The following is a 72,089-nucleotide window of genomic DNA, read 5'->3' as shown; positions in this document are numbered from 1 at the left end:
GAATCTAATCATTTTAAGACTTTTATGTCTTATTCCAAGAATTCGTTTTTATGCTGTCTCAAAACATTTGAACTACTCATATGTCTAAAGGGAAATCCTATATGGTTCTGTTAAGTATATTATATTGAATATGAAATAAATTTTCAATTTATCCTGGATGACAAATAGGGATAAAAAAAAGATACCTTTTTTCTTAAATTATACCCTTTTTCCAAGAACGTCTCATATTTTATGCAATAGTTATTTCTTTTTTAAAAGATATGATTGCTAATGTTCCATAGATGAATAAATGAACAAGGTTTCGAATTTTTCATTTTTATCTTTTAATTTAGGGGCTAAAAATGGATCGCAAATTGACTTTTTCTACAAAACAATCATCGATTTCCTAATCCTTTTTGCAATATTAACGCAGTAGCCAAATCTTCTTTTGAAATAAGAATGCTGGTGTCCTGTAGGTGGACAGCATGGCCAAATAGGATGAGGGTAAAAAAAAATGACGCTTCTTCTTCAGAACACTGCTTCGTCAAATTCCTCTCTTTATAAGAAGTAGCATAATCATTTTTTGAAATGAAATTGCTGTCCAGTAGATGCACAACAAGACTTAGGAATTTTCATTTTTACCCAATGTGCTTAATGGTAGCGAAAAACGACTTTCTTTCCTAAATTAAATCCTTGTTTCCAAATTTTTTTATTTGTTTTTTATGCAACTGCCAACTTAAGAATTATAGGAATTTAGGAGACTTAGGAATTTTCATTTTTACCCCATGTGCTTAATGGTAACGAAAAACGATTTTGTTTTCTAAAACAAATCCTGGTTCCCATATTTTTTATTGTTTTTTATGCAACTGTCTTTTGGAAGATTAATGTTGATGATGTCCTGAACATGAGGTTTCGTTTTTTTAATTAACTTAAATCCTCTTTTAAAAATCCTCTTTTAAACAGAATTCCCGTTTAATAGAATTCTGTAATTTCAGATTGGTTATGAATAAAGCATAAAACTTTCCTTAAACTTTTTAAGCATAAAATTCCCTGAAATAACTGTTTATGCTTGATTTGAAAAATACATGCTATTAAAATACATGTACAGAACAATTGTCGATTCTTCCATGGTTATCCAAATGTGAAGGAGAGTATATAAAGAAATAAAATTTAAAGTTTGGGTATTGATGTCTTTTACTTTAATGAATATTGGTATACGATGCTTGTAACTTATACTGAAGCTCTATCAAAAGAACGAGGTAAGTATATACCTACGGAAGTAAAGAATTACATTTATCAAAATGTGATTGGTTTCAACTCGCAATTTCCTTGTCTCTATATTTAACTAATAAAATTCAATCACATGACAATTAAAACAAACTCATTAGCATAATTATTAATCATCTCCTGAACATAATATTGCATAGACACACAAAAAAAAGGTTAATTTCTTAATAGAAATGTCAGAGAGCGATTATCCAGCCATGTAAGTGTATTTTCTTCACGTGAAATTTGACAGCTTTGTTATTACGTAGTATGATGGATCGGTCCCTGTAAAGTTTTGATTTTTGAATTGTCATATATTAATTTTGGACGGGAGAATACACGCATGCTCTCTTTCTCTGAGAGCATCGGTGTAAAGAGTCTTTAGCGGAACACATAACTTTTCATCTTCTGACTCACAAAAAGTTGTAAAAGGTATGTTATACTAGCATTTTGGATGTATGATTCTCTTTAAATTTATGGTCTTAAAAATTTGTTTATTTTTAGGAATATGGGATTTAAAAAAAATATTGTGAAAGTGAAAAAAATAACCTGTGCATCCTGGTCAGATTTACGTAGATATATATGGAAATGTTTGTGTCTTCGTTATTACATATACTGACGTACATAAATGCTAATTCCTGTTTTCTTCTGTCCTCCGCGTGTAATGGACTGGTGCTCTGTTACCATGTCAGCCAATTGACCTTTTGACACAAACAAAAGCTATATCAAACAAATTGTCTCTTATTTTCTCGAGAGCCTTTTTTAAAGACAACACACTGGAAATTAAATGATAATTGATTACCGAAAATGCTCTGGAGAAAATCAAGTATGTATTTTTATTTACTTTTTTTTTCCTTTCTTATTTATTTATTTTTTTCATTTATGGTTTTCTCCATTTAAATTGCATTTGAATGTTTTGTAAAGTAATTTCATAATTTCTTTAAACATAGCAATCATTTAAATTTGCATATGATAAGAGAAGAAATTTGTATGACATGACATGACATAGCAACAATTACTTAAATAGCTCAAAGCTATTATTTTTCATTTATGGTACCTATTTTTGTCATTTCCGTCTGTGATATGCATTTTCATTAAGAATGCTATAAACAACGTCAAAGAACACTGTAAATATTTTTGATGACAATTTTTTAATTTGTGAACTCTTTAAAGAATATTATTAATAATGACTAATGGAATTTTTTAACAAAAAAGGTTAATTATTTTAAATATCTGAAGTTAAACATGCATTATCAATAAAAAAAAAAGAAGAAGATATTTTTGGTGCAAGAGTTTGATAAATCACTTTAAAGTCGACCACTAAATCTACTAATTCCCCACGTAAAGTTTCGTCGTTCTTCCTTGGTTGAATATATTACCGGCTTTTAACCTCGTAATTATTGCCTCTGCTAATTGTTGTGACGTAAATGCGATATATCTGTCATTTTAAAGATGGTTTCCCCCCAACATTTCATTGTTAACTATAAGTCTTATACGGCTCATTGTCGTGTAAAAAAAATCACATGAAATAGCTAATATTTTATGTTTCTTAAATTTTATGCTAATTGAAACCTTGTATGAGTTGTTTGTCTAACATTAAGAAATTTATCATTATTTTACCCGGTAAAGATCCAATTAAAGGTACGATATTTAAATACCTGTGATGTCACAGACTGTGATGATGTAAAATGTAATAATCGATAGTTTTGGTAAAGGTTAACACAAAATTTTTATTTGGTAACTGCTGATAGTTTGGCTTTAAGCTCATTGTCAAAGCATTATAACAAGCTTCATTTTAAGAAACCAATGAAATATATTTTTTTTTGGATCCAATAAGGGTGGTATTTCATTTTTTTAGGTAGGATTCTTCTCATATTTCTTGTATTTAAAAATTAATGAAATTTTCACATCATCAAAAAGACTATATCACTTAATGATGGCATCAGTGAAATTAACTTTGACCGTTTTATACTAGAGACAAGGTCAGGTCGAGGTCATTACCTTTTTCCTGGACATTAATAAAAAAAATTACTGTTGCCAATAATGCGATCCCTACTTGTATTTCAAAAAATTGAATGTTTTTCTTTTTGCATAAAAAGATACTACCATAAAGGGCCTATAAGATGATATTACCAAATTGACATCAATAATATAACTGAAATGGATATTGGCTAATCCGAATTTTCTCTACTTTTCTTAAATTTTTAGAATACATTAGCTATTTTTATATGCTTCATATATCTAAATTTTTCTCATTTTCACATATAGTAAAGTTGTCACATAAAGATACAAAATGATACAAAAACAAAAAGTTTTGATCGTTTACTAAGAGAGAAAAAATACTTTAACGGATTTTTCGCTCAAATATGTACTCAGATTGGAAGGTTATAAAAGCTAGTTCTAGTTTGTTTAAAAAATTATATTTATTTGATATAGTTAGGATCTTTAGTCCTTTACTGGACTTTTACTCTGTGACTTTTACAGTTGAATTTTTTTTGGACAGTGTACAGAAGCTCTTTTTGATATAAATATTTAGCCCAACCTTCAATTCAACAACGGGCTATTTCAAAGCACAGATAAGTTGCCCTTGAAGAAAACGACAATTATCCTACCCTCAAATCCAGGCCTTCGCATATAAGTGTCCCTAACACAATTACTATGACCACTAGAACGGTTTTCTTATCCATTATCAATTCTGTACCTCCGTAGATGATACAGGTTTAAATGTCCAAGTAAGCAGTCAGCTGTAAAAGTCAGTGCGTCTCGTAAAAGTCCATTATTAATTTAACTTACATAAGAAAAGTTCTTCAAGTCTTTGATTGTGTAAAAATCATAACTAAATTCATTTTTTGTGATAATTTTGAGAGGCAGAAAAGAAGATATTTTCATACGCCACCATTCCGCCAAAAATAAAGTCCCTGCTAGCTTTCAAATGCGGTTTACGATTTCTATTTAAAGCTGTACAATTGTGACAAGGTAAGAAAAATATGGTCTTTTAAATCTCTTACACCTAAATATATAAGAAATATAAGCAAATGTACTCTGAATAGTTCATCTAGTCAGAAACCAGAGAAGAATCCTACCTTTATTGTGCATCAATTTAAAAATTATGAAAAAATTATAATTAACAAATCTGTTTGGTCATTTGCAAAATTATTTTGTTAAAACATTCTGATTGTACACACAGGTACTCTGAGTTGACATCAAAAAGATCCTTGAGTTTCTGATTGACATTATATATGTGGTTTTTGGAAAAAAATCTATGAATTCCCATGTGACCGTTATTAGCAGACCTATTTTTGTATTCATATGAAGCAAAATTTTTGCAAAATCCTGTGTGTGAAAAAAAAGAAAAAAACTTGATGTGGCCTTGAACTCGACATTTTGATATATCGACGTCTTATTGTCAATTAACAATGGTAGTTTCCATTATTAGGTCGATACGATATATCCTGGTGAACTTGAGATAAAAGAAACCACAGAGTCTGACACATCTGTTTCATGTTTGGATTTTTTACTTGAAAAAGACGTTAATGGTGATCTAACCACCAAGCTTTAAGATAAACGTGATGACTTTAACTTTTCTATCGTCAACTTACCTTACTTATGCAATGTACCTGCATACGGAGTTTACATATCTTATTTGATTCGATACGCAAAAGCATGCTCTACGTACATGTATGAACAATTTCTAACAAGAGGTATATTATTGACAAACATGTTGAAGAAACAAGAATATCAGCAATCTCGTTTAAAGTCATCATTTCGTAAGTTCTACGGTCGATACAATGCCCTTGTCAACAAATATAATTATCATTGATTCAAATGCTGACTCAGTTTTTCATACTGCAGTACATGTACTTATAGTAATTGTTATTTATATACTGAATTGATTTTCGGATTCCCGTTATTTCCTAATCATGACAAGGAGCACACGATGGGTGTGACCGGTCAGCAAGGGATGCTCACTCCTCCACGACAACTGAATCCACCTCTTATGTTTTGGAACTCCGTGTTTGCTCTGCTCGTATTTTTCATACCGTTTTTTTTAATGCTCTTCATTATCTCCATATGTTTTATATATATGACGGTTGTTTTAGCAGACTTTCATATTGATGACTATTGGAATTAATTGTAGTTGAATATCTAAATTTAGTTGCCTTCACGGATATATTTTATTTTCTGGACCGCATGCATTAATTATCAGTACATGTTACGTCATCGTGCATTGTCTTTATGTTGACCAAACGTTGCGGTGTCACAAGGTGCAAATCCATGCAAATTAATTATTACAACTGCTTAATTGTTGGAAAATTCCAACATTAAAATGCAGAATAAAAATGAAGATAACGAGCAGTGATTGCTTAAAAGATGGAGATAACGAACAGTATACAAGGTCAAAAGTCCATTAAACAATACGGACCTCCAAAACATCAGAGGTAGGATCAGGTACCAACCTCTGCCAACCGGTCACACCCGCCGTGTGCTCATTGTCATTATAGAGAATACATACAACCTTTACAAATCTATGACCCGGGAAATAAACAAAGAACGACGTCAAAACCTCAGTGATTATGAAAAAAAATAATTTTCTACTTGAACTCATTTTCTTGTAGGTATTGTATTTTTAAAAATGACACATACATAATCAAAGAAATATCTGAATTTTAAAGATATTTCATTAATCTTTTATTGATTTCTTGAACTTTCCTTGCAAAATCGTGATTGGTACTGACAATAATGATGGAATCACTTGATTGCCCCCAATAAATCTTATGTCCTTATGAAAAGTGCGAAACATTTGGAGCCAAGTCAATCAGCATGATTTATCGCTTACACACAAAAAATACATAACGATATAATCAATGTATGCAAACGTGCTATCATTGACATCGTGATATATAGTTGATAAGAGTTATAAACACTTTCTATGCTGTCAGCATTTTTAATTATCTATGCAATTTTACACCTTTTAATTCCAAAAATTATTACAAACATCTCTTTCGTATCATATATTTAAAATTATAAAATTCCATAATGAAATTGAACAAAACACTCAAAGTTCAAAATGCATCCGAGTCAAATTTTCTCTTCCTTCTGAAAATAACTTATCAATCTTGTTATTTCAACAATATCAGTTCCATCATTTTATTCAGATTTGAATAAGATTTACTGACTGTAGCCTTGTTGTACTTGCAGAAGTCTTATTTGTAATTGATTTGAAATAGAAATGATTGTATATTTATAGAACTCAGTACTATAATACTTTCCAAAGAACCCGAAATTTATTGGAAAATAGCTTACGTAAAAAAAAATCATACGAACAGAATGGAATCCGTGTCAACTATGATAAAAAAAAGTCATTCTGATGAATGCAAATTTGTTTAGGCGTGTCAACATTAGTAAAAGAAAAACATGTGGATGGACGACAATCTATATATGAAAAACACAAATCTGTCACAAATTAAAGAAGTATTCAATTACAAAAAAATGCGTTAATGAATGAAGTTTAACTTATACTCAGGTTATTTAATTCAGTTCTTAACCTTGATTATTCCTTTGACACTTTACAAAGAAGAATGTCTTGTTAATTCACTCTCTGTTATTCACAGAATATCCTCTCAGATAAATTGAACATGTCATTTCCCTTGATGTTTTAAAACTTAAGCTTGTCACCGAAGGAGGACGATTCGGATATGTAATAATAAAACTTACGTTATTGCATTGAAATCCACTTACCACAAGAATAATTGTTTTGTTACACAGACAATAATCATTTCTTCATAAAAATAGCCATAAATATTTCATTTTATTTATGACCATAACTTCGCCCAACTGGTTTTTCATGGCGAAGACATTGCGTTACTAATGAGTGTTTCAATCATTAGTAATCAGAAAATGTTTTTAAATGATTTATTCAAGTTAAAATGAGACACAATTTGTAAAAGTATTTTTAGTGAATTCTTCATTTTGTGGTTAGGGTTATACATTTGCTCTCAATAACCTACATTCCAAAATTCCAAAACGAGGTCGTTTCAATGTTGACAGCTGCTGCTTTTTTTCTTTCAGATGAAAGCCATGCAGACGCTACTCTGGCTGGGTCTTATTGCGACTCTGGTCCAGTCCAAAATGACCATTATCGACACTCCCGAAGAGCTAAAGAGCTGTTTCGATCAACCTCGTTTCAACACCAGAGAGATGGACCCTCGTCTCGATAATGTCCATCAATATTGTATACAAAAATTCAGATGGCATCTTCAGACCCTAAACCCAAACATTACGACTGAAACAACTCACTGGATAGACGAGTTGTTACGTATGGCCAACAAGGAGGCACGATCCAAGAGACAATCCTTGAGAAGGAGAGTGGAAATCAGACGAGCAACAGATCAACAACGACAGGATTACTTCAGAGCCATCAACATGCTGAAAAGAGATACTGTAAATAATTATTTTTCAAAAATTCTAAAATTTTCAGTTTACTGTAACTTATTCAACAGGCGGAGTTTTCGTTTTTAAATGTCTTACTTGGAATCTTTGAAACGTAATATTTCCTTCGTCATAGACGAGGTTGTTTTTAAAAGGTACAACGTCTGTTTATCCTTTCAGGATGTCAAACCTAACCGTTTTGATGCTTTGGGACTGCTTCATCAACAAAGAGGTGATGATGTCCACCATGGCGCAGCTTTCCTGGCTTTCCACAGAGTTCTTCTCCTTATGTACGTTTCTTAACTAACAAATTTTTAGGAATATTAAGATTTTGATCAAAAGCTTTCAACGATTGAATTGGTACAAAATGTTTATACAGTTGTACAAAGATATATATCTTTAATAAGCAAAAACAATAAATCAAATTTATAATTAAGCATTACGTATAATTCAATTTTAGAAATGCCTAATTAATTAATTGTCTTTCATGTATAATAATTTAGTTTAAAATCAATTTACAGCTTTGAAAATGCTCTCCGACAGAAGGTACCAGGAGTGACTTTACTCTACTTCGATTCTCGTCTAGATCAACCGCTAAGAGATCCCACTAGATCCATCATATGGTCACCACAGTTCATGGGCACCATGAAAGGCCGTGTTATCGATGGACCCTTCAGATACTGGCAAACACCAGCAGGACCTCTTGTTCGAGCTGGAGGCCATGAAGGAGAATATTTCACCTACAGACACATCCGGGCGGTCATGACAAGATCTACTTTGGAAGAAATATCTGAGCCTCATGCACCACCACCGTTCGACTTTGAAATTAGACATGGAGATGTGCATCAACACATTGGAGGCATAATGTCACCTGCTGAAACTGCTGCTTACGACCCAATTTTCTACCTTCATCATTGTTTTGTGGATTATCTCTGGGAAGTTTTCAGAAGAAGCCAAAGAGAGAAAGGAGTTGATCCTACAAGGGATTATCCAAGACGATATGGAACAGCTGCCCATGCTCCAAACTCCTTAATGGGTCTTGGAAGACTTCGAAATCTTCACGGAATGAGCGATATGTATACTACAAGAATGTATACCTATGAGCCTTCGCCAACATGTAGTTACAGAAACCCGAGCTGTGGATCACGTTACCTTACATGTGAATTCCAGTTTGGTCGACCACAGTGTGTTACATTGGAAATGATCACTCCAACAACTCCAACAGCACCGTTCGGATCTGCAACAAATCAACAACCACAACAACAACGAACTACACAGACATCGCGATTCCCCAATTTCCAGGTGGGTAACAGAATTCCTCAATTTCCACCATTTGTTGGAAGAAGAAAGAGACAAGCGGGAGCATTCGACGCAAGCCGATTACAAGCCATGGGTCAGAATGTTCTATCACAGTTTGGACAAAATGGACTCGCAACGTTCGCAAAGAACAAAACAGAACAACAAAAACAAGAACAGCAAAAAGTCCAAATGGGTTTCTCTGAAAAATATGAGAATAATGTAGACGTATTTCAGAGATTAAAGGAAGGAGATAAAGAAATTATTTTAAGTCCTATGACAAACATGTGTCCTCCAACTGTTCCAACAAACGTAATTCAAAACTTGTTCCAGATGAATGGTATTTCAGACAGCAGAATATGGGTATATATACCTGTCCAAGTCATCTATAAACGACAGCATGAACAAATGGTATTCGATACGTTTCCTATTGAAGAAGGACAAATGAAAACCGAAAAGGATATATATGATCCAACAGGCTATGAGAGTTTGAAGGGAAAATTCGTTCAAAACGTAAACTACTCTCGATCTTGTAGAAACATGGACGGAATTTTCACTAAGATCATGGTCCACAGCGATGGTTTGAACTATCATGGATCCTTCCGTGAGTTTGCTGTTGTTGATTCTAGGCAGCCATACACATCATCAACAATTTATGTTGCAGTCAAGAGTCCGGAAAAATTTCACACTGAAGCTATTTTCCAGGCTTATGATCCATGTGGAAATATCTGCAAGCCGTATTGTAAACGATTTGGACATTTCCAACCTTGTGATGGATCACTGAAACTTGATAATACAGCGCCTAAACTATACGGCCAAGACTATGGTGAAGCCATACAATTAGTTTGGAGCATTACAAATGAAGGAATACCCATATTCCGACCGGATAATATTCAATTGCAATTCGTTTGCAACTGAGTGCATTACTCCAAAATTTACGTTTATCTGTCGATACCAGTAAAATTAAACATTGTGTCTAGAAATAATATAGCCAAATGCTTTAAACTGACAGTCGTTTCGATGAATAAATGTATTTTGCATTCGAGGTACTGGTGATTTTTAGTGATTTTCATTTTTCATATCCGTTCTGATATAATACCCATTTAATCATGTCATAAACACACAGTATTTAGCTGTCTCTCATTTTTATCACAAGTATTTCATTGTATTCATTTTATTTAATCAATAAATACATTTATTTTGTTACACCTTCTTTGAAATTTTCCACTTCTGTCCCTACGTAAAATGACTGAGGACAATGACATGTTTTATGAACTGGTGATATAATTTCATTTACCAAATATGAATATATGAAATATCAATTAATATGGTATAATTCTTATTTTCTTCTTTAAGAGGATCTTGGAATCATGTAGGGAAACTATTTACAATATGTAAAGTTTTCTCCTTTTACCTTTCGACATTTGTGTATCTAATTAGAAGTTCATTTTTGGTGTTTGAACTATATATATAAGTCAAAATATTTTAACTCAATTTAAAATTCGTAGATATTTAATAAATTACGAAAAAATATCATAATCCTTTGTGGCTGCAAAGAAAATTTATTATTACACAAACAAGGGCTTGAAATCTGCATTTTGCGAAAAAAATCTGCCAAATTGGCTACTACAAAAATTAATGTAAATACTCAGTACAGTTGTGAAAACCACTTTTGTTGAAAAATGTCATTTATCGACTTCCGACTGGCCAAAAAGATGAAAAATAAAATTACAAAACCGTATTGTATAAAATTGTACCCATCATGCTTCAAAGGATTACTTGACTACATTAACTGCATACTGGAAATAAAATAAGATACTGGCCCCAGGATCAAGAAACAAACTTTGACTCAAGTCAAATTTTCAATCGCCTATAAAATATTTATGAATTATGGGATTTATTTCGAAATTTGCAGACAACACTTTGGAGAGCAATCTTGAAATATATCTTAATTTTGGTCTGCTTGACTTCTACAGCATTTTATTATCAAAAGGAGATTATTTTGACTTAAGCTTAAGATTTTTCATGATCCTGGGGCCTGGAAACAGAAATTGAAAAAAAAAACAACTTTGTTTTATGAATTCAAATTTACCCCATAGAGTGAAAATTGAAACTCATATCTATTTTGTATCTACAGGACCTTACCGATCATAATTAAAAAAATTAATGTACATTGACTTCTACTTGAAATGAAAGAAGAAATTGAGAAAGATATATTCTTAAAACTCTTGTTTTTCAACACCAAATGCCTCCATTGTGAAAGTGAAATTCTAAAACCTTACTGCATATCTCCAGGGCATCTTCAATTATATTCCGAACGATGAATGGCTGCGGATTGAAAGGTAATAGGAGTTGAGGAAGTCACTTTTAGGAAACGTTGTATTAGATCTCAATTTACTCAAATCATTGCTCATTCACAAGAAACCATTTATTATATTCAAAAAGATGAATTATCTACTGATTATAAGTTAGTTTGACTTCTTATCAGAATGCAAAAATTATGCCATAACTACCTTTCCTTTGGAAAAAAGATATAAAAGCTTATATCATAATATAATACAACCTGCAGTAAAGTGTTTTCTAAATGTGGTCTCCTTCACAAAGAGGGCATTCTACGAATTTTTACTTCTTTTTACCTTAGATAGCTGGGGAAATTTTTCTGCATGATCCCTTAAAATCAGATAGTTGCCCTTGTGGCGCAGTAGTTAAAAAGTGTGTTCTGATGTAGTTTTAGAAATTAATCTTACGTCGAGGGTTCGAATCCCACTGCAGGATGTGGAGGCCAATCCTTCGGATGAGATCGAATTTAAACCGAGGTCCCGTGTTCCTATAAGTGGTGGCAGGAAAAAGATCCCCTTACCGCTCAATGACCATGAGTGCGGAGTAAAAACTTCCATCGAAAGTGATGATGTATCAATTGAAAAGTTCTCGAACGGAATGTTATAAAATTAATAAATAAACAAAACCAACCATATTCCATATAAATATTTCGTAAGGTGTAAACAATTTTGTTTAAAAAAAGCTATTCAGCCCTAATAGACCTTCCACATAATTTGAATGTCCCTGTTATAAAAATTCGGGGGTTCATAATTTTTGTCCTGTCGTCCATCTGTCTATTTGTCTGTATGTCTGCAAAAACTTTAACCTTGCTTATATCTTTTGAGTGGTTGGGGCTATGGCTTTTACAGGTGTATTCTTTGTGACAAGATTTTTCTTTTGGTACCATCAAAAATTTACTTCTAGACCTTTACGTTTGAGTTTGACCCACTTTTACAAAAAAATCCTATCTTTAACCTTGGCCTTTACTTTTGAACTGTTGGTGCTTTACATGTGTATTCATTGTGACATACCTTTTAGTGGGTAAAAATATTTTTTTTATCTTTTGGCATTGACCTTAGAGTTTGATTCACTTAAAAAAAACTTTAGCCTTGGCCATAACTTACGAACAGTTATAAATAGGGCTTCCATATTTTATAGATGTATTTCTTGTGACAAGATCTTCCTTTGGGTACCAACAATTTTGACCTTTTGAAATTGAACTTTGGAGTTTTACTTGCTTTTTTGATATTTGTTTTATTGTACATTAACAGGAGCATGTTGAAAATATTAATTTGAAAATCACTTTCTCAAAGGATGAAAAATGAAAATTTTAAAACTCTATCGCACAGATAAATGACATTAGTTTAATTTTCGGGGTGTTGATGTGTCTATTGTGTAAAATGTGAGAGAAGTTTTAGTAGTTTTTGTAGAAAAAAGTTGTTTTATGCTTAAGGATAAAGATAAAATGTCCAAGTCTTATGGGCTTTATCAATACAATAGGCAATTGCTTCACATGTAAGATGAGAAAGAGATTGGCAGAGCCACATCGCTCACCTGAGCACATGGGCTAGTATAAAAACATGAGTTCAGTATTGAAAAGTTAACTTGTTGGGTGAGGGGGGATTTGAATATTTTATTACTTGAGAATGTCACAATATCGATAAAGCATTCATGTATAATTTCGCCATACTTGAGAAGAAGAGTTTTAAAGATTTTTTCCTATATATTTCTATGTATTTGATTGCCCATCATGGCCCCACCTTACCCCAGGGGTAATGATATGAACACACTTGAATTTGCTCTAACTGAGGATGTTTCCATATTAATATCACCAATCATAGCTTTGCTGGTCTTGAGAAGAAGATTTTTCAAAGATTTTTCCTATGTATTTCTTTGTAAAACTTTGAGCAGGCATTGTGCTCCCGCCCTATCCTCGGGGATCATGATTTGAATAAACTTGAGTCTACACTACCTGAGGATGCTTCCACATTAGTTTCATCTTTACTCGTCCAATGGGTCTGGAGAAGAAGATTTTTTAAAAATTCCTATATATTCCTATGTAAAATTTTGATCAGTCATTGTGGCCCCACCCTACCCCAGGGGGTCATGATTTGAAAAAACTTAAATCTACACTACCTGAGGATGCTTCCACATGAGTTTCATATTTCCTGGCCCAGTGGTTCTGGAGAAGAAGATTTTTCAAAGATTTTTCCTAATTCCTATATAAAACTTTGATCAGCCATAGTGGCTCCGCCCTACCCCCGGGGGTCATGATTTGAACAAATTTGAATCTACACTACCTGAGGATGCTTCCACATGAGTTTCATCTTTCCTAGCCCAATGGTTCTGGAGAAGAAGATTTTTAAAAGATGCCATTAATTTTTCATTAATTCATAATTATCTCCCCTTGGAAGAGGGCTTGGCCCTTCATTTGAACAAACCTGAATTCCCTTTACATAAGAATACTTTGTGGCAAGTTGGGTTGAAATTGTTCCAGTGGTTCTTGAGAAGAAGATGAAAATGTGAAAAGTTTACGACAACGACAACGTCAACGACGACGATGACAACAACAACAACAACAGACAATGGACAATTTTGATCAGAAAAGCTCACTTGAGCCTTCGGTTCAGGTGAGCTAAAAATAAAAAAAATATCATATATTACAAACTCCATATGGAATGCCACAGAACGATCACAAGTAAATGTTATCGAATTCTCTGGATATATATTCAACCCTTGTTTTATTCTATCTGCATTGTCCTCTTTTAGAACGAATGCAAAGGATAGCTAATGATTAGAATCACACGATTTAATACTTTCCTTCATGCATGTGCATTTTTGATAAATAATCAATCGTGCACAATATAACTGACTAGGACTATCTATTTTACCTGAAAAATCTTAAGGCATCCCTAAAAAAATATGCTTACATGCATTTCTTATTGAAAAAAAAAATCAAAAGAAAAAAAATCAGAAATCACTTTAATCAACTATATGTTGTAGGTGAAAGTCAAGTTGAGAAAATGGCTCAGATTGATTAACCCCACCAACACACGCATTTAAAAAGCAACATTCAATTTAATCAGATGGATTAAAATACTTGTTTTTCCCATTCATTTTTTTTTATGACAGGAGATGCTTCGATTATGTAAATTGCAAGTAGGCTATAAATGATCATAGAAAAATCAAGAACGCAGTAAAATGAATTTACTGTTAAATCAAAGAGTTTATATGATCAAAATAAATTAACATCTTATTAAATTTATATTTAATCATTGCTGGTAAGATATATTTAGATGGTTAAACTAATTTTAAATCATTGAAACTATTTATCATATATCATAGTCATTTGAATGCCAAACATTAATGCTATTTATTTATGTAGTTTATATTTATAAACATTCCATGTGATGAAAATACTGATCTAGAATGTTTTTAATGTGTGTGTTACAGAAGTTCGTAAGAGCATTCAGAATTTAGGACCTGGAATTGTCAATTTAAAAAAAAATGCCATCTAATTCTTTATATCGTTCATGTAATTCTTCTTAACAAATTTCAATGTGTTTAATTAATTTTGTAAAATCCATTTAAATAATTACATGTACTAGTTGTAATAACAAAAAAAAAAGGTTTAAACGAATTCGACAATTCTTTATATCGAAAGGTTCGTAATTACACCGAACTCAAACAAATTTAATTTGTTTTAAAAAATATAAAATTTGCAAAAACGAGTTTAATTTGTAACTAAAAACTATAAGACATTCGAATCTATGAAAATTCTTTTTCACAAATTTTAAGTTTGCTTTGACATTTCAGACGCCATATAGGACTTCAAGTTTTGAATGTTTCAATGGATTTTTGAAGTTTGTTTTTTTAAATTGATTCCTTAATATTACTTTCAATTCCTTAATATTTAAAATAATACTTGTAAAATATGCCAAAAATGATAAAGCTTGTTTGAATAACATCGCTTTAATTCATAAAATGATCAAAGGTATTCTAACAATAAAGCGTTTAAAATGATAAAAGTTATGAATTTCCCTGTCGGCAACTTACCTACTTGATACCCTTATCGTTACTTACTTGTGTTGCAATATACTCATCACTTTCAAAAAGGTTTATGTTTCCCAGTTGGTTGGACCATGTTCTACGAGCAATTTCTAAACTGCGGCAAGCTGAAATATATAATTATGTATAATGCTAACTTATTTGACGTTCTTCATGCTTTATAGTCCATTATATACTAACATAATTAACTGCAGATTTTTTACCGTTGCCCGATTATGACAAATAGCACACTGCAGTTGGGACCACTAGTAAAATTGTGTTTACTCTTCAATGGCACCTGATCCCAACTCTTGTGTTTTTAGGTCTGCTTGCTATGTTCCCAAGCCATATTTTTTTCAAAAAACTTTTGATCTTCAATACTGTATGTTATATCCATATTTCTTAAATAAATTCACATTTTAAAAAAATGTATACGGGTTCAAGTGACACTTTGAAGTGTGAAAGTGATGACTGATTATTTTATCTTCACTTCAGCGTGGATTTCAGTGAAAAATAAATTACTTACTTATCCTCTCCGTCCCCCGGAGGACGCACGAGGCCGTTCAACAAAGAACGTCACTTACGGCAGTCACTGACAACAACCTGCCCCTCCTTCTAGCTGTTCCAGCCCAATAAATTACTAACACTGTATTTCTTTTCCTTTTGAGTTATTATATTTTAAACGTAAGGATATCCATTTTTTGACGTGGGTTTAATGTAAATATCCTTTATTTTCTCTAAAGGTGTTCAGTTTTCTTTTATTAAAAGGAGATGAAATATTTTCTTTGGTTAAAAGCAGATGAAATATGAGATGCAAAGCGGGACAACTCGATGACTAGAATTATATTTTACATAAAATCCTGTTATTTTAGCTTTCGTTTTTATTTTAGTTTTTGTTTGAATTGAATTGAAATATTTCATTGAAAAAGCCAAAAGAATAAGACACGAGTTTTATAATTTGAGAAACAGCTTGAATCCGATTTTGAAAACAAAAACTAGTACATAAATGTAACACTGTTTTAATTCCAACAAAATTTAGATATATCGACGATGTATTGTCAATTAACAATGGTTATTTCAATTCTTATGTCGATACATATATCCCTCTTAGCTTGAGATAAAAGATACCACAGAGTCTAACGCATCTGTTTCATATTTGGATATTTTACTTGAAAAAGACGTTAATGGCAATCTAACAACCAAGCTCTATGATAAACGTGATGACTTTAACTTTTCAATCGTCATCTTTCCTTCCTTATGCAGCAATACCGGTATACCTTCATCACCTGCATACAGGGTTTATATCTTTCAGGCAATTCAACAGTATGCTCTACGTATGTACAATTCCGAAAACGAGGTTAATTATTGACAAACAAGTTGATGAACAAAGAATATCAGTAATCATTTAAAGTCATCATTTTGTAAGTTCTGTGAACGATACAACGAGCTTGTCGGCTACTACAATTTATCATTGAGTCAGATTTTCAAATTAATTGTTAGGCCATTATCTACATACTGAATCGGATTTTCCGTTATTTCCCGATCATGCCAAGGAGCACATAGCGGGTGTTCACTCCTGCATGGCACTTGATCCCACCTCTGATGTTTTGGAGGTCCGTAATTGCTCTGCTCCTATTTTGTATTCTTTTAATGGACTTTTGAGCTGGAATGCTGTTCGTTTTCACCATATATTACATCATACATTAAGATTTAGATAAAAAGAAATATGTTGCAAAGCAAACTTAGAGGGAAGATTTGAGAATGATTCCGGTAAACAGTTCAGTGTGTTTGAATGTTCAGAAAATCATGAGCTACTTCAACTGCGTAGAAAATAAAAACCTGCATCTAACGATCATTTTGAAGATGAGTCGAATATTCTTGAACCACTCTGTTCTATTTAAAAAAGTTTAAATTGAATGAACATTTTATTTTATACTTACTTCTTTTTCCGATATTTGTTTTCTTTTTTTATAATTCAAGATAAAGAACTTTTTAGCTGGTAAGATTTGCATTGAAGAAACTGTACATCAACAGGCAATGGTTTAAGTTTTTTTGCTATCAGAATTTAATGAAAGTACCTCTAGGAAACGGATAATGTAAGTATCGTTGGTTCTATACCCCAGTTCCTGCATACCAGTATGAGAGTAAAAGCACTGATTAGTGACATTAAGGATTTTGCCCTTTGCAATCCACTTTCCAGTCAACTCCACTGTTTCATGGACTAGGCATGGGGCATTTAAGAACTTTGGAGAAAATTAAGTTTCGTCCACTTGGCACTAAAGGTTTGTTCTAGAGTGGCGGAGTGAGAAGTTGATTCTTTCGTCGTGGGTTTGAATCCAACCCCGGGACGTGATTTCTGGTACTTTTTCACGCATATGAGAACAAAAAAAATGAGGTCCCCTTAGATCTGCAGCAGGTATTATCACTAAAGTAAGGATCCTTCATGTGTCGAGTACGATAAAATTTTATAGCCCTTTATATTACTACAAGTGATGGCGTTTCAATATGAGCGAAGATTATTCGATGGGCCGTTCAACAAACAAACCAACCGACAAAACTTTGTTAAATCAAACGTCTATGCTCCTAACTCAGGACGTTTTTTTAAGAATGACATCTCGCAACTCTCAGAAATCAGTGCTATGGAAATATTTGTTGGTATATTTTGTAACAAAGATTTAAACTAAAGGGGCATTCATTTTTATATTTATACAGTTTGACTCTATTGCCTAGAAGAATTGTAACTGCATAAAGTTTTCATGGTCAGATGAAGGAATTTTTCAAATATAAGATAAAGTATGCACTATACATGTATGACTTGTGGTTATACATGTACATAGATTTTAACATGTACATACGAGATTTTGACTTATCATCGGTGTTTACGGGTACACAGACATCAACACAATTATAGCTTTTCAATTTTTTTCTTTTTAAAAAATCATTGAACTGTTTTTGTGCTGAATTTTTTTAATTTATCTGCTTAAAGGACAATTAAGTTAAACAAATGAATGCTCATTCCAAAATTTCTGTCTCTCTATGTTTATTTATCCAGAATGAACAGAGGAATACGTCAGCTGTATTTTTTTCATTTATGCATTGTTCCTAAAAGTGATACAAATTTCATCTGTAAAATTTGTATCACTATTCGGAATAATGCACAAATTTAAAAAATACAGCTGACGTATTCCTCTGTTTATGCTGGATAAATAAACACATTAGGGAAACAATAAAAATAGGAGCAGAGCAAACGCAGACCATCAAAACATTAGAGATTGGATCATGTGCCATTGAGGAGTGAGCATCCCCTACCGACTGGTCACACTCGCCGTGTGGTCCTTGTCATGATCGGGAATTAACAGAAAATCCGCCGATAATTTTGTGTGTATATAATTGTGTAACAATTAGTATAAGAAACGGCAGTCAGCATTTGACTTCGTGATAAATTGCATTTGCTGAAAAAGTCATTGTATCGACCATAGAACTTACCAAATGATGACTTTAAACAAGACTTCTGATATTCTTGTTTCAGAAACTTGTATTTCAACATCTTACCTCGAATTAAAGAAGTGTTCATACGTAGAGCATGCTCTTGCGTATCGAATCAACTGTGAGATATAAACCCCGTATGCAGGTGATGAAAGTATATATTGCTGCATAAGTAAAGGAAGATTACGATTGAAAAGTTAAAGTCATCTTATTTGTCATAAACCTTGGTTGTTTGATTAAAATTTACGTCGTTTTCAAGTAAAATTCCTAAATATGACACAAACTGACTCTATGCTATTTTTATTTCAAGTTCACCGGGATATCTATACTTATAAATTAATACATTTTGCAAATAAACTCCGAAACGGGAGCACAAGTGTTCTTACTTACTCCTCTAATACTACACTTTATACAAGGTAATGTCCGTAAACTATATTTAGATTCCACTCGAATAGTAAGTATCGTACAAAAAATTACTAAAAACAGCCATGAAATAGCAACATCGCGAGTATGGTGGCGTTTCCGGTTGGCGGATCTAAGCTACTCGCAAATTTTAATGTAACTGACAACAAACAATTGATTGTTTATTTCATAAAATATCATCACTGAATTATTCAATCAAAATTTGATTTAAATGATGTAAAAGAAATAAGTTGTGCTAATCCATTAAAAAGCAAAAAGTGCATATTATTTTCGTCAATCACCGATCTCAATATTGACGGAAGCTTCTAGAACATCATGTCCCTTTTGCTACATTTCAAGAAATGATTGTAAATAATGTAATTAACGGGTGATTTGATTAAATAATTTTACAACAAATGATGTATATAAATTAAAATACAATAAAACAATAGTTTGGTAAAAACGAGCAAAGTATGCTTGGAAATTATTAGAAACATATTGTTTCCGGGAAAGCCACTAATATTTATTAATATATGGATTATATATACATGTAAGTAGACAAATGGCAATGATTATTGCGTAACATAAGTGTCCAATATAGATTGATCATGGCCCTCTGACAGCGAGGAATGACGAGTTACTGATAAGTGTAAATATCATAAGTACAGGAAATACATGTATCGAAAGACTATACTATATATGTAGTACATATATGATTTTATCGGTAAAAGTTGTATTTTCCTTACTGAGAGCATCGTGCAACGAACCCGACGTACAATTTGTACTTCGTAATTAACTTGCTTACAATAAAAGAGAAAACTATCGAATAAGGTATTATTCAAATACAATTAAAGCTGTAAAGTTTTGTGCTGTAATAAAGACAATTCAATTTTTTTCTGTTCTCTAAAAAAGTCTTTTGCATCAATTATTCGGCCTATTCAAGGGGAAGGGGGGAGGCAAAAGCTAATTTTTACACGGGTACTTGGGGTTTGGTTTATGAATATGTACATGTACATTAATGCTTTGTAAAAAAAACAAAACAAAAAACAAACAAAAACAAACTCTTTACTTATCGATAAGGGTACATATATAATTCTAAAACCAAGACCCAATTAAGTACCTGTGAGTTTTTACCCCTCCCCCAACCCCCAAAAATCAATTTATTTGTAAATTGTGTATATTTGCTGCTTTTATCCTTCATGAAAATGAAATAAGAACATCTAAAGTGCAAAATCCATAACATTGTATGAGGTTTCACATAAATGTCAATTAAAGAAATTTTTATTTTTCAAGTTTTCACAAAAAGTGGATGAGGATGGAGACGTACATCTAATTCATGCGGGATTTTGAACAATTTTTTTTCCCGCTATAAGTCTGTAGTTTGTCAGTAAAATTTACAAAAAACATCTACAATATACGAGGGGTGATCAAAAAGTTCGCAAACTAAGTGAATAACTTCCATACAAGAAATAATATTTGGTTTTAATGTTGATTATATTTTAAATTAATCCTCCCCGATTTTAATGCACATCAACCACCGTTCTGCGCATGCGCGAATCACGTGATATTGGCGGTCACGTGACCCCCTCCGTAGCGTTCTTTCACAAAAGTTAAAAGATTTTTCCGAGTTTTATATTTCTTTCCATGTGAGTTAATTTTTATGACAAGAACAGTTAATTTGTCAGAAATGGTCATCCTTTCCAAAAATAAGCATGGCGACCATTAAAACCCAAATCTTCTGTCTCAGGAGAGACCTTTATTCAAGGTGGATAGAGAATGGGTGCATCCTTTTTATCATATCTAATATGTTTAAAATCTAAAGTAAACGATATCTTAGGTATTTAATACTTATATCATTGTTCAAATATTCAACTATTTTTCAAAGTGCTAATTGGAGGTCTTTGATAGCAAATTGCTTAATTAAAAATACATATCTTTTCAAACTTGCTTTCACTGGGCAAGATGACTATCATTTTTAACCATCAGTTTTCACTAAAACGATTAATCCAATCATTAATTGAATATATAGGAACTCATTTATCTCAATAAACTGTGTACAAATTATTATAAGATACTGTACAGGGATTTCTAAGATATTACAATAAATTGTACAGTCGTTTGTTGAACGAGTTCGACTGAGACAACCATTTTTCGTCACAAGTGACCTAAATAGTGACGTCATTTTCACATTGTGACGTCTCAAACAAGGAGAGAAACTTTATTCAGCATATATGCGTAACTTACACACTTCAGTGAGACAGACAACTATTTCTCCTTGCCTCCGTCCATCTTGTAAACAGACTGGTTTACGGTAAGCACGAGATGCACTCGTTTTCTTCCATCTCAAGGCATGTATGTCGTAAAAGGGGCCCCAGAAAGGTCCGTTGATTGAAAAATTCGGTTTTTATTTTTACAATTTTCGCCCGTAACATAGGACAGACAAAGGAGAAGATTTAATTGATTTAACATATTTCACAGAAAAACAATGTTATCTGAATAGAAATGAATTTTATTATGCAAGAAAATGCATATCAACAATTGAAAAGCGGCAAGAAGTTTTAACACGCATGCAACATCTGTCAATTTAATCATTTTTGGTCAGTAAATTGACAGACAATTTTAATTTTAAGTTTTATTAATTTAATTAAAGACAGTTTCCATGGCAACTAGAAAAACTAATTTTTATTGAAGAAACACCGCTAGTAAAATTAGCAAAAGAACTGTGTCTGTAGAGTAAGTTTTAATAGGCTCATACAACCATTGAATATAAGACCCTATGCAATGTCACATTTTACATTCCAAAAAAAAAAAATAATTTTGAGACTAAAAATTGAATAATTTTTTTTATGAGTGACTTTGGCGTATGAAATTGTCTTGAATATATCTCTAACCTTTAAAGTATATTATATTTGTGTCTCAGGTTTATTAATTTTTATAGAAAATTAGTAAAATATGTTTTTTCATAAGCCACCCTAAATTTACACCTGACTGAAAACATAGCCATATGCTATTTATAGACCTTGTGTATGGCTATGTGTGTACCGAATTTCATTCTAATTTGTAGATATAGAGATAGTTTGCGAACTTTTTGATCACCCCTCGTATATTTTCTGTTGTAAATGGAAACTATAGCCTAGGCCCTATATAAATTCAATTTCCCGCGCTTGCGCGGGTGTTAACCTAGTAATTATTATTGTATCGACATAAGAATGAGAATAATGAGATGAAAATGGTAAAGCCATTAAAAAATAAGGAACAGGATTTAGTTTCTGAAGGCCTCGAAAAAAATTTATAAAACACGCTTTAATTTAGCATACTGTGACTGATCCATAATGGCTGGTAAAGTTATTCATAAATTGGTCTGAATTTGTTGAAACTGATCTCCTTTGTCGTTAAGATTTAATGAAGGCAGAGAACATTGAAAAGAACAAGTATCATCACGGTGTAAATTTCAAAAAGTGACACTTCCTTGACAGCGATCAAAAACGTTTGAAAACAACAACGAAATTAACGAATTCAAATAAAGTGATGTCAGAAGAATTGTTTCTTTTGCTTGGTCCTTGTCGATTGGCATTCGTTATAGTCGCCTGGAAATATTCAGATGACAGCTGCACAAGTCATGCATTCTCTTTGAAAACAAATGTACAGGTACATGTACATTTTTCGTCACAATGAAAAAGAAAAAAGGTCTCATATTCAGACTAAAAAAATCGGGTTTCAACAGAATTTTGAAAACTCGTTCTGCGACTTAAATAACCTTCAAATTAATATATATAATAAGAATATTATAAGAAAAAAGAAAGAAATCAAACAAACTAACAAAAAATATATATGATACAAATATCTTGTTAAAAAATATGATATAAATGTCTCCGTGGAAATACGCATAGACATTCTTTATTAAAATATTTTGGGCTATATATGTATATTAAAATAAAAAGAAGCACATATTACAGATATTTGACAAAATTGAAAATTTCTTCTTTACACTGGTCTAAAATGATTTAAAATTGTTCAATATCCCTTCGTTATTATACATGTACATTTATAACCTCAAATATACATGAAAAAGTATACAACTTTCATTTAAAATTATCTGTTCATGTGTCTAACAGTTTTTAAAAAGGCCCAAACCTTAACAAAAAGATTGCTTTAAAATTTGAAATATCAGATAAAATTCCTATGTGACAGGCTTAATGATTATATAGTAAATAAATAGTTTCATTTCTTTTTCGGTAAAGGTAAGAAAAAATAATATTACATTTCATCACGTTTTACGAATTAAACAATTTAAAAAATAAAATTATTAAAAATAGTATTTTATTTTATAAAATGGCCAAAATTTACAATTATATTGATATACCTGAGATTTTTAGAATTAAAACCCAGTAAGCCCGTCCCCGCGCGGCGTTTGAAAGACTAATCATAAAACAAGGCTAGCGGCCATTAGTGTCTGGCCACATCAAAGATCATACGACGTGTACTGTAAAAAATAGTCATAGCACAATCAATTCCAAATAATCTTGGCTTGTAAATATTTGTTTTACGACATAAAACAAATATCCTTACATGATGATAGCGCATGTCGTAAATAAACTTTCCTTGAATAATTTTCTTAAATCTTGTTTTGGGAGAGAAAACACCTATTTTGATTACTTGACATTTTTTTGTTCTCAAGGTACCGGACATGACTTCACATTATTCGGAATCAGTTTTTATTTTAAAAACACATGTTGTTAGGGTTAGGAATTTATTGCACGATGTTTGATGGTGGATTGAACTGACAAAAAGACGTAATTTATTCATTAAAATTAAATAAACTCCGCGGTCATTCTACCAACTTCAGCACTCCCGAAACAAAATTGGCTGGAATTTTTTTTTCTCCGACCAAAATTTTCAAAAAAAATCCGAACCCGGTCAAAAACATATTGATCGCTTCCATTTGATTGGTTTTTGTCGAATTCGGCGATCAATATGACAAGGGATCATAAAATGGACTTAAACCTGTCATTCTTTGTATATAGGTCAATTCTAGGAGCATAGTGGAAGGTATACCGATGGAAAATCTTTTTATATGAATGGCTAATTTATGAATGCTGATCTCTTGTGCATGGAAACGTGTTATGAAGAGTACTTTTGACACTGTGATGTTTATTCTCACTCAGTGTTGACCCAAATATAGACATGATTTTGCTTTGTGGTCATTTCATAATATGAAGCGCAAGCAAATTTCATGACATAGTTGGAGCATTAATTCAAAATTAAACTGTAACTTTTAAGTATTTTTATATTCTTCTCTTTTTAAAAAAAGATGTATATTCTACTTTTGTTATCTGGATTACTTTCGTTTCACTTTGGAAATTCAATGATAGAAGAAATGACAACTCCAGGGGATATTGAAGATTGTTTAAATACACAGTATAGAAAAACTAACTTACAACGAAGCATTGGTGCCAAAATTTACTGGAAGTGTATGCAAAGAGCAGCTTGCAATCGCGCCATGTTGAATCAGGGAAGTAATATGACTGTGGAGGAAACGCATTACATAGAGAGTCTTCTCCCCCCTCCAGTGGTCTTCTATGGGAGCGGAATAGATGTTTTTCATCCTAATGCTGAACACAGATGGAGAAAGGAATACAGAATGATGACTGAGAAAGAAAGGGAGGCTTATCACCATGCTGTCAATATGTTGAAGCGACTTCGGGTAAATACATAACCCCAAAAAATCTTAAATTATTAAGACTATTTTCATCCTTTAATAAGTTAATTTAAATTAAAGATAACTTTAAAATAATTAATTTTAGTTTATTGTGACACAATACTTTAATATTTTACTCGAATTCTTTGGTTTACATTTCCTTTATCAAATTTGAAAATTAAACTTACTATACATTGTAGACTTTTGATTTAAAATAAAACATTATAGACCTTTTGGGGGATATCTGAGGCATGAACATTCCCCAAATTACATATATTTGAATTTACAAGTTAAAGATCAATTGGACATTTAATTTGAGAATTAAGGTCTATGCATCTTCGCAAGCCAAGGGTTTTCGGCCTGCTTCACTCCCCACAAACCCTTGGCAGGGAGTGAACGGACCAAAAACCCTTGGCTTGCGAAGATCAGGTCTATGAAATATATTAATTTTCATTTTCTGGTAAAATTTCTTGAATAAACGGTATTGCAAACTTTTATAGTAACAATGAAATGAATTAAAAAATTAATATTCTTTTAAAAAAATACCTACAGAGAAAAAAAATTGTTGTTTTCGTATATATTTTGATATTTTAAAGTTAAATAGAATATACTTTACATGTAATATGTGAGTTTTTTTTTTGTTTTAGGTGGTGGGAATTTTTTCTTATGATCAATAAAATTAAACATGATAAAAAGTTATAGTTACATGTTTTTCATTACATTAATTTTTGTTAAATACTAAATTGAAAACGACAGTTACAGTCATTGAATCGTAAATACTAGTATATTTAATTTTCGATAACCAAGACGAAACTATTCTAAATTGCTTTCAAAGGTCAGTGACCTCATACATCACTTCCGGTGTTCAATTCAAACTAACTATGATGTTTCCTAGCACTTGTTCTGAACTTCATCGTATGTTTCTTTTACTTATTTCAGATTGGTAAATCGAACAGATATGACGTCATTGCTGCTCTCCACGAAGGCGCCATTATAAATTCTGCTCACGAGGGACCAAACTTTATGGGATGGCATAGAATTTACCTCATAGTGTAAGCTATTTTTTGGAAAGATTCCCACCCCTAAAATGGGATTGTTCTGAAATACGTATACATGTACCAGAACCCACAGTTTAGTGTCATTAGCCACAATACATGTTCAGTTATGTTTGGGATATGAAACAGAAAGAAATTTTTACTTGTGTCTTCTTGATTTTTATGCAATTACAAAATATAAGGACCATTTCTGTATATGAGTGACTAGCTGAAATTTGAGATGTTTTTTTTACAAGGTGGTAAATATCAGTCGATGGCATATGTCTTATTTGACAAGGATAAGGTATTGGTTCATATGTCATACTTCACCTCAGAATTTCAAAATCATTCTTATATCTTTATCTTCTTTACGAGGCAACATTTATATTTTCTAAGAAATAATTATTTGACACGCAATATCGGTATTTGCAAGTGAAAATCTTGAGAATACAATGAAGATATCCAAAACCGTTATAGAGAATGATGACAGCCAAGTTTTTGATAGAAAATATATATGTTAAGATATACACATATTTCCTTAATATTTATAAGCAATCCCAATAAGGTATTAAAATTAAAACATTTACATATAGTAGTGTGATATATTACATAACATCGACTGACAGTAAAATCCTATACCTGATTTTTTAGGATGGAAAATGCTCTACGACAGATAGTACCCGGTGTTACAATTCCCTACTTTGCCGGTGATTTTGATGAACCTTTAAGAGACTCGACACAATCTGTTTTATTCTGCGAGAAATTCTTTGGAAACGGAAATGGCGTTGTAACATCTGGACCTTACGCAAACTGGTCAACCCCATCCGGACCTCTTGTTCGTAACTATGGCGACGATGGAGAACTGTGGACAACCGAGGGCATACAGAGGATTCTAAATAAAACAAGGAATGCCGAAATCATTGCACCCAATGCCGAAGAAGAAGATAATCTGGAGGAACAACATGGCGGAATTCATAACTGGATTGGAGGCGGAAACGGACAAATAGCTGATCTGGAAACTTCCTCACAGGATCCTGCGTTTTTCAACCTCCATGCTTATGTGGATTATATTTGGGAAAAATTTAGAGAGAGACAGGCTACCTTTGGTGTTAATCCAGCGAAAGATTATCCTGAAGATTACGGTGAGGAGGCGCATCACCCACTGCGACTATCAGGGTTTGCAGCATTGCGGAATATTGATGGTTATTCACATGGTTTAGCAGCCTTGGTTAGTTACAAACCTAAACCTACCTGTTCCAAGCTCAGACCTTATTGTGGATCACCATACTTACGTTGTGATACCAAACACAATCCTCCAAGATGTATATCGAAAACCATAGCAAGTGTGTACAGAACAAGCGATTCGGAAGATGAAGAATGCAATGCTACCAGAACAGATAATGCTGTACAAAACCGTTTTAGTTGCGATGGAGCTCAAGACATAAGACAATGGGTTTATATCCCTGTAGAGGTTATATGTGTTCGTCCACCAGAGAAGAAAATGTACCGTTCTTATCCCGTTTTCAATGGAAACCTATATCGACGAGGAGATATTTATTCACCAAAAACATACGGAATGGAAGATATACTTAAAACTGACAATTTAGCAAAATATTCACGATGTAAGGATGATACAGATAGAAATGCAGGTCGCGTGACAATTCAGTCACGTGGTTTAAATTATAAAGGAACTTATGCCGAATTTGCTGTTATGGATACGAGATTAGCCATGTCTAATTCAATGGCATACGTTGCTGTTAAAAATCCTGAAAATGGTGTGGCAGAAGTTATTTTATCTGCTCGCGACTCATGTGGCAGGGTTTGCAGAGCCTACTGCAAGAATAATATGCCAGGAAGCACGGAGTATAGACCATGCAATGGTGTCATAAGAGTGACGTCACGGATGCCGAAATTATATGGACGTCATTATGGAGAAAATGTCTATGATATGTGGAATCTACCACTTGGTGAGAACTGTCCATCAATAAAAAAGACAGAAGTGTCCATTAAATTCTTTTGTGATTTTAAAAATGACTGGCCTTGGGAAAGTGATTTTGTCTCACAACAAAAGCGAATGGGACCAACTTTCCCGAGACGACTGAATGGAAATAATCGAAGACATCCGATAGTAATGCCATCGATGGTGCGAGGACTTGTAAATGAAAACCGGATAAATAATTTACAACAAGAGTTTATCAGGGATAATCAAAAGATGCCTGGTATGTTCCTATTTTTCTTAATGCATATGCTCGAACTCTGAGGGTTATCGTAGGATAATTTTGAAATACCCTTTACTATGGAGATTCGTTAGTATATGTACAATTAAGGGATAATAACTCTTTAAAAAGTCGTTCGAGATTTTCACATCTGTAGGAGACCAAATAATTTTAGGATTTTATATGTTGTATAATGTATATGTTGGATTTAGTAGAAATCCAGAAAAAAGATTTTGAAAAGTGCTATTGCATTCGATTAACTTTTTATTTTTGATTTAATGTTTTTTTAAAAATTAGTAGCTCTTATAGTTGTGCAAAGCACAGATAGTTTGTTGTTTTTGGTGCAAAGCACTGATAGTTTATTGTTTTTCCATTAATTATTACTTTTTGTTATTTTCAATCATAACATGCAACATTTTGACGGTTTACCGTTCAATATAGTATAACGATATATTTAAAACTCAATGCAGTCCCGAAAGCAACCTGACCATATTTTTTTTACCTTTCTTTTGACAGGTTGTTTCTTAGGACATAACTGCCTCCTCGCTGGACCCTGTAGACCTTGCCATAATGGCCAGAGATTTCAGTGTTTGAACAATCACATTAATTTTGCCGTGTGTCGGAATGGGGCGTATGTGATTCGACAATGTCTTGGACGAACTCGGGTCGAAGGTCATGCCTATACATGTGTGGGTGATGTTTATAGACAGCAATTTTTATAATAAATATTTTCTTAAAACGAGATGATCCGAAAAAAAAAAATTACCGGTTATTTTGAGTCCCTGTTCTTTGCATGTACCAGTTACTCCCAGAGGCACAACAGAGAAACTATTTGAAGGTCACGTAAGCTAATAATCAGATGTACAATTTCTTGAAAATATAATTCATCTTTTTTTTCAAAGTAGTTTTCAAACCAAACATTTCTTAACTTAACCGTTATTCGACAATGCTTCAATTACCAGACAAAAAAAACAAGGACATTCCTACATTAGTTTCGAGATGTGTACTCTGGTCTGTTTTACAAGTGTGACTGTTGTGTAAAAATCCGTATTGTTGGAAAAAGTGCTTGTGCATTTGGGATTTGGTAGCGTAGCAGGCGTTAGTGGTTTTGCATGTGACAAATTATGTAGAGCTTTTTTTAAAGAGTATCAATGGCTCAAGTTTTTAAAAACTGGTGCTACTGTAAAAAATTGATCACGAGTTATATGTACATATATTGTTTTAATTGCTTTCCAAGAAAAATAATTATTAGATCTTAACTGACTGTTATACATTATAGATTGTTTTCGATAGATGTAGTTTAAATTTAGCAAAAGTTATTTCTCTATTTCTTGTCGGTCGCCATATTGGAGGTAAATATATGCCCAGATTTATTCAGAATGAAACAATGAAAACTTGCCCTACTTATTGAGGTATAGAATGCAAGTTTTCTGACAAATAAACGTTTTTAATCTCTTTTTAAAGAATTTTTTGCATTTAAACAATATCCCCCACTTTATGTCTGTCAAACATGCTTGAGGAAATTCACTAATTTGACCTCCAGGATGGCGGCAAACGGACATACGGTAACTCGGAAGGGAATTTTTTTTTTTTATTGTTTGACTGTAAGTAAAATCAATATTATCTTTTGAGGAGAATATTTTTTTCTCATGGATTCGTTTTATAATAAAGTTAAGGGTTTTCTGTATCGGAATATTTAATAATTAAGAATGAAAAATAATAATAAAAAAAATATTTAAGTAAGTACCGGGGTATTTTCAGTTCTTTCAGTTTCTAAGAACATTTGAAAATAAATATAGTACGCGTGTTTAGCATTCAGCTCAGCTTTAAGTATTATTATTTTTTTTTTTGTATTCCATTAGTATGAATGTTCATGCAAACGTTAACTGGTGATATACGTACATGTATGAATGCAAGGACCCATTGATAATAGATGATGGTACGTTAGGCTAAAATTGTTTTTGGTTAGGAAATGATTTTGATCCTTGTAAATATTTTGAAATCTTTATAGAAATAAAATCTTTTAGAAAAAGAATCTTTGTATCAAGTTACATAAAACAATAAATTTATGCTCTTCATTTTGTCTAGATTTCGCCATCTTTTTTATCTTATGTAAATATATATATTTTATGTATTGTTTTGTGGCATGTCTCATGATTTGTGAGGTATATTTGTGTCAAAGATAATAGAGGGCATGCATTCAGAAACAATTGACATACGGAAAATCAGCATTTAATGTTGGAACGAACAGAAATCATGCAAATTCTAAATGCTTTATTAACCCATGTTATAACCTGACATAATTGCAACGATTGTTTCTTGATAGACTAAAGGATATTTACTAGCATGTTTGTAGCCTATATACTGTATATAGTAATATGTATATATATTATGAACATCTACATTATAGTGTATAAACTGCAGACTTAAGAGTACCTTTTGTTTTCTAAGTACATGTACTATTATGTAGTTAGATTGATCTGCCTTGTCTTTTAAAATTGATTCACCAAAATCTATAACACACTATATGTAATCAATATATTTTTTAATTGATAGTATATCATATTTGTTAATTGGCTTAATTGTGTAAGATATTTGTTTACCAGTTATTTCAAAATCTCTTCATCGATGCTGGTTACTTTTGAAAAGTTTTCCTTTATTAGAATGATATACATCAACTCTAAATTTTTGCCTTGATACAATATCTTCTTTTCTTTTTTTCGCCTAAAAAATAGGCCCTTAATCCACATTTTTTCTTGTATAACCGACCGCATCCACCGTGATTCTCCACTTGATGACAATATTAATATACTTTGAATTGCATACAAAAAAAAAAAAGAAGATGAAATTCATTTGCCGACCTTAGAAGAAATATTTTTAAAAATCGCCCAGGAATCTAGGGAGAAAAATAGGAAGATCTTCAATTTATTAGCGTTTTGTTCTGTCTATTTCAATATACATGTAGACATTGTATTTCAATTATTCAGGTTTGATTGACTTTGCAGTTTTGTTTATATTCATAAATTTTAAGTTTCTATTAAAAAGGCCCAATTCTTTCTGTCATCGTTTTAGTCTAAATTTATAATAATTTTACATTTTCCTTGGAATCTCATAATGATTAAGGCATGTACTATGTTTTTGCAATGTTTTAGTCTTTCAATAAGTGTTTGGTTTGGAATTTCAAAAATGTTAAACATTAAAGAATTTAATAAAAAAAGAAAATAAATGTAATATTTGATTCTCCATTGAAACATCTGTCGTTTTCGCGAATATTTTCAAAGCACTTGAATCTTAATTGCCAATGAAGTTATGAAAACTGTGATTTTGATGTCATTTTTGTTAAGTCTTATTTTTAAAAAGACAGTTATTAAACAGTTGTTAAAGGAGATAAAAATGTTCAGTTTTGTCAAGACGTACTAAATAAAGACTTTATTGATGTATTGATTTCATTTTCTCACTACTTTGCATTTGAGACATGTTTTCACCTCAAGCAAATCGAAACAATTTACTACAGACTACATGACACCAAAGCCAGCAAAATGACATTTTATACTGCAGACCTACAATCATTCGTGTAAGTAATGTTTCTTTATGGACTCGATTTCATCTTCATTAACTGAAATTGGTCCCTTGATCATTTCTTCTTGCATTATTCTCAGCAAAGAGACGGACTGTTTGCGCCTTGATTTGTTTCTTTAATCGATCACTGTCTATATAGATCACATTTCATGTCTAAATAAGATACATTTCATATAAATATAAAGAAGACTCCATTTTCCTCCTCTTTGGTTTTAAGATCTTTAAAACGCTGTACATCAAAATAGCATGTCGTTGATGGACTCTGGTATGTCCTTGTATTAAGATGTTCCGTGCAAAATGTAATAAGAACTATGAAGAGTCTTGGCCAAGAGCTTCATTTAGTATCATTAATTGCCTTATAGGTTTCCTCTTTTGATAGGAAGGGTCCATTTAGCTGATATAAAAGACTGCTTTTCCTGAAAGCTTAGATATCCTTTCCTGTATGGTCTCCTTACAACATTAGAGATTAATAGCTATCCCTTTGCTCCACTGGGTAACCTTCCAATAGTATAATGGTACGTTTTACCGGGCATAGTTAAATTCGTCACGTGCAATACTTTTCACAATAAGTCTTCATCCAGCATGCAGTTAAATTATTTTCTAAGAAAGGGGGTTCCGTTGTAAGTATTATTTTGTTGAAGGGAATATAACTCAACCATAAAATTACTTTTAAAAAACGGAAATTACAGACATTTGTAAGCATGGTTGGCATAATGATATACTATCATTAATTAGGCCATTCTTCATCATTTAAACGTCGAAGAAGTTAACGGTCTTTGTTTGAATGAAATTTTAAGTTATTGATCAATGAAAATGTATTCAGAATCTATAAGATCAGATTATAGGTACAGTAGTAATGAAATACGAAAGCAAACCACAATATGAACGGAAACAATTCGGAAATCGCGCTTCGTGTTGTGTTATATCTTTTGATGAGCAGGAAGCGACATTTTTCTATACAGTTGATAATAATAATTCTACGGTGTCACATATGTTAGCATCTAATGATAATAAAACAATCAGATCTTGCGCATGACTGACCAAATAACCTTTGGATATATATTTTTCTTTCTATGTGTGACGTGTTGATTTGTAGAACATGCAAAGGTGAAACAATCCATGTAATAATGATATGTTCTTCTTCTTATGAAAATAAATCTTTCAGACATTAACTATTGAAGCTATAAATGGAATTTCCTTTAGCAATATCTTATTGTGTCGGATCCAAAATGTTAGAAATTACCATTTAACATATTTCAATAATTACTATACCTTGAATTAAAATAGTTGAAACCAGGACTCTCTAAAATTACAAATACATGTATACAAAGGACTACTGAACATTTTTCCATATTATTTGTAAGAAAAAATTATATAATTTATCAAATTTTAATGTATTTAATAATAAGAGTATGTAGGAAAAATCTGAGTTATAATGATTGTGAAAAATCATTCTCCAACCTTTTGCTTAATTGCAGAATAGAATTTAAGAATGTTTTTAATCATTTTTTTGGAATAAATTTAATTTTAAAAATCCTTGTTTTTTGATGGGAAGTTTATAGTTGGACTTTCGGTGACCTTTTGCATAAGGTACATGCACAATATTTTGTTTCCTTTAAACGCTTTGGCAAAACTCAAATCTACTTGTAATTGTAGAAGTAGCTCTACTATCACATGAAAAAATGGAAAGAAAAAAAAAAACAGTCTTGTCAGTGTATATTCTCAACATTTTTGTCTCTTTGACACGCTAAATCTGTGGTTCTGATAACAATGCAAACTAATACACCAGCGCTTTCAAACAATATTACAATGTGATTGTTGCATCATTATGACTTTCAAAAACAAACTAGACTTTCATCTATTAATGTATATATGTAAATGGTCAAATCATTTATATGTTTCAATAGCATAATGAGGTTACATGTATAATAGAATGTGTTGTTGATATCACATGTATCGAAGTTATGAGACTTTTTTTCATTTTTAAGAACTGATTCAAAAAAACTCTGGACAATTTGATCAGTTCATATAACAGAACTATCATTAGGCATTCATTGATACATTCATTCTTTAAAAGATCATTTCTTTTAGCTGAAGATATTCGGGCGTTTAGTATGTATCATCAAGATCCCGATTGCGTAGAATGCGAGACAGGAGTTTTGAACTAAGGATACTTTAGCTCGGTTGTTAGTAAAGTCAGTATATCAATCATTCTGAAACCTACAATCTAGACAACTCTACCACCACCCAGAAAGCTGTTAGTCTAGTATAGTGTCACGTGACATGTCACATGGCATAGGATCACGTGATCATCATCTTACAACTGCATTATAAATGGCATCCATTTTGGCTTGTAGATCTTTTATCGTGGAATCTATTTCTGTCATTTTCGTTTTCAGTTCAGATTGAGTGTCTTGGAGCGTTTCTGACAGTTCTACAATGTCATTAACACTCTTTGCAATTTCAATAAAACCGATAGCGGTTTCTCCTATTGAGGCCTTCTCATTTTTAGCTTCCTTCATTGCAGCTATTGCTTGCAGCAACTTCCCGTGTAATCGAATTCGTTTTCTTCCATTGTTCTCATTATTTTTCCTCATTCTCCATAGCTGCAGTACATACTTGATCGTGTCAGCTGCAGCGATTTTCCTCTCCTTGTCCAATTGAGCCCTGGTGACAAAATTGTGGACGTATTTCTCTGCGCGTGATTGCTCCAATTTCTGCGCAAGAACGGCGACAAGTAGGGCCGTTGTTCCGACGCCCATTAAACCTGTTGCTACGGAAACAAATCTTCCGCAGTAACTATTAGGATAAGCGTCTCCATACCCCACAGTTAGGAAAGTTATTGCAATCATCCACATATCATTAAAGAAATTTGAATTTTTGGCATCTGGATGGTAGTATGCTTCACAAGTTCGCATGGCCCAAGAATTTACAACCAAAATGGCCAGCATTATCACCACTAATACTGTCCCTGGCATCGAAGACATCAGTGCCTTGAATACAAATGTTGAATTTATCTTAACCTTATTCAGCGCACCAAGACTCTGTGTTGCCGTACTCGTTAATAGTTTGCTATGAACTACCATGAATTTACTGAGCAAGTATACTCGCATAAGCATGAGGATTGATAAAATGGCGTCGATTGAAACTTCTCTGGTTTTCCCATCCGGATCAATCGCAGACACTGATATGTTCCCCGGTATAGGGTGTATGATGCACACCGCCAGTTCAAGTAATATTTTTAAGTATGTCCATGGAAAGTTGACGGCCAACCTCCAATCTTCCAGACTATTATCCGTCATACAAAGTTGTATACCAGTCACGTGATATCCAATCACACCAATCAAAAGAAAAACCGTAAAGAGAGAAATGCACGACTTGAGGACGATTGACGTGATAGAAGACTTGGTAATCACACCTTGGAAAAATAATTCAGTTTCTACGAGCATTAGAACAATTCCTATAAGAGCGAAAGTGAACTCTAGATTAACAATGATTGTCCTGTAGCGCAGTAAAACTTTCCTTCGACTCAGACGGTAGCTGATGTTATCAAACTTTGACGTCATGACTGAGGTTCCGGTGGCCGTGCTTTGACCGTCGTCCTCTACGTATTTTGAGTATTTCCCGTTCCGCCTGTTTACTAGAGGTATTCCTGGGTCTTCCAACACTGTGTTGCCACTCATTCTATTCTATGAAATCAAAAAAAGTAATTGTTTATAAAATTAAAACTGATATTGGTATTTAAATCAATCATTCATTCAATCGATCAAAAATCAATCAATCAATAAAATTATCTTGTTAATCTCTGAAGGTAATTGTATAAAATTTATACTTTGTTTATGTATTATTCTAACTAAGATTTCTTCATTTTTTTAATAAGCAAAGCATCTTCACATGAAAAATGAGATGCATTTTAAGTATATTGGAATCTTGAAATCTGTTGACTTCAACTAATGTTTTTTATTATGAAAAGGAATCTGTTTTAGTGTGATTTCAAAAAGCCAATTATAGTTTATCCTAAGCACAATTAGTTTTTCTTTCACTAGCTGACTTTACATTAAGTAAATCTGACTATTTTTGCAACTTTATCCTCAGTAGAAGAATAAATCGGGAAAAACTTGTCACAAATACGGAAATTCTAAGCCGATTAAGTTTCATCTGTAACAATGCTGCAATAAATCAATACCTCATTTCACTCAAAAGTCAAACTAATTGCTAATTTGTATGCACTGTATGACTTTTTTACAACATTTTTTTCTTCTTGATTGAAATTATTCCGACAACATTGAAGGTACAATTTTGAAAATAGATAATATATGAGAGAGACATGAACTATAAAATAGTCATATTGAATTTACGATTATTTTATTCTACAGCTTTAAAGTGCATCAGAACAATGTTGGCTTTAGAAATATTTAAATAAAGATTTTTTTTAAATATAAGAACATGCATATGAAAAGCCGAGTAGTACTGATAAAAAAAGAAGATGGGCGGATAAGGAGGGCACTTCGCCTATAGTGCGACAGATAAGAAGTGAAAAATCAAATCTCCATTATATCTTAATTTTATTTGACATTTTATTTAATAATAAAGTCTATTTAATGTAAAATCTCTCTAATTTACAAAAACCTCACAAAGACTGAAAATATTTGCCTATGAAGAAGCATACACATAGTGAAAAGAAGAAAAACGATCAATTTTGCATACTTAAACAAAATTTTTCAATATGAGTGGGTCTTCGCTCCATTTTTTTGAAAGGTGGTCCTAAAAGTTTGCAATAGAATATACAATTTGTGGTTTACAAAAACATGGAGAGAAGACCCACTATACCTTAAAAGTACACTTTTATGACAAAACATTCGCATCTTTCCCAGAAATACTTTAAGTCCCTTAAGTCAAGGAACATATCACAAACATGATTTAAATGCCCAAAATCATTATGAGCCATGTAGCATAGTGGTTAGCGCGTTAGTCTCAATCTGAAAGCAGTGTGATTCGTCGGATTCTTATTGCTAGTGTTCGAATCCCACGAATACCATCTAATATTTTTATAAAAGAAAATAATTTTACGAGATTTTTTTTCTCAGATAAGGTATTTCTCTAATAATTTCATAAATTTCAATAATGAGAAGTTAATTTAAATACTCAATTCACATATTGAATAAATGATATCTTAATATCTGACGCTATAGGCATTCTGCCCGCCTTGTTCACCCATCTTCTTAAACTCAAAAGAAAGGAAAAGAAAAATTTACCCCAAGAAACAATTCTCAAATAAAACTTTGTTTCCTTTTCCTAGCATTTTTTCAGCTTCAGAACGTATTAAAATAGCTATTCATTTCATGGGAGGTCAACATTACAGCTACATCGCCCAAAATTTCAGCTCATTACCGATACATTTTTTCAAATTTCGACCGATCCTTACCGCTACAAAATTTTTTGCTAAAAAACAACTCATTACCGCTACATATTGAATCAGCCGAAAACAACACATTACCGCATGCATGTACGTATCACATCAGCCAGGTATGGTACAGAATATGATCATGTAATGCTTCAAATATTTGAATATTAATACCTAGTCCATGACTTGTTATATGAGATGCATGTCTCATTCTACATATTTTGGATGCGCACGTGAATGTAGGATTTAACTGCTTGATTTAATTTTTTTAAAGTGTTTTATGAAATTAGATAGATTCTAAATAAAAATTATATTAAAAACATTATGTTCAAAGTCCTACTTTCAACTTCCCGTGATAAGCAAGGGGAAAATGTCTTCTGCATGTATATGTTGTACTCTAAATCAACCTGTTTACATGTAAACAAAAGTGGCTGGCTAACGAAAGAGGCATTGTAGCGGTAATGTATACTTTTATATGTAGCGGTAACGTAACGTTTTTTGTACATGTAGCGGTAATGATTATGTAGCGGTAATGAAAAGTTCGAAAATGTAGCGGTAATGATACGCACCCCTATTCATAAAATTTTTGTTCACCACAATAGAGTGACCGAGCTGAAGTCATTTTCGTTTAAAGTTGAGCATGCAAACTCAGTCTGTCTCTAGCAATTACATTCCTCTATTTTAATACACATACAGTAATTCTGGATTTTTTTTATGTTCTAACAATTTTCATTTCAAATTTCAAAAAAAAAGTTTTAACTAAAACATTTATGTTTTTTATAAAAAGGATCTTAAAACTCCTATGATTTTTTCTTCGTTGATTAGTGATTTTGCATATTTTGATAGATAATAAACCTTGTGAAGCAGAGTTATAGTGTAACTCTTAAATAATTTAAGAAATGTTTCCATGCCTTATTATATGCACTTAGTTTATGTGGATAACAACCAAATAAATATTCGAAAAAAATAAAATATATTTTTTAAAAGCACATATGTTTGTTCAGATTATATTCCTTGTGTTACAATTTTTGGTCAAATCTTATATAGTTTTACTATATTTTATGTTACATTTTCAGCTTAAATCATATTTTTTTCCCTACCATTTACAATTACTATAAACGAAACTTATTACAAAAACTGGTCATACTATGTAGATAAGATATCAAACGTTCATGTCTTTGACTGCAGTGGAAAATAATTATTCACTTTCATACTTAAAATAAAAATTTTTAAACAAAATAAAAAATCTCTAGGCAAAAGTAGCTTTTCATAATACACTATATCACTTGTCGTCCTTCATATACACCTCAGTAATAGAAACAATAATATTTTACTTTGTCACTCTCTTTGTTAATATATTAAACCACCAAACAAAAACGTGATGGCAGAAAGCATTGGCCAGGTACGTTATCAATATATATGTTTACAGAAGAGAGAAGAATTGATTCTGCTCAACAATTGTTCTCCGAGGAAAACAAAAGTTTTGAAGAGTCTATGACGCACGAAGAAATACTTGGAAGAGACACCAATCAACAAAGGCTGCTCTCTACGAAAAGAAAATTTACATTGAAGAAAACATTCTGCACCTAGCCTTACAATCACAACGTATTCCAAGAAACATGGATACGGTATGAGTTATATATAGGACCAAAACATTGATTAGCCACAACCAATCTGGCTTTTTTCTGATATTTTTAAGTAAGTTCCTAAGGATTGATTTTCAAAGAACGATTATCAAACAATAGAAAAGATTTTCTAGTAACACCGTTTACACTTCTGTTTTGAGTGCTATGTAACTAATAATTTCGAAACAGAAAATTGATTTTGCATCAGTTTTCAAAACTTAATGCATTGTACATGTTATTTGATAAACCAATGGACAAGTCATTCATTATCATTTCTAGGTGTATATGTTAATTAATTACCAATCATTCATAAAAGGAATAAAGAGAAAATCTACGGTAAAAAAAAATCAGATCTCTTGCTCACATAAATGATTAATAACTAGAAAGGTTATTTAAGCCACTTGTAATTTATTAGTTTTTTTTTTAAATGTTCGTAAGCTGAAATATGGAGATTCCATAATTTTTTCACGAATTTAAGAAGTTTGATCATTATTAACCGTGAGTATTGCATATGCATAGCTTTAATAGAGAGTTATAGATAGGGATCAAGATATATCAAATTACCAAACAAACAAAGCATCTGTTGAATACATTTGTGAGATGGTTAATAGATTTTGGTGCCTAGGGGATATCTCATCCCCGTTTTACATCCCCCCGGTCACTTATTCATTGATAAAAGTGATATCTGGAATATTTTAGTGACATAGGACCACGATGCTTGCTTATGATCTTCAGAAAGAAGAGAAAATTGAGGAGTTAAGCTAATACTCTTCATATCCTAACACTAAAGGGATTGTACAGATTAATAACCAACATTTCTGCGATCCATGGAGATCATGGTCCATTTTTAGCAGAGCCTTAAATACCTTTTCATCATCGTCGTTAATAATTTAGTTGCTATCATATGAACTTATTTTATTATAGCATTCAGAAAAAAAATATGAAATAAAGAGAACATTACTACACAAATTTATTTTTTTAAAACGAATGTGTTTTATCTTAGGTAACGAATTTAAGGTGGATCAAAGCCAGAGATATAATATTTTAAAATGAAATATGAATATAACGAACAGTTATTATGCTGAAGAGACCATTTAAAATATACAAAGCAGGAAAGGAGAAAACAATGATGTCTAAACCACGTGGGATCAGGTGCCATGGAGGAGTAAGCATCCCCCGAGGACTGGTCACATCAGCCACGTGCACCTTCTCACGATTGGGAAAAACGTAAAGTAACATTAGATTTTTAAAAAGCACATTGTTTACCTCATGGTTAGGGAATGCAATTAAAAATTATGGTTGATTTAGGATATATTTCATTGACTATGCTGTTGGATAAACAAAATGATAAATTTTCTGCCTTGCTCAAATTTGATTAGAGCATTTATTTACACATTGATTTCATTAATTAATCAGTTCAAGATATGTATTTTTTATTGTACATGAAAAAAAAAGAGAGGCAGATAACAAACATTGATCAATCTTCAAAAATACTCTCCATGAAGTGTAACGTATATCTTTACCTTTTTCTTCGCTTATCCAATAAGACAGATTTATTTTTCTAGCTGAAAGTCATGAATAAAGATACGGTTTGTGTTGAGGTTCAACAGAACAATGTTTTTGGTAAAATAGCCACAGAGAGTTATAATATCCATGTTAATGAGCATTTTCTATGGAAAGGTTCTAATTTACTTCCATCAACGTAAAATATTTTATATATGTTATCACCAAGAAATTCATTATCATTTTCATTAACTTTCTTTTAATATATTTTATATAAAGTACATAATTTAAAGTTTAGAAGCAGTATAACAAAACACTTATTCAAGTATTTTTTGCCTTTAAAAATATATAACCCTCAGTTTCCCCATTCCTGGTGTATATAAAGTACGGAAGTAAACCATGAAACCAATAACCATAAGGTCTTTTTAATTCCCTTTGCTATAGTATTTCCATTTCTTTTTTATGTCTTAACCAGACGTAAGCTAATTATAGAAGCCAGTTCCTTCTTTATTACCGCTTATATCCTTCAGGAAATGAAACAAGAAACACGATTTGATAAAGAAAATATTTTTTATATTCTTCATGTCGTTATAAAATTGATATACCAACATTTTAATAAGGATTTTCAATTAATAAATAACAAAGGAAACATTCTTAAATTCAGTATAACGAGAAAGTGTCTTAATATCTACAATGTTTGATAATTATATCATATGTTATTTAATTGATTATCTATTCCATAAGTTAATGATCTTAATAATATTCGTTAATTAAAAAAATATGTTCAGATTTAATTTTACATTCAAAATTTTACTAAATTTCAAAATATTTAAAGTTTGAGAAATAAATTTACTTACTATAGCCGATCTGACTACCTCCCTTATCCTAAGTCGAGTATCCAAATATTTCTCCATATTAGTTTATGTCCAGCTTAAAAACTATAACACAATTCGAAGAGGAAAACCAAATTTTTAAGAAATCCCTGCTTAACGTCATCCAAATACTGATACAGAGATTCCCCAGCTTCGTAGAATATTAAATAGAGAGGACCTCTTTCCTAGAGGCTCTGATTGAACGCCTGCTGGTCCCAGGAAAATAATATGTAAAATTCGATAAAATGTCTATACCATAAATAGACTAGTATATGAAAACAACTGTTCAAAACTGGAAAGCAGTCGTTGAATTGATACTTCCATTCTTTAATCTCAGTGTTTTAAAGATCAATATCAGAGTTTTCCTCTATTAAGCAAAATTTTCGCCATTGATTTATGCCCTTAAGTGTCTTGCAACAATGTCCAATACCTGTCTATTGAACATAGCATTTTTTCAAGACATGATTTTTCCCTTTTTAATTTCAAAAGGGGAGGAACTGGTTACAAATAAAAGATTTGCAATATTCGCCTAAAATCACGACTAGAAAACCGTTATGAAAGTAAAATACCCCAATTAAAATAAAACACAATCAAGACAAAACGATCCAATATTCGAGTATTTGATGTCACAGAAGCTTTGTTATGAACTGACTTTTATCTTTAAAACCTGGCTTATTAGAAATGAACTTGCGATCGAATCCATTAATGAAACTAGAAAAAGTGGGAATAGTTTCAAAACTCTGTGAAAACACATCGATCGTCAAGAGAAAGTAAGCAGGTTAATAGTCTGCAAACAAAAGGACGCTCGTGGAACTATTTCGAAGAGCAAGGGGGCTAAATCAATTAGGTAGTGTCCTTAATTACGTAAAACTTGAAAATTGACAAGAGTTCCTTGAGTGGAAGATTAGGATGGCCAAGTAAACACCCACACTATATCAATAGGACGCACTTTGATGTCTCAAAAGAATTGTGGCCAGCAATGCTTATGCATAACTTCTGGAACTGGGTTCAAACGTTGAGGGCAAGGAGAGAACTTGGACCAAAAGTACACGTTGTTTCTCTCAATTATTTAACAATGCTATTGCAAAAAATATTATAGGGTGTTTGAAATCTGTCGACATTAAGGAATATTCTTCAATGAATATTCCCAAAAAAATCCTTCCTTAAAGAAGCTTAAAAAGGATGTGCTATTAAAATGAACATACCGTATCAGAAGGCGGTTTGGGGATATCTCCATTCATACTATGTACAGAATTCAATAATTCTACAATATAAACCGAAAAAAAAGATAAGAGAATGCAATACCCACAGTGACAGTATTCACTGGACAAGATAGAAGAATGTACGTACTACGCCCTTTATAGGTTTAATGATGAGGGAAGCTGAAGGCAAACGGGATTTTTACATTAAGCAACAGATTTGTAAGGTTCCCAAAGGGGCATAATTATTCAATCTTTTGAACATACATATATAATTTTCAATCTTTCATATCTCTTTGATGTGTTAAAGAAAGGTATTCACGTGTGTGTAGAATGTGTAACCAGTATTGAGAGAGCGTTGTTTATTCATTTCGGAAGTGCACTTCATGAAATGTCTTTGCATTTTTCAAGGGTTTTAACTTTATTATCATCATTGAACAGACAAAGCTACGATAAAAACATTTTATGTAGTAAATTTTACAGACAGTTCAAGAATTTCTAAGAAAATACCAGAGAAATCCCTATGGGCAGCAATATTGTATTCATTAAATATCCACCTTCAGATTTTTATTTTGAAAAAAAAAGTTATACCGCGTAGGACCCCAATCAATCTATAAATACATTAATCTAGCAACAAAAGAAGCCAAGGTTTCTTTTTAGAATCTATATTGCAGCAGATGTGACCAAATCTCCTCATAATAAACTATACATAGCAATCGTCGCTGAAATCGTCTATCTAAGGTGTCATATGCTAACCCTTTGCTTGATTACAGTCGTGTGCTTTCAAGGCAATCCGCCAACTTCCATTAAATTCCATATACATACTCAATATTTCGTAAATGACATCAAGGTCTCGTCGATTGGCATTAAATTTGATAAAACACGACATGAGAAGCATTTATATTCAACTCGTCATCTTTTTGCTTACCGAATAATCTTTTCTGTTGGGATTTCTAAGGGAAAAGATGGTTTTCCATAACTCTGATTTTACACAAGCACTGATTCTCTGAGGTTCATATTAAAAGGAAACAGGAGTACGGTAAAATCACATATTTTCGAGGGTCAAATTTTCGTGGTTTGTAGAAAAAATATTGGTTCATGGGGATTTGATTTCGCGGTTGAAGAATTGTTTATTAGTAACATATGTAAAAAAAAAATTGCATTTCGTGGTGGACATAAATTCGTAGGTCTCTTTATACCTTGAAAACCACGAAAATTAAACCCCATGAAATTAGTGCTTTCACAGTTTATTGAATGTTTAAACAAATTGTATCCTAAATATAAATTGGTTTTCAGTTATATATAAAAAAGAATTCGCTATATTTACACATTCATATTTAAATACATCGCATAGATATGTTTCATATCTCCGTGAAAACGGTCATTAACTTTCCATATGTTATAAAACCCATTGCTCTTCGTTTCTTTTGTTACTAGACAAAGTAAAAACCTAACCTTATCAAAACAAAAAACTAAAATACAAAGTCAGGTGCAACTGACCTCAATTTGCCTCTGTGTATTTGGAAAACGTAGAATCACATAAAACCACAATTCAAGCAGCCTTTCTATTGCACAAAATTATATACGCAGGTTCCTTTAAATATTTTATGTGTGATAATAACAAAATCCAAAAAGCAAAAAGATATAAAGCCACAATTTCTTGAGCACACATCCTGTACTTTTCCTTCTAAAAATGGACGAAGAATTCCTACACCCCCTCACTAATAACAATTAAAAGTCATAAATAAGAGATACATTCATTGCTAATTGTAGAAAAATCGACATCGAATGCTTACTTATGCATGGATATTGGAATTCTATTCCTAATAAAGCACTTCTGGTGTAATATAAACGTGTAATATGTTACCATTTGAATTCCCTGGGTCATGATATCAATAACTAAGGTTAATAACTTGTGCAGCGTTTCAGATCATTATTCACAGTATCGCTGTTACAGTTCTAATTTTGGTAAATAAATTCTCTTTAAGTTTTATACATCTACACGCATTTTTAAAAAGTTAAAATCCTATACAGATTTTGATTCAGATAAATTTCAACCTGCAAATTATTTGCAAATGGAAAATTTGCTACAGCATTATTGTACAATGTTGTCAATACTAAATACACATGTATAACATTAATCATGTTCTAAAAGTTTTGAAATTAGTTCAATTCTTTTAAAACTTTATGGTGTAATTTACACTTATAAGAGATTTTGAGACTTCCATAAGGTGTTTTCGTGAATGTCTTTTAGAATAAGATTTTCCTTTAGGAAAGGAACTATAGTAACTAAAAAGAACTTGTTTGTTTTCTTTTTTCATTGTCAATAAAACAAGTGAAAACAAAGTTATTCTTCATAAAAAACATCTTGAATTACTATATCATCCAAAATTTACGTTTGACCGAATATATAAATTGAAAATACTGCATATAAAACCCTTTAAACCCATTAAAACTTAAATAAAATCTTAAACAAGGCATTTTGTTTAAATGATGTACAATTTTTGTCAGATAAAATCTTGCATAAGCTTCAGATGTATCGGATGGGTTCCGTATGGTTAAAAAAAATCATAATAAACGAAAGTGAAGCTAACCTGCTGTAAAAAGCATCAAACGACATTTCATTTTCTTTAAGAGACATGTTTTATTTAGAAACATGATATGAACCCGGCAGGGAATGCTTACTTTTCAATGGCACCTGATCCTACCTCTGATGTTTCATAGGTCCCTGTTTGCTCTGCTCCTGATTTGTAAAGTTTGTATGGACTTCAGAGCTTTAAATAATACCTTTCTATATCCTCGATCATATTCAATTGCAACAAGAGGGAGTAAACTACAATAATACACAACAATTACCAAAAACTTTTTAAAAAAAAAAACTCCTGAAAAGGAACGATCATATAATATATTCAATGAAAAAAAATCTTTCGTAATTAAATTTCTCGCTAATTATCCAAAATACATTTGAGTTATATATATATCTTACTCTAAGGAAAAGAAAATCAACTTCCAGTAATCATTAAAAAAAAACACGTGTAATTTCCTCTATATTGCTTGCGTACATCTCACATGATAAACTTAATTGGAATATGATATTCATCAAATAAAGACGGTTCTAAACTAAATTATTTACATGTACATTGAAAAAAAATTACTGAAATTTTCATGCAGTTGAAATGAAGAAGAAAATATTTTCTTTTTTCTTTGCAAGAAATAAGAACTTTCAATGAAACATATGGAGATAACGAACAGTATTCAAGACAAAAAGTCCATAAGACAATACAAAATAGGAACAATGCAAACACGGACCTCCAAAACATCAGAGGTGGGATCAGGTACCATAGAGGAGTGAGCATCTCCTACCGACCGGACACACCCGCCGTGTAATACTTGTCATGATCGGGAAATAATAGAAAAATCCGTCGTCAATTCAGTGTATAAATAATGGACTAACAATCAGTATCAAAAAATAACCTAGAATAGAACTTTTTTTTCAATTTAACCATTTGTCATTATTCTAGGTTCATCATCCATTATGGAGAGTTGATTCTTTATCTACTGATAAAAATATAATAATATTTCTGCAGTGTATAAAATTCATTCGGGATTCGGGTAATTTTTGAATTACAATCTATAGCCATCAAAAAATATATAAAGATTTGTTTTACATAAGGTTTATTAATTATTTTATTTTTATACATAAATAGGAGGGAATAACAACATGTCTCCCGCATAATTGCATCGAACAGCTGTTTCAAAAATATGTCAAGTACACAACCTGATGTTTAACACAAGTCTCATAATTGGCATGCTAATTATAGATAGCACGCAATTGCGAATGGTAGAAAACAATTAACATTGAACTTTGAAATATACTCACGTTTGATTTCATATCGATAATCATTAAAAATTTCCCTTAAAACATTAATGATTTTCTTTTTTTAGAAAAACATGTACGGTATTTATACTTGAACCAATTTGACTTTAATCACTTTCTTTTCACTTGAGACCAAATTAATATAAATATTTAGATCCTGATTTCACCAATTTCACTTAGAATATCTTCACATAACAATATAAGATGATGAAGATATATCGAATAATGGCCGAGTACTCTTGAACTCGATCATGTGATCGAGATGCTAATAGATGATAACATGAAATGGGGCTTTCTTTTGTTTCTCTTTATAGTTTGATTTCTTTTGTTCTTTATTAGTTCTACACACTGACAGAGTTGCAATCAATCTTTGATTATAATTGGCATATCTGATGCATAAACAATTTATTTTCATGGAAATATTTTAATGCAAATACTCTTCACTATTTATACATAAGGAAACAAAAAGGCCTGTGGTATAAATCGAGACGCCATTTCTCACTAAAGAAAGACAAATGTTGAAGGCGGGATAAAAACAAATAATAAAAGTAATGTGATATTTTCACCCACTTTATAGCCTAACCTCGCAACATGACTCCCTTTTCCATTATTTGGATTCCATACAAGTTGAATGTCAAATCTAATGGTTAAATAAACAATCAACAAGCTACACAAAACCCTGCCAGCATATGGTATTGACTGGATGGTAGTATTTCAATATAAGATGATAAATTCGGTCAAATCATATAAAAGGGTAAAAAAAAAAGAGTGGACAATTTTTGTGCCCTTTGAATACATTTTTTTCTGAAAGAAATCAGAATTAGAAAATGTTATTAATTAAAGAAATATTTTGTCATCTAAAACAATTTTAATTTATAATGTTTGTTTGAGAAAACACCACATTTGGTGAAAAAAAATAAGACATTTTAAATATATTTTTGTTTCCAAATATGATAAAAGCCATAAAAATAACTCAAAGGGGTACACTTATATTATAAAAATGTTAAACTTTTAAAGAAACATTTATTTATTTATTTGTAATTCAATTTGAATACTCTCTTATAAATTGAAGGATAAATAACACATATCAATTTTTACAAATTTAAAATCAAACAGAATACTTTGAATTCAAAAATAAGTTCATTATATTTCTTATAGATTAGATGTTTTGAATTTCAAGAGTAAAGAATAACAATTATAGTAATTTATTACATATATTATACATGTACATTGTTAAAACATAAGAAAAACAAGAGGCTCAGGGGCCACATCGCTCACCTAAGCAATTGGCTAGGAAAAAGTACATATTAGATCAGAACTAAAAGTTTACTGAGGGGGGGGGGGGCTTGAATTTTAACCCCCAGGGGGTCATGATTTGAACAAACTAGAATCTACACTACCTGAGGATGATTCCCTATGAATATCACTAAGCATGGCTTTGAAGTACTTGAAAAGAAGATTTTAAAAGATTTCCCTATATATTCCTATGTAAAACTTTTATCGGCCATTTGGCCCCAACCTACCCACGGGGGTCATGATTTGAACAAACTTGAATCTACACTACCTGGGGATAATTCCACAGGAGTTTCATCTTTCCTGTCTCAATGGTTCTTGAGAAGAAGATTTTTTAAAAATGCCATTAATTTTTCTCTAATTCATAATTATCTCCCCTTGGAAAAGGGTTTGGCCCTTCATTTGAAAAAACTTGAATTCTCTTTACCCAAGGATACTTTGTAGCAAGTTTGGTTGAAATTGGCTTAGTGGTTCTTGAGAAGAAGATGAAAATGTGAAAAGTTTACAACGACAACAACGACTACGACGACAACAACAACGACAGACAACGGACAAATTTTGATTAGAAAAGCTCACTTGAGCCTTCGGCTCAGGTGAGCTAAAAAGCACATGCGTGCATTTTCTTGTAATTTCATTAATTGATATTTTTTCTAGATTTGAACTATCATTTTCCCAAGAAATATGATTGATGTTTACACATAATAAGTTTTAAAATATTTTTTTTAAAAATGTGCAATTTGTAAGCGTACTTCTTAAAAGCAAATAAACTGTTTCTTTACATTTCCTTTCATTTACCTCTATTTTATTTTCTATTTATTTTTAAAGCAGCAATGGCAGCAGTCTTACGTATATCTCTTTTCAATTAATTAAAAAACTGGCATGTGTAACCCCATTACATTAAAGTTACAATGACATAAGTTACCTCCACGGTAATTTTCATCAAAGTGTCAACCAATAAGTTACCCCTTTGTTTCACTCATATTATTTTATGTATTTCACATTATGGTAATTTGCTATTAGCTTTGAAAATAGTGAAATACAAGGTATTTTTTCGATATTTGCCCAAATAAATCTTAATATCAAATTAGAAATTGAATACAGAGTGTCACTTCATCAATAGTAGAAAAAAATGCAAAATTGCTATTTTAAAAATTGTGAAATTTGAATATTTATGAACTTATTTATCATTTTCGAGGTAATGGCGTATGCCGGAGATTGGTATAAATATACATGTACAAGATGTAATTACACATATACCAATAGATTTATCAAATTCCATAATATGCTGGATTGGATACAATCATTAGTCTTGTATAACATATTCACATGTGACTTTAAGATGTAAATTATTGATATATAATTAAATTAAAAGTAAGTCAATATTTTCAACACAGTTATTTTATTTTGTTAAGCATAATCAAATCTCTATACCTGCCTTCATTTTACACACTATTCATCGGTTAGCGATTTCTCTACACAGGTTTTTTTTTCTTTAGATGGAAAGCGGATCTTCATTAGAAGTTGATAAATAATTTTAAACAAAATTTCAATTAATTACTTGCTCTTATAATATATAGTTCTTCCGATACATTTAAATGGATATATACTTTTCTTATTGAAATAAACGTATATTTGAAAACATAACGTTAAAATACATATGATTGTCCATGAAAATGTTAAATTCAGTGACCGCATGAGCTTAATATATTCTAAATTTTTGTTCATTAACAAAAAATTGTTCTCGAAGTTGTAATTTCATCTTAAAACTGCTCATAAACTAAATTTATCCCTGTAATTTGGTCTGTAAACCAAATGCCTCACCACCACTCCCCAAAAATAACGAAATTCCCCCAAAAATTGAAATTACTTTTTAAAAAATATATTTTAAAACTCGATTTTCAATCGATTTTTACAATAAAACAAGATATATTTGAAACGCCGATGACAACTCATTACAATGTAAACATTTTACTAAAGTCAAACTCCGAGAGCAACTTCAAAGGATCAGAATTGTTTGTACCCACGGGAAGGACATATCACAAGGAATGCAAAATGTCACTGTCAATTTAAAATATAAAAGGAATTCAAAAGTTTATTATTTTTTTAATTAAAATGTAGGACAAGTTCCAAGGTCAAAAATATTTGTACCCTAAAAAAAGTCTAACACAAGGAATATAATGTAGTCTGAAAGCTCCAGCTACAACCATTCAAAAGTAAAGTTTGCAAAAGTTAATCAAACTCCAAGGTCAATTTAAAGAGGCTAAATTCATAGGTATCTTAAAAAGTCTTGTCACAATAAAACGTTATTGACAAGGTTAAATATTTGCGGACAAAGAGACAGACGGATGGACAGCCCTGGGAATATTCAATCAGGGGGACAAAAGGTATACCTCTCTCTTTTCTCTCGCCATTTTTAAATAATTCAAAGTTACTGAAAAATTAAAAAAAAATTATGATCTCAAATCTGCTTAATTTTATACCAATGTAATCAAAAATTCAAAGGTATCTATTTTTGCCTAGTCCGTCTGACTGTACGTTTGTCCACAAAAACCTTGCCCAAAAATTTTGATTGGTTGAACTATGCCTTTCATATTCACAGGCATATTCGTTGAGGCAATATCTTTCCTTGGGTACACATTTGACCTCTTGACCCTTATCTTTGAGTTTGACCCTCTTGCAACAAAATCTTTAACCTTAGCCATAACGTTTGATTGATTGTAGCTTTGGCTTTTTTCACATGTGTATTCCTTGAGACAAGAACTTCTTTGAGTACCAACGTTAATATATGTTAATATATTTGATCTATTATCTCTAACCTTATGGTCTGACCAACATTCAAAAAACTTTAAAGTTAGTCTTAACTTTTAAATATTTATAACTAAGTCGTTCACAATGAACAAGTATGTTCTTTATGACAAGACCCTCCTTTGGATACCTACTTTTGACATTTTGATCTTGGTTATAAAACAACTATTTTAGGACCAATCTAAAAGTTCTAACGGTCCTAGAGAAAGAAATTAACTATATGCGTATCAGAGAACAGATACTACTGTGGATAAACATTTTTTTTGTTTTTAAACACTGAATTTTTGAGTAGTGCCTTAGTGAAGAGTAAGGGTTAAATGCATTATTACGCTCACATTGAAAAATGTTTCTGGTGAATGGAATACAAATGCATTTTTTCTTTGTTATTTCGTTGTTATATTATCGTTTTATTTTTTTTCAAATTAGTTGATAAATAAATTGTATTAAAACAAGCAGTACGTTTTACTTTTAGCAAATAATGTTTACACTGCATTATTAGATAAATGAAAAAATACTCATGCTTGCAGCTAAATCTTACCTTTGTTAGGAAACTCGGTATCATTTCTACAATGTGCGATTGAAAAAAAAAAAATAATGCAAAATAGATATCAACCTATTCAGAAATTAAATAAGAAACATATTGTCCCTTCTTGTTAGCTGTTCGGCTATAATGCAAAAATGATTAAAAACTCACCGGTTATCCAAATACGGGGCATTAATTCAGAGACTCTATTTAATTTTTCTTTTTTCTCTTCAGTTAAATTTAAGTTTTTATAAAAGACGGTATAACACGTGTTTTTAGGTAAAGAAAAGATAAACTTTTGAATTCTTTTAAATGTACGGATTCTGTAATAAATTGCAGTCAGACTTGGTGCCTGACTTTTTAATAAGGGATCATTGGGAATAGAAGTAAAATTAATGAAACATGGCATTTATGTTTCAGACAAATGAAGGTTAAACATTTACTCATCATAATATTTTGCTTTTTTCCATTAAAACCATAGGCTTCAGAATTTTTTTTTACCTTTGGATAAGGGGGTAAACTTGTAAACATGGACAAGATAAGGTCTCTATCAGAAAGACTCAATTTTACGTAACAATATTCCTAATAAATACTAGTAAAACAATTTGTACAATTTTGCAATACACTGAAAGTGTAACAGTTTTGCTTAGTTTAGGAAAAAAGAATAAAATTAAGATCATCAGAAAAACGAAACAAATGCTTAGTATGCATATTTTACCATTTTAAGCAATTCAAAGAAGGGTAAAAAGATACGCAAAACAAGGTTGCCAATCATTACTTTAAAAAGTAAAAAAAAATCTCTTCACAAAAAAATAACAACTTCAGAAATATATTTGAAAGATTCCATTAACCTCGTACGAATAAATGTCACAAACTAATATTTTGGACGGCAAAAATAGCGTCTAATAACTGAAGAGGGTTACATATTTACTCCAACAATAGCTTGCATACAGGAAGTCAATGCAAAATTGCATATGATATATTTCCCCAAAATAAGACATGACACTTTAACGGCAACGCTTTGACATGAAGGATATATCAATTTCTCTATCCGACCATCAAATCAATTCAGGGAAACTTATCCACTCACAAAATACTAGATAACCATGTCTGTAACAACTATTCTGGGACTGAATTTACGATTCCAATTTGTTCTAAATGAATAGATTCATTTCTCTCACTTCGTGTACGTCTTTTCACAACCAGAGATTATGAAAAGAAAGGAGATGGGGGTTTTTTTTTGGTTCCAGGAGGCCATAAAGTGATTACTGACCTTATCAAAAAGTATGCAACAAATATAATGATAAATGCGCTGTCCATAAAAGTTGAATAAAACAAGAGGCCCATGGGCCACATCGCTCACCTGAGCACTGTAGCTAGGAAAAAAGCAGAAATCAGTATATTATTGAAAAGTTTGATCCCAAAAGTGGTCTCAACCAATCCTTAAAGAGGAGAGAGAATGATTTGAACAAACTTGAATCTACACTAAGAATGCTTGCATATTTCTTTGACTAGCTGTGGCTTTATTGCCCTTTATATTTGAACTTACATTGTCGCCCCGCCCTTATTCCAGGGGCCATGATTTGAACAAACTTGAATCTACACTACCTGAGAATGCTTCCATATGAATATGACTAATCATGGCTTTGTCATTCTTAAAAATATTTTTAAAGAATTTTTCTACACATTTCTATGCAAAACTTGGGATTCCATGTTGTGGCCCCTACCCTACCCCCAGGGGTCATGATTTGAACATACTTGAATCTCCACTACCTAGGGATGCTTCCATATAAATATGATCAATCATGCCTTTGTTTATTCTTGAGAAGAAGATTTTTAAAGAATTTCCCTATATATTTCTGTGTAAAAATTTGATCGGCCATTGTGGCCTTGCCCTATCCCTGGGGGTCATGATTTGAACAAACTTGAATCTACACCTGAGGATGTTTCCCTATAAGTTTCATCTTTCCTGGCTCGGTGGTTCTTGAGAAGAAGATTTTAAAGGAATTTTCCTACAAATTTCTATGTAAAACTTTGATTGGCTATTGTGGCCCCGACCTACCCCCGGGGATCATGATTTGAACAAATCTGAATCTACTCTACCTGAGGATGCTTCCATATAAATATGATCATTCATGTCTTTGCTATTCTTGAAAAAAAGATTTTTAAAGAATTTTCCTATATTTTTTTTATGTAAAAATTTGATCGGCCATTGTGGCCCCGCCCTTATTCCAGGGGTCATGATTTGAACAAAATTGAATCTACACGACCTGAGGATGCTTCCCTATAAGTTTCATTTTTCTTGGCACAGGGGTTCTTGAGAAGAAGATTTTTAAAACATACCACCAAATTTTCACTATTTCTCCCCTTGAATATGGGTGTGGCCCTTCATTTGAACAAACTTGAATCCCCTTTACCCAAGGATACTTTGTGCCAAATTTGGTTGAAATTGGCCCTGTGGTTCTTGAGAAGATGAAAATGTGAAAAGTTAACGACGACAACAACGACGACTATGTCGACGACGACGACAGACAACGGACAAATTTTTATCAGAAAAGCTCACTTGAGCCTTTGGCTCAGGTGAGCTAAGAACGGAATAGATCTTATGAATATTCGTTTTGTTAAACAGACTTGCCTAACATGTTTCTGTTATATATTTTATGTTTGTGGTGAAAACTGGACAAAACTGTAACTTTTGATATTAAATGTCTTATTTAGGCAAATAGTGATAACATAAGCGCTTCCCATTTGTTTCCAGAATGTAAAGTGCAATAGTAGAATATCAAGTTAGCATCTAAAATTAATGAATTCTACATAACATAAAGTCAATAGTTTTTAAGTTCCTTTTGGACATTCATTCAAGCCGTGATCAATATTCTATTGGTGATACTTATCTGTTTTTCGATCACTTATCTTAATATACTTAAATCATTGGAAAAGACATGTCTTAAATGGAACACGTAATTTTATACATCATAATGTAAACTAACTCAAAAAGCTTTAAAAACAACGCACCTTTAAAAAAATACTTAAATTTCTATGTATTACTACACTCAAATCAAGTTTGAAGAAGACATAAGAGATCGAAGGGAAAAAAATTGTATCAGACTAAACAAATATTTAAATGTTTTTAAAAATTGTGCAAAAGTTAGTAACAATAAAACACTTGTGAATGATTTTTCAAATAAAAGCACAAAAATGGAATTTTGGCCAGGCTCTTGGTGTGAGGGTGTGCTGAGAAGAAAGGTCAAAGGGATAAATATTCAGACTTCATTATTTTAAGGTGCAAAGACAGGAGTATAGTAATATGGTTAGTGACATTAAAATTTTTTTTAAAAAAGCAATCAAATATCTATAAAGCTATTAGTATTTGATTGGTTTGAAAGCTTTAAATAATTTAATATCCTGCCCACTATTCTCCAAAAAATCCCCCCAAAAAGTCATTGAAACAAATGAAATATTTTTGTTGCAAAGACCGGTCTGTCAACAATAAGTATGAAAAACTAAATTCAGCTCTTGACCTAATGATACATTGTATTTCCTAATGAGCTCACTGTATCGACCATAGAACTTGCAAAATGGTGACTTCAAATGGGATTGGTGATATCTTTTTTCATCAACTTGGTCAAAAACTTTAAACGTAGAGCATACTCTGAATGAATCGAATCAACTAGGAGACATAAACCCAAATGTAGATGATAAGGATATATTGCTTGATAAATAAGGGAAGTCGACGGTAGAAAGGTAGAAAAGTATAAGTGATTATGTTATCAATTAAAGTTTTGTTGTTAAAGCAATATGAGCTGTAAGTTTGACATGGGAAAATTTGTTGCAAATTTGTAATCAACTATTTCAACGACAGAAAAATAGAACATTTATAAACTTCTGTTGTTCATATTTGCGATGGAAGAGCTTTTTATAAGCTTTAAATGAAGCAAAATTACATTATTGTCGTCCTGTACAATATTTTTCCTTATATTATGCTATATATTCGATTGCAGAAAAATTTTCCTTCTGAAACAATTAAAAATTTTATTTTGGTTTAATTGATCATAAAGGTATAAATTACATACAAATTAATCATAATAACACATTTTAACAGCAAAATAAATTTCTCAAAAATGCAGCTCATATTGCTTTAAGTTACAAATTGATGAACTTTTTTTTCTCGTAAATACGCAAACATGGGAAAGATTTGTCAGACTCTTTGGGGGTCCTTTAATTTAAGTTCATAGAGATAATATCGAATTATAGTTAAGACTAACAAATCTTTCTTTGCAAAAAATATCAGTTTGCAGATAAGAATTATACTTATATATCATAAAAATTATATTCTGATTTAACAAGAAATCTACGATCATGGTGAACGCAATATAACTTTTATAGTGAAAAGAGACAAGGTTCTAGTTTAAAAAATGTTTTGTAACAATAAGGGTAACAATAAGGGTTCAAGATATATGATGCACAAAAATTGTGGAAAATGCTTGCAATAGATACAGGTGGTGTATTATTGAATAATTCAACTTACATAGCCTCACATCCTGAAAAAATAATGTCTCAAATTTACATGTATTCCAATACATTTCTATAGTAATGCTTCATTTCAAAAGGATAAAAATTGTAAATCCTTACTAGACATCTACATGTGCATAACCCCATCAATTATGCTCGAAATGATCTTGCATCACATTAAAATTTATTAATTATAACCAGGTTTTTGTATGGAAAAAAAGTTGTTTATCCACCTGTTATTTGCTCAAAGTTGAAAATGATGACATCACAATTCATATTAAAATATTTTTTATTATATAAATGTAAATAACTTGCGTTGAGAGTAAGATTTTGAAAAACCAGATTTTCGTAGAAAAGATTTTTAATCTTTTTAATTATCTCACACCCTGCCCACCCTAAATGACCTCTCCTTTGAAATTGAACTTCCGAAACATGAATTTTTACAGAACACAAATGAATATCTAAAAATGTTCTGGCTCCTACAAATAATTTTAAGGGGGATTTGAGGAGAGGGATGGTGTGTCAAATAGACTGATCAAGATATCAAAAATAAACCCCATACATATATTTTCTTTTAGATAATAACACGTTCGTTAAATTAGTTATGTAACTAAAAGTTCCTCTTCAGATAAATAATATTGCTTATCCTCTTAAAAAATAATAAAAAAAATACAGCTTTTACTGTTTGGTATCAAAGTCTGACTTCTCAATTTGAAAGATACAGACAAAACCTACTATTTTAAAGGATTGATTGATTGATTGATTGATTGATTGATTGATTAATTCGTTGTATATTTTTAACGTCCCTCTCGAGAATTTTTCACTCATATGGAGAAGTCACCGTATGCCGGTGAAGGGCTTCAAATTTATATCTTTACTCGGCACTTTGAGCAGTGGTGACTAGGTCAGTGATTTAGCCTTAAATGATTGAAGGTGTATAAACAAAGAATACCCAAATAAGTATAAATGTCACAATTTTTGTTTTTCAAAGGATGAATGAAATGTAGGGAGATAAGGAACAGTATTCAAGCTCAAAAGTCCATTAAACAATACATATATATTATTATAACAGTAACTTGATCCGAAGGGTCGTATCACGTCGAGTTGACAGGCGCGGAGCTTCAGATCTAACGAGACGCGAAGCGTCGAGTTTGATCTGATGATCCGCGCCTGTCAACGAGACGTGATGCGGCTCTTCGGATCACGTTACTGTTATAATGATAAATTTATTATATACCCCCTTATAACTAGCAAAATTTAGCGAAATAAAACTTTAGAGATCAATTGTATAACTTTTATCCATAAAACAAAGCATAATAACAAGGGACTTTTTAACGCGCAAGAAAAATAACGTCATTTTTCTGCTTCATCAGTTTTAGAGAGTGGTGATATATATGGATTCAGAAAACCACAGTGTGGTGATCCGGAAAGTCGGATCACGACGTCACGTGATTGCATAAAACCAACAGTAAAATTAAGTGATACACATTAGGTATATAATAAAAAATAAGAGCAGAGCAAACGCAGACCTCCAAAACATCAGAGGTGGGATCAGGTGTCATGGAGGAGTGAGCATCCCCTGCCGACTGGTCACACCCGCCGTATGCTCCTTGTCATGATCGGGAAAGAACATAAAAATCCGTCGACAATTCAGTGTGTAAATAATGACCTTACAATTAGTAGAAAAAAACGTCAGTCAGTATTTGATTTAATAATAAATTGTATTTGCTGACAAGGTCATTGTCATAGTCTTTGAACTTACGAAATGATGACTTTAAACAAGACTGCTGAAATTTTTACTTCATCAACTTGTTTGTCAATAATTTACCTTGCTTTAAAAATTGTTAATACGTAGAGCATGAAAGATATGAATGGTTACTAGAAAAAAAAAATTATTATATACCGTATGGTATACGAATACCCCGGACAACTCATCCTTTAAGGTTGCTTTGCTAAATACAGAGGACATAATAAAAAGTCACGGTGATCTCAAGTTTTAAATAAAAAGGAGGAAAGGGTCGATTACAAAATCGTTACTTAATAAATAAAGCCTCTGTCTTTAAAAAGAATTAAATAAATAAATGTATTTGTTACTTAGATTCTAGACGTAAAATTCGCCAAGACTGCTATAGAACCTTTTCAAAAATAAGTGAGATGTTAGTGAAAAGTTATGATTTCCCGCAGTTTATGGGAAAAGTTGAACGTCCGCAAGTAGTATCCGGTATATTTCATTTCTCTTTCAAATTTCGAAATAATTTAACCCTTTGGTTCAATTTAAATAGTTTACCAGCAGGAGACTAGAGATTTTAAACATTACATAAAGGAACATTAGTAAACATGTACTAACAGCATAGATGAGAAATGTAGATTGGATGAGATATAAAAATTAAAGGTGTATAGTTGCGGTAGGATGGCTATAAAAAAGAAAAGCTGATTTGATTTTTAATTGATGGTACGAATGCAAAACCCAGCTGAATCGCGGTCGTGTCTCTTATTGCTCTAAACCGCTTGTGGGTATTTTTTTTATTTGTATAATAAACATATTGTTTGAATGGTTTTAAATAGCTATAGTCATACAACACATGGCAATGCATTTCCGTAATGCAACATTGTATTCATTTTAACAAAAATGATATCAATGCACAATTACCGCCTTTCTTAAAAAAATAACAATTGTATTTGTAATCCTTTTATGGTTACATTCCAAAAAGGAATACACTGTATGCGCTGGAGGAGAGAAATGGAGAATGCCCTTCTCCAGGATATAACCTTACCTTTGAGATGGTCCGCAGCTCCAGGACAGTGTTATTAGACCCTTGTTGAAAACCCAGTGATCCAGAAGAAAACATGACGAAAATCGTTCCCGGGGTATACTCAAGTTCTTATATTACCTAACCAATACACAGGTACCTTTGCCACGTTAACGCTGACGTCTTCTAATGTGAAATTATGTCCGTGTGTGTGTAAATTAGTAGAGGGTTTTCATTGAGAGAAACTCTCGCTCATTGTTGGTTTTTAAAAATTATTGGGTCATTTTTAAAGATCTCGGCCCTGTACAATTATGCTTTATCATATTAAAAGGATAAAAACTTCGACATTCTTCAATCTTCCGTTCGTCTGCTACTTTTTAACAATACTGTTTTCTTAAAATATTAAAATCTACTTAATATTATATGCAATTGCAAAAAAGGGCTTAACAGTGAGGTGCATGATATCATTTTTACAAATTGACACGAAAAGCTAACACTATTTTTATTTATAATGTAGATCGTTTTTAAAACATTTTCTGATATTTTGAAATTTCTTTTCTCCTTCATTTCGAAATAGGTACGTATTCCTTTGTGTTGTAATGAGAAATGAATATAACTATTTAAAGTAACCACCCTCTATTACAATGTCAGTAAAACCTTAGCAAAATAAACAAGTTGAACTGAAAAGAGAGAGCTGGGAGTCAATTTGTTTAGGTGTAACCTGATTTTTTTCCCTTGAGTTTTAAATCAAAGAAGATTTTTCAAACCTATACTTAAATGTTGATTTCTGAGAGATTTTTTTTAAAATTTCAAGCTAAGCTTAACAACATACAACGCTTTAAGTGCATATTTATGTAGCATGTTAAAATAATTTATATAGATGCATGGTTGTCAAAAACAAATTGTTAATACCAGAATAATTTTGTGTATAAAGTTGCAATTTACAAATAAAATAAGAAAACTTGATGCGATCTAGCTGTTATTATTCAAAAGTCAAAGCATATTATATTATGTTTCACGTATAGATATTACTATTCTGCATATCATGTTAAATATTTTTTAGTAGTAAAGGCGTGGTAGGCTCCTAGTCTGAGGCATTCAAGAATGAAATCTGACAGAAAATGAACAGATTAAAGAGTATCAACTATAGTATAAAATCAATTGATTGATTACCCGGATGATTAAAATAAAAATGAAAAACATGATTATTTGATGCGACAACCTTTAGGATAGAGTAAAAAATATCTTTAAATATAAAATGATGGAAATATGGGATATTTTACCAATGGTTTTGTCAAATATGTGAATGACATGGCACAAAAAAAAATCCTCATTGAATTTTAATTGTTTTTTTTTCGCATAGAATCAAATTAATTATTATGTCTATAAGTTTTCTTTAATTACATGTATTTATCGTTCTACTCATAGAATACTGTATGCTAAAAATAACTAAATATACAAAAAAAACTAGAGGTTCTGTAAGCAGTACTGGGCACACTTAATGATACACCCGCCCTCTCGCCTCCCTTATGATTATAATGGCAAAGTCCATGTTTTGCTCTGGCAGACCAGAAATAAGCGTCAGATCAAAGAGTAAAATAGAGGGTCACAATGGCATTAAGTAATAAAGATTCTGGCTAAGTGTTATTAAATTTTTTTCAGTGCTAAAGGAATATTTGCGGATAAGATATTGAGTACTCTTCAATATTATAGAAGGAATGGCAGTGTCAATATTTTCCTATTGAAAACCTGAAATATGTGTCGGATCCTAAAGTAATAAAGAAGGTGCATAACCTATAATTTTGAAGGGTACCCATCTTTTATCCGCAACTCCTCCTATAGCACTGATGCCACTGAATATAATCATAAGGGAGGTTTAAACCTTATTTTGTATGGTTACTGTTGATTTTCTTTCGTCTGAACCTTAGAAAAATATTACTATGCTGCAAAGCATATTGCAAAGGTGCATACATAATTATCAGAAAATAGCATGATTATTCATTTTAGCTAAGGTAAAGATAGTTTATAACAATCTTTTGCATCTATGCTTTAATTTCTAACTTTCATTATATCCAAATTATCTGTTATCCCTTTTCTGACGTTCCATTTAGCTTAAATGAATGAAACTGTTGCAAAAAAGCAACGCGTGTATACTTCCTATTCTACAATGCAATAATTAACTCCCACGCTCTACAATATGTCACCGCTTATCTATAAAATTCATTGATTCCAATACTATATACAAATGTGTAAATCATTAGTAACAAACCGTGACTATATAAAAATAATGTGCGAGTATTTTTTTAGATGCATGCTACACAGATGTTAGGAGAAAAACAATTCACAGGGCATAGAAAATAACGTTTCATTTATCATTGATTAATTTAACAAAGATATCAATAATATAAATCACTTAAGGAAGTTTAAGTATGCTCTTTGTATCGAGTGTTCTCAGAAATTATCAAGAATTTTTTTTTATTTTTTAATTTTAGATCAAAGAACTTTTATGTTGGATGAAGTTTTCATAAATAATTTAAATTGAAATCTAGCCCACGGGTGGTCCATGTAACGCTTAACAATTCAAATTTCTAACATTTCTAAATGTTGATATATCAGTCTTATTAGCTTAAATATCTAAATTTCAAAAACTCAGACTGATTTGGTATATTGAAATTTAATATTCTAGTTCAAAAATCTAAAATTTCCAAACAAGATTTTAAAATTTTAGATTTTTACCATAAATGTTCAAAATTCAAATTTCAACAAAAGATTTTGTATTTTAAATGTTTGACTTTTTATTCAAGTTTGTTCAGAAAATTTACACTTAAAAATCTATAGTTCATTAACATTTTTCGTCTTTTGATTATTGAAAATTAACATCGAACTTCTAAATTTCAACTTTGAAACGTTTTAGATTTTTAGAAAATTTGGAATTTGAATTCAAATATTTTAATTTCAAAGAGCGAAAATACTTTAGTTTTAGAATTTTACTTTAGATATCCAAAATCTCAAATTTTCAAACCATATTTGAATTTTGAATATTAGTTCAATATTCTAACTATCTAAAAGCTTTTTTGCTTAACCAGAAGAGTTTTTGAAATAGTTTCAAAATTCAAACCAGGTTTGGAATTTGATATTTTGGATATTTGAAGTAAAAAACTAAAAACCCAAAATGTAACTAGAGGTACTGTGAGCAATGAGCTCACTGAATGATACCCCCCGCCTCCCATATAAATATAATGGCAGTGTCCATGTTTTATTGTGGGAATCCCAAAATATGTGTCAGATCAAAATGAAAAATAGGAGGTGCACAATGGCAATATGCAATAAAGATTCTGTGAAAGTTTTATCAAATTTCATTCAGTGGTATGAGAGGAGTTGCGGATAAGAGATGGGTACCCAAAAGCGTAACAGACAGACGGACGGACATACCGATTACTACATGTATATACCCTCACGCTTTTTTAAGCTGGGGGTATAATAAGTGTTGTTGAATATTTGAAATTTGAGTGTTTGAATCAAAGATCTTTTCGAAAATAGGTCAATATCAAAGAGTCAAAATTTGGAAGGTCCTGTTACAAGGAATGCACGTGTGAAGTTTTGATTTAACTCTTTAAAATTCTGGTCAATAACCTAGAGGTACTGTGAGCAATGAGCTCACTAAATGATACCCCCGCCTCCCTTACGAATATAACGGCAGTGTTCTTCTTTTGCTGTGGGAAACTCAAAATATGTGTCGGATCAAAAAGTAAAATAGGAGGTGCACAATGGCAATATGTAATAAAGATTCTGTGAAAGTTTCATCAAATTTCATTCAGTGGTATGAGAGGAGTTGCGGATAAGAGATGGGTACCCCATAGCGTAACAGACGGACTGACGGACGTACAGACGGACAGACGGACGGACGGAAATACCGATTACTATATACCCTCCCACTTTTCAAGTGGGGGGTATAAAAATGTAGACTAAACAAACTGTAATCAATCTCTTGTATGGATGGTTGTTTAGTTTTTGCTTTGTCCGTCCGTCTGTCTAGCTGTTTGTCTGTTTGAGTGTTTGTCCGTAAATAGATCTTGCCCATAACGGTTGGATGAAGGAGTATATATGGCTTTCATATTCACAGATGTATTCCTCGTGACAAGACCTTTCCTTTGGTACCAATTTTTTTTTTTACCTCTTTACTCTGGAGTTTGACCCCCTATTGATTAATTTTACCATTGATAATTTTATACCCCCCGCTTGAAAAGCAGGAGGGTATATAGTAATCAGTATGTCCGTCCGTCCGTCTGTTACGCTTTGGGGTACCCATCTCTTATCCGCAACTCCTCTCATACCACTGAAGGAAATTTAATGAAACTTTCACAGATTCTTAATTACATATTGCCATTGTGCACCTCCTATTTTACTTTTTGATCTGACATTTATTTTTGATTTTCCAGAGCAAAACATGGACACTGCCATTATATTCATGTGGGAGGCGGGGGTATCATTTAGTGAGCTCATTGCTCACAGTACCTCTAGTTTATAGGGGACTACCATTCGAAAAAATAATCTGTATTTCAGCGACATAAATAAATTCAGTCCATAATATCATTTGCCAGCCCCACCCCAACCCCGTCTAATGGACGTTCCCTTAGTGCGAAGCCACCATAGGGGCTTGTCTTCCGGATTGATCAATGTAAAATAATTTTTTAAAATTTTGTATCTACATTAAATACACTCTAAAAGTTGCTTTAATAAAGATTCTGACATGATCAGGCAAGAAAAATAATGTTTTAAAAAAAGTACTATACCTATATACATAAACTCTCAAAGGGACGCAAGCTGACATCTTGGAAAAAATACCCCTTCCCACTTCAGCACCTATTTCTGGACTCTAAGGCATTAATTTATTTCGTTGCCGCAGTTCTCTTCCCTACAGTGATGATTTTCCTAAATGTTGATGCGGTTGTCAGTCGTGAACACGCGTTTAATCAACAGAAAACGGATACAATTTCTTCGATTTGGAGCTCATCTCGCTGAATCGACCCAAAAAGAACGGAAGTTGACAAAATTGCAAGGGCAGATAATACGGAAAACTCATAGGGTAATCGAAAGCAAATGGTAACACCAAAGGACTTCCAGCTTCGCGGAAAAAATGTTTACCGACAAGAAAAAGACAGTGAAAACTGATAAATACGGGCTAAAGTTTGGTTTCACAGGCTAAATTGTCAAGACTCATTTAATATATAAGTAATTTGTTGCATAATTTACAAGACACTTGCTCTAAAAGCGCACTATATGCTATACCACGATTATTGCCCTTGCGTCGTTACCATGCAACCCAATCGCATCATCTCGGGTCTTTCCGTCAGAGCTCGGAAAAACAACCTCGAATTTAATTAAGGTAAGTCACTCGTCAGCTTTTTAGAAAAGTTCACGCAGAAGCTTTTACTTTAAAACTACTTATTAAAATTCAATTTTTATAACATATTTAAATTCAACAATGTAAATTTTTTAACATTCAATGAAAAAACTGCTCAAAATTCTACAAAGAAGCAAGATTTATGAGGGACTATTTCTTTTGGTGGAAGGATATTTAGCAGATACTTCTGCAAATCTGCACATTTATAAAATTTAATGTAATGGAAATTTAGCCTCACATAATTTTATTCGGAGAATATTTTCCGTTTTGATATTGCTAAAAATATTTAATATAGGTCTTAATTTATACTTTTAGACCAAGTTTTACACCTTCGCTCAACAAACTTTTCCAAAAAATGAAAATATATTAAAGAAGTCAAGATCAAATTTACACCATTTTTTGCCTGAAAATCACATATTTTGACAAATATTTCAAAATTAACATCACTGACCCCACCTTTTTCTTTCATTATTTTAAACTACTCGATACTTGTGACTGATCATGCAGCACTTAAGTCGTAAAAAGTTTGATATAAGAAATTTTTTTATTGCCTATTAAGACTTTTAATACCCCAAATATGTTATTTTTTAGTGCAAAAAGGTCACACAATAATTTACGCGCAATAATTTGCAAGATTTGTTTACTGATAAATATAATTCAAACTATTTTACGTAAAATAAGATTATATTTATTGCCATGCTTACATCTGATCAAATATAATAAGGGTTAAAGGTACTTGGACACAGATTTGAAGTTATTATTTTCTCTATATTATTACGACTTATATATTTTAATAGCATTTCACACAAAAATTAATTAAAAATCTTATTTTGTTGAAAAGAGATTTTTTCGGCGGGTTTGATTGAAATATCCTTGCACTCTCACAAATTTAATTTTATTCATAATCTTAGGAAAAGTGGCAATCTCGTTTTGTATAAATGAAAAATATTAATACTATAATCCAGAAAATTCAGAGTACCCGGTATATATGTTCGAAAGCAAAACAAACACACAATGTATTGTCAGTCCGTGCAGTTGTGGTAAGCAGACTGTGACGATTGAACGCACCCGGTGAATTCTAAATATAAACAATAACAGAACTCGAGCCCTGTTTACAAAAACTGTGTACATAACACGAGTGTGCTCGATTTGCTAAACTCTGTACGCATCTCTTAGTTCGGAATACTTGTGAAGGTGTTTTGCTTTCTAACATTTCTACTCTGAATAAAATTATTTTTCTTGATAAAAGTTTTAATATTTCTCATTAAAACACATCAAAATTGCCACTTTTCCTAAGGATTAAGAATAAAGTTAAAATTTGTGAAAGTGCAAGGATGTGTCAATCAAACCCGCCAAAAAATTTAAAGTTTTAATAACTTTTAAATGAAACTAGAGGTACTGTGAGCGATGAGCTCACTAAATGATACCCCCCGCCTCCCATATGGTTTTAACTGGTGAAAAAGTGATGTTTTCCTGTGGCCGGGAAACCCAAAATATGTGTCGGATCAAAAAGTAAAATAGGAGGTGCACAATGGCAATATGTAATAAAGATTCTGTGAAAGTTTCATAAAATTTCATTCAGTGGTATGAGAGGAGTTGCGGATAAGAGATGGGTACCCTAAAGCGTAACAGACGGACGAACGGACAGACGGACGGACGTACAGACGGACGGAATTGATGAAAGAAATACAATTATTATACATTTTTCAAGCGGGGGGTATAATAAGATTTTTAATTAATTTTTGTGTGAAATGCTATTAAAATATATAATTCGTGGTATTATACAGAAAAAAATGAGAAAATATTAACTTCAAATCTGTGTCCAAGTACTTTTAAAGTAAGTAACCAAAGAGATGAAATTTAAGTGCAAAAAGGTCAACTTAAATGTACCGTAGATCAGTAGGATGCACACTGACCCCCTATTTTCTTTGCGATTTTGAGTTACACTTTATGAATACTTATCCAAAATATACTTCTCTAAAAATCCTTGATTTAACAAATTTCAGGAGTGACTTACCTTAACATCACCGGATGTTAAAAATTTATACATTTCCTGTTTATTCAAATATAGGATAGACGGATTTAGAGGTCCCTTCTATAGTATATTTTAGCTAATATCATTATATTATATAAAGTTAAACTCCATAATCCTCAGATAAAAGGTCTCCATGCATTTTTTTCAAAGATCGTGAAAAGGGAGGGTTGTCATGGCGTCTACCATAAATTCGAGGTCGTTTTTCCGCTATTTAAAAGGCTTTGCGATTGCATGCAACCATGTCAACTTCTGTTCATATATTTTTGAGCTCCAAAAGAAATTGTACCCGTTTTCTTTTTTAAACGCGTGTTCACGACTGACAACCGCATCAACATTTAGGAAAATCATCACTGTAGGAAAGAGAACTGCGGCAACGAAATAAATTAATGCCTTAGAGTCCAGAAATAGGTGCTGAAGTGGGAGGGGGTATTTTTTCCAAGATGTCAGCTTGCGTCCCTTTGAGAGCTCATTGTCAATTCCGGAAGACAAGCCCCTATGGAAGCCACAGGCACCTGACGTTACTTATTAATTATACCCCCCGCTTGAAAAGCGGGAGGGTATATAGAAAGTTTTTTACCGTCTTAAACCGTCTGTCCGTCCGTCTGTTTCGCTTTGGGGTAATTTTATCCGCAACTCCTCTCATACCACTGAAGGAAATTTAATGAAACTTTCACAGAATCTTTATTACATATTGCCATTGTGCACCTCCTATTTTACTTTTTGATCTGAATATATTTTGATTTTCCATAGCAAAACATGGACACTGCCATTTTATTCATATGGGAGGCGGGGGGTATAATTTAGTGAGCTCATTGCTCACAGTACTTTGAGTTTATATCTAACCCCCGGCTTTTTTGAAAAGTGGGAGGGTATATAGTAATCGGTATGTCTGTGATTAAAAATTTTCTCTCCCATCTCTTATCCGCAACTCCTCTCATACCACTGAAGGAAATTTAATGAAACTTTCACAGAATGTTTATTACGTATTGCCATTGTGCACCTCCTATTTTACTTTTTTTATCTGACATATATTTTGGATTTTCCAGAGCAAAACATGGACACTGCCATTATATTCATATGGGAGGCAGGGGTATCATTTAGTGAGCTCATTGCTAACAGTACTTCTAGTTTTTCATTTCATAAAAAAAATATTTCCCTTACTTAATAATAAGATAAGGGGTATATTTTTTTATTAGAAGAAAAAAAACGTAGCGTTAGGTGCCTGTATGCAAAGACTAATGCTGAAAAATTCTCATGTAATCAAATTTTAAACGTGTGAAGCAAAAAAAGAATATTCCTAATCTGTGGTCTATTGACATTCCTTTGAACGAGTTAACTTTATTTTCTACTTTCAATTTCTTTACTTCCGATTTAGCCATGTGAGTTTGTTTACAAATTACAAAATCTTATTTTTCTTTTAAGAATTTGATCAATATTTATTATTTATTCAGGTTAAATTACTCAAATCAGATACTTAGGCCTACATGTAACATACAACTACTTTGAAAATATGGTTCCAATATGACGGTTCGTGTCCTATCACTAGATGTAGTTACCTACGTGGATTGACATGTACAGATATAAGGCTAAGCTATCTTAATTATGCAACTCAAAGTAGCGTAATCTAGCCAATAGATCATACCTTTTTTTCCCAAAACGAGCATTGTTTTGGCATGTTTAAAAATGACACCTTTGTGCATGATTCTTTTCAACTTATAACACAGTAAAACATTTGTTGACATGATAATTGATTGGTTATAATTAGGGATGTCAACGAATATTCGAATATTCGAATATTCATTCGATGAGTTGATATTCGAATATAAATTCATGATTCGAATATTCAGATTTTAAGTATACAAGCACCAAAAAGAAAAAAAAAATCTGGCAAAAACGAAGTTTTATCAGAAAATGAATCAAATTCTTGACCAATAATAAGATTTTATCTAAAACAAAATAAGGACAATCCCCTTGGATTACCTTAAAGGTGTGAAAAGTGTGTCTATTAAAATAATATTTATTCATTTGATCATTTAATTAGAGGTAGAACAGTGTCCAGTACTTAGAATTAGTTTGTATTGTTTAAAGGACACAATTTTGTTTATGTAAATATCATTTAAATCATTATCAGGAAATTAATAAGCTCAAAGTAATTGCTTTTAATGTCTTTCCACTAGATAATTGTTATGTGTGGTATAAATCTGTAGGGTTATCAGTGTGCACTTTGGTAAGATAATTAATTAATCTGGAACTTATTAAAAGAATATTTTGAATTTTCGGCAAATATAAAATATTCAGATATTCTTAAAATATTTTAAGAATATAATTAAAGTGCATTTACAAAACTCTACATGAAATTTTAATCTAAAATAATGATATAAAACGTATATATTGCTTGATGAAGATATATACATATTATAATGCAAGATGTATTTATTTTAACATTTATATTCGTTGACATGATATCAATTATTGACAATTTTGACATCCCTAGTTATAATTCAGTATAATGCCAAGTAATCAAGTGTATGTAAGACATACATGTATACAAACTTGATCTCCTTTCATTAAAAATAAACTATGCTAATGCATTCTTATTTTTCTACATCATGAATGTTGCCTCATGTTTGCCTAATTGAGGTTTTTTTCAGCACAAAAAATGGCAAGTGTTGATGACAATCTAAGTTCTCACCTTCAAAGTCTAAATCTGAGTGAAAAATCTGCTATAGCTCTAGAAAAGGTGGAAGAGAACTACATATTAGATGTTGCAGTACAAAAAAAGTAAGTACATGTAGTTTCTGATTTCAACAGCAATTATGATAACATGAAAATCAGTCCTTCTGGCATTAGATGATTAAATATAACAAACAATTATTGATATTTCACAGCTCACCTGTTTTCATAGATTCACAAAGTATTATTGGTGACTTTAAATTCAGAGTGCTCTCTATTGCCCTCCACATTTTACCTCCTAATCCCCCCTCTATTTTTTGCAAAAAGGATTATAAAATTCTTTTAACCAGTTTACAAAGACATTCTCCCATTTCATATTTTATTTGCTAGAAACTAATAAGATTCATCTGATTTTCTGATATGCATGTATGATTTGTATCATATGTAAATTAAGGTCATATTGCTGATAATTAAATACATGTACATTCATTTTTATGTAATGGCAGAATTCAGGTACCGGGGGTACATTTTTCAAACTATTATAAATTCAGTAAAAGATTTCCCCCTACATGTATGAAATTTTATTCTTAAGACAAGGAGATAGGAAACTGGTAGCTGCCACAAGTTCAAATCATGACATTCGACTTTATCAGCATGCTGACTTGTCTGTGGTTGGTAAACTGACAGGTATGAGAATCTTTAATTATTGATTAATTAATTAACACATTACGAGGACATATTTTTGTTATGTTAGGTTGTTCAATAGCTGTTGGTTACACAATGATATATGGTAAAAAATTTCCAACAGTTGATGATGTAAACTTAAGTATATCCTTGTCCATGATGTAGATATTAATTGTCTTGAGTTTGACTGTCAATATAATTTAAGATCAGTGTTAATTGCTAGATACAGAAAATATGTTGATATTAATCATTATCATACTTGCTATTGTTCAGTCAATCATTTTGTAACTTGGTTTAAAAAAACAAGTAAATTCATATCTTTTCTTAGCCATTCCATGAGGTGTGTTTTCATATTGATTCAAAGCATGTCCTCAAAGTCATATGCTACTGGCCAGCGTTATTTGGGAAAAAATTGTTTGCTTTTTTTCAACTAACTTGAAAATGAATATTCATTATATGATGCATAAAAATGAAGCTATGTATGTTTTTATAATTTTCCAGGCCACACCGATGTCATAACTGGGATTCAGTTTGCAAACACAGAAGATAATGTCCTATTTTCATCTGCTTTGGATAAATGTATCAAGTAAGAAAATCTGTGAGGTAAATTTTTAAATCTCTACTTTCTGTGTCTGATTTCTGTAGATTCCTAATTATACGCGAGAAATTAATTATCGCGTAATTTCGCTATAAGCATCACTATCGAAATAAAATAAAATAAATATTTATTTATATGGTGCCGAAATACATGTAAATTAACTCGATCAACCATCAAATCACGAATTATTATTCTCGCGATTTGCTGTTCAATAGCCATTTCGCTATAAAAAAGTGTTCGCGAAAAATAAGGAATCTACAGTACTTAGAAATGAATAACTTCCATTTCAAGGTCAGTTCAACTTCATTTACAGGGATTTTTTTCTCCAGAATAAATCATATTTATAAATGTTTCGAAAGTATCATTTATTTAAGATGTTAAATTTTACAACGCATTCATAATACATTATTATATGTGTAAACACTTCTGCTATCACTTTAATGGAAATATTTACAGACTTCATTTAGCTAATGATTTCTCATAACAGATGCTGGGATGAACGGTCAGGAAAATGTGTCCAAAATTATGAAGGTATCTTTAAAGTTTTCCCTTAATTTTTTTCCATGTACCTTAATTTGTATGGTTAAGTAATGTGAGAGAGTGTGCAGTTCTGTTTATGTGCTTTTTAGCAGTAATAATATTATTTAAATGTATTTTATTTGCTCTTTGCCCACATATTCAAGCACTTGCACATATCAGTTCTTGATAAAATATGTGCCAGAACTATATATCTTATAAAGCACCAGGAGAGATCAAAGGATTTAGCAGTTTTGATATCAACAGTAATGACAGAGTGATTGCTGCTGGAACAGAATGTTTAACTACAGCTGAGGATGTTCACATTATCTTCTGGTATCACTCATTTTAAATAATTAGTACTTTCAATATTGTTTTGGAATACCCTTTTGGTTTTAAGATTTACTAGCTCATAGAATTTTGTCAATCAAAAGTATAAATACATGTCATTGAACATTTACATATATAATGTTAAGAATTTCTTTTAAAAAGTCAAAGAAAACACTATAACAGACAAAATCAAGTCATAAATTTCAATCAATAAAAAAATATTTTGAATGCTATATCAAAAATTAAGTTATATTTTATTGAATAACCTAGGGACAGAAGGAAAACAGATGTAATGGGCTCGTACAGTGAAAGTCATCAGGATGATATTACACAGGTACATGTATTATATTAATTCATTAATTACATGATGAAACTTGAAATAGTATGTTGCCTCATAATGTAAGGATTTTACACTAGGGTAGGCAGTTAAGAGTTATTTATATCAACAATGGCTCCTTTTCTTCTGAAAGAAAAACTAATGGGACAAATTAATTCTTTTGAATTTACTGTTAACCAACTATTATTTGTATCAACTTTTATTTGCAATTTGTCAAATTGAAATCGTTCTGCATTGATTAATTTTCGCAACTGAGGAAACATTCTCAACAAATACAAAGCAAAAGGTATGGATCGCTGCAATTATTTCGTGTGAGTTAATGCATGTTGCGAAACTTTGCAGATAATATTCATGCAGACACAAATAAAAGTTGGATTACAGTGTTATTTTGAAATTATTTTCACATTCTTGGCTGCAAGGATTTTGATTTTATACTTATTTTCTAAAAAATGCACATATAGCTACGAGTAACTAAGTTTTTGAAAAAAAAAATGATTTAAATTGCCTTTTCCTACAGGTCAAATTTCACACTAATCAGCCAGATAATCTGGCCACTGGGTCAACTGATGGTCTAGTCTGCGTGTTTGACATTTCTCAGACATCAGAAGATGATGCCATTTCATGGACGTTCAATGCAGAGTCATCTGTGGTTTGTATTGTTTTCCATATCTGAGCTTACCTTTGCCCATAAAACAAATTCACTCACACTGAATGTATAAGTATTATTATACAGAACTATTTATTTAATGTAATTGAAACTATAAGTCAAAATTTGTTGTCTTATAGTTCAATTCACTGTATTTCCAGTTAAAGGTTTTATAAATGACTTTCACACGTTCCTTTTGATAATGCTTCTTTATCTAAATAAATATATTTGTAAATACACATTTTATAAAGAAAATATACCTCCTTTTAAATAATTCTCTTTTTCGCCCCTAACTCTGTTTTTTAGGATAACATTATTTAATATTAAAATTTTAATAATTTTATTTTCGAGGGAATTTTAGGAACCATTATTTTGAAAGCAGTATCATATCTAGCATTTCCACAAATTGGTTTATTTTTTATAATTTAAGTCCTGCACTTGACATTGTTACACTTAATTTAGATGGTAAATCAAACCAAAATGTTTAGATATATTAATATATGAATTATTTTGCTACAGGTTTGATTTTCATGTTTACCTTTACTTTACCAAATTGCAGCAATTTAGTGGAGCAAGATGGTTGAATTGTCCCCAGTTAGAATAACAATAATTATGGTCCTCCGTTTTAATTATTTCACAATATGTTACAGTTGTTACTTGACACAGATTTTGAAAGGGATAATTAATTTACAGTGTGCTTATACACAGAGTTAGATCAATACATGTATGTATGGATTTAGAGTCTGATGATA

General features: G+C 31.7%; 4 protein-coding genes across 9 annotated transcripts in view; 3 read left to right on the top strand and 1 right to left on the bottom strand.

Annotated features, from left to right (window-relative positions):
• The window catches only part of LOC134282656 (uncharacterized), a 15,003-nt gene extending 4,827 nt beyond the window's left edge, over positions 1 to 10,176 (top strand). Inside the window, exons 1-4 of one of the 4 annotated variants that reach the window (XM_062765058.1) lie at positions 1,445 to 1,465; positions 7,315 to 7,686; positions 7,855 to 7,964; positions 8,196 to 10,176. In XM_062765058.1, the coding sequence (XP_062621042.1) occupies positions 7,315 to 7,686; positions 7,855 to 7,964; positions 8,196 to 9,888 (2,175 nt within the window). In that variant the 5' untranslated portion in view covers positions 1,445 to 1,465 and the 3' untranslated portion in view covers positions 9,889 to 10,176. Of the gene's footprint in view, positions 1 to 1,444; positions 1,466 to 1,534; positions 1,678 to 1,928; positions 2,072 to 7,314; positions 7,687 to 7,854; positions 7,965 to 8,195 lie in introns of those variants that run through there. The other 3 variants (XM_062765056.1, XM_062765055.1, XM_062765057.1) reach the window with 3 other exon arrangements.
• Positions 10,177 to 24,535: 14,359 nt separating this feature from the next.
• On the top strand, positions 24,536 to 28,894 carry LOC134282624 (uncharacterized). Its single transcript, XM_062765021.1, has 4 exons — positions 24,536 to 24,928; positions 25,862 to 25,974; positions 26,608 to 28,175; positions 28,689 to 28,894. Exons 1-4 carry the CDS (start codon positions 24,536 to 24,538, stop codon positions 28,892 to 28,894), a joined length of 2,280 nt encoding a protein of 759 aa, XP_062621005.1.
• Positions 28,895 to 33,878: 4,984 nt separating this feature from the next.
• LOC134282655 (small conductance calcium-activated potassium channel protein 2-like) lies at positions 33,879 to 58,285 on the bottom strand. Of its 3 annotated transcripts, none has more exons than XM_062765052.1 (2): positions 58,139 to 58,285; positions 33,879 to 35,440 (listed from the first exon to the last, which is right to left on the bottom strand). In XM_062765052.1, the coding sequence occupies exons 1-2, from the start codon at positions 58,211 to 58,213 to the stop codon at positions 34,064 to 34,066; spliced, it is 1,452 nt and encodes a 483-aa protein (XP_062621036.1). In that variant the 5' UTR covers positions 58,214 to 58,285; the 3' UTR covers positions 33,879 to 34,063. The 3 variants fall into 3 exon arrangements, with proteins under 3 accessions (XP_062621036.1, XP_062621038.1, XP_062621037.1); XM_062765054.1 differs by lacking the exon at positions 58,139 to 58,285 and adding an exon at positions 42,361 to 42,473; XM_062765053.1 differs by lacking the exon at positions 58,139 to 58,285 and adding an exon at positions 41,141 to 41,260.
• Positions 58,286 to 68,174: 9,889 nt separating this feature from the next.
• The window catches only part of LOC134282623 (WD repeat-containing protein 89-like), a 20,883-nt gene continuing 16,968 nt past the window's right edge, over positions 68,175 to 72,089 (top strand). Inside the window, exons 1-7 of the mRNA XM_062765020.1 lie at positions 68,175 to 68,334; positions 68,819 to 68,913; positions 69,412 to 69,496; positions 69,996 to 70,039; positions 70,249 to 70,360; positions 70,625 to 70,688; positions 71,209 to 71,340. Of these exons, the coding sequence (XP_062621004.1) occupies positions 68,213 to 68,334; positions 68,819 to 68,913; positions 69,412 to 69,496; positions 69,996 to 70,039; positions 70,249 to 70,360; positions 70,625 to 70,688; positions 71,209 to 71,340 (654 nt within the window). The 5' untranslated portion in view covers positions 68,175 to 68,212. The remainder of the gene's footprint in view (positions 68,335 to 68,818; positions 68,914 to 69,411; positions 69,497 to 69,995; positions 70,040 to 70,248; positions 70,361 to 70,624; positions 70,689 to 71,208; positions 71,341 to 72,089) is intronic.

The sequence above is a fragment of the Saccostrea cucullata genome, unplaced genomic scaffold (assembly GCF_032062105.1).
Source record: "Saccostrea cucullata isolate Sc308-1 unplaced genomic scaffold, CSIRO_AGI_Scuc_v1 ctg183, whole genome shotgun sequence".
Taxonomy (NCBI): Eukaryota; Metazoa; Mollusca; class Bivalvia; order Ostreida; family Ostreidae; genus Saccostrea; species Saccostrea cuccullata.
The sequence above is the reverse complement of the archived record's forward strand: the minus strand, read 5'-3'. Positions and strand labels throughout refer to the sequence as shown.

Excerpts from the sequence above, each read along its gene's own strand:
- LOC134282624 (XM_062765021.1), top strand. The coding sequence starts at position 24,536 with ATGTATATTCTACTTTTGTTATCTGGATTACTTTCGTTTCACTTTGGA. Across the intron at positions 24,929-25,861 it reads ATATGTTGAAGCGACTTCGG|ATTGGTAAATCGAACAGATA; the intron begins GTAAATACATAA and ends TACTTATTTCAG. Across the intron at positions 28,176-28,688 it reads GGATAATCAAAAGATGCCTG|GTTGTTTCTTAGGACATAAC; the intron begins GTATGTTCCTAT and ends TTCTTTTGACAG.
- LOC134282655 (XM_062765052.1), bottom strand. The coding sequence starts at position 58,213 with ATGTTTTCTTCTGGATCACTGGGTTTTCAACAAGGGTCTAATAACACT. Across the intron at positions 35,441-58,138 it reads AGCTGCGGACCATCTCAAAG|AATAGAATGAGTGGCAACAC; the intron begins GTAAGGTTATAT and ends TTGATTTCATAG.